The sequence below is a fragment of the Arachis hypogaea genome, chromosome 15 (genome assembly GCF_003086295.3).
Source record: "Arachis hypogaea cultivar Tifrunner chromosome 15, arahy.Tifrunner.gnm2.J5K5, whole genome shotgun sequence".
Classification (NCBI taxonomy): Eukaryota; Viridiplantae; Streptophyta; class Magnoliopsida; order Fabales; family Fabaceae; genus Arachis; species Arachis hypogaea.
Window position 1 is genome coordinate 24645164 of NC_092050.1, and position 64548 is coordinate 24709711.

Consider the following 64548-nt stretch of genomic DNA (forward strand, 5'->3'; position numbering starts at 1 on the left):
TTTTAATGCTTCCATCTCGGCCATGACGTTATCGTACGCGCGGTGCAGAATTGCAGTCAGCTCCTCCGATTCGGAGGCAAATTCGCATATATTTTGCGAACGAAAAACCAATTGGTCGAACCTCTTGCTTCTTGGCTCCATTAGTGGCTCGTCGTGGCTGCTCTTGATGTGTGTGTGTCGCCTCTTTACCTTCTTGCTCCATCGTTCCAGTATGTATCTCGGTGACACTTGGCTTACTTGTTCGAAGCTTAACACGCTTAGTGCGTGACGGCACAGTATCCCTCTCGACTCGAATAATAAGCAATGGCATTTTACCTCGGCTGCAACCGAGTTGTAAGTAACCACGAACTTGTTGAATATTGAGCTGGAAACTTGTTCTCCGACTTCGTATACTGAATAGCCTAGAGCGGAATTCTTTAGTCTGGTGATGCAATTCGCCTTTCCTTTGAATTGCGCTTGGACTTCCCTAAACTTTGCGTGAGTGTACGCATCTTGAAACTGAGCTTCAATGCAGGATTTGGTTGCACACGGTATGACCGTATGAAAATCTGCAGCATCTGATTCTCTCTCTGCTTGCTCCCTGCTTCCGAGGCAATTATCGTATTGTTTGACGAACTGAATAAGCGAGCTGTTCCGGGTGATATACTTGTTAAAAAATGAATGCATGCTCTCGCTCCTTTGTGTGCTTCTCATCCCTGCCCAGAAATGGTGATCCAGATAGATAGGAACCCATATGTGACGGTCTTCGTACAGATCTGCATAATACACCCAAAGACAGTCTATAAATACACCCGAAAAAACATGCAATTTACACCTCTGATGCAGATTTTAAAAAGACATTACCTGAAAGCCACTTGTTGTCCCCAAGACCAAAATTCAGCAGAAAATCGTTCCAATTCCTATCGAATGAGTCTTTGCTGTGAGAGTTCCAAACAACTTGGCTCATTTCTTGTTCGATATCGGCATGTCCCTTGTACCCGTTTAATTTGCTTGGAATCTTCTTCATGATGTGCCAAATGTACCGGCGGTGAACTGTTGTTGGCATACAGGCCTCTAAAGCCCTTTTCATGGATGCGCACTGATCGGTGAGAAACCCTTTCGGAGCGTTTCCTCCCATGCAACGAAGCCAGCTTTGAAATAACCATTTGAATGATTCAATTTCTTCGTTCTTCATCAAAGAGCATCCGAGAAGTGTTGATTGACCGTGGTGATTCACCCCGACAAAAGAACCACAGACCAAATTATACCTGAAACAAATTACCATGGTCCAGAATGCAAAATCATTAGCTACACCCTAACAAATGCTTCGCATACACCCAATGAAACAGCCAATATACACCTCTACTGCGGATTCGTAAAAATAAATTAATTTGGCATCATAAACAGGGACAATTTGTTACCTGTTTGTGTTGTAGGTGGTGTCGAATGAAATGACGTCTCCGAAATACTCAAAGGCGGCTCTGCTTCTTGCATCGGCCCAAAAAGCCAGCTTAATCGATTGATCCTCTTCAAGTTGGAGCTCAAAAAAGAAATTCGGATTCTTCTCTTTCATTCTTAAGAAATATTTCCCGAATTCCTTTGCATCTTCTTGTTCGGAAACATTCCGCACTTCCCTGGTAATGTAATTCCTCACGTCCTTTTCGATAAAATTTAACTCGCGGTGACCCCCGGCAGCCGCAACAAATGATTGGTAGGTTTTGCTTGGTCTGATACCGGCCTCCTCGTTATTCTCTATCGTACGACGAATGGACATGCTTAGTTCCCTGTGCTGTTTGAGCATCTCTGCTTTGCTTGGACAGCAGGGGTGTGAATGATCCAGCACAACCTTTGAAATGATCCAAGCACCGACATCCTTCAATGTGTGTATATAAATTCTTGCAGGACAGTTTAGACCGGCTGTCGGATTGGTCTTCTCGGTCGGAGATATTTTAGATTTCCATTTTCCCTCTCTGCTACATGTAATCAGTTGGTTCTTAATCTCGTTTCCCTTCCTATTTGTGCACCGAACTCTTGTAGAGAAACCTGCAGCCTTGGCGTAGTTCCTGTAAAATTTTCCAGCATCTTCAAGGGTGGTAAAGGTCATTCCGACCTTTGGAACAAGCTCGTCATCAACAACTGAGAGAGGCTGCAAAATACACCGTGTCAGAACTGTAAATACACCCATAGATATGATTCAAATACACCCAATCATGTCTAATACGATACACCCTAACCGCAACAACTCAACTACAGAATGACTTTTAAAGCCATAAACTGTAAATACACAGCATGCAGATATAATACAGTTCTAAAAACACACCTAATCATGTCTGTTATAATACAGCTGAACAACAACAAGTAAATTAAAATAACAAAAAACCAGTAAAGTGTAGATACACCCACACTTCTAGCTAAAATACACCCAAACAAGAATTGATCTACACCCGAGCGTCTGCTACAAATTCCAGGTAATTAATCACAACTAATACATTGAATCGACAGATTCAGGTAAACGTGTTACTTTCACAGCCAATGTTCAGCAATTTTTCAACTACACAATGCTATACAAATTACTGAAAGAAATTTCATACTAATCCTATGTAAATCAAACCTCAGGGACTTCGTTAGATTCTGACTCATAATCCACTTCGCCTGCATTCAGATGACAATCTGAGGTTGAATGATCCATTATCTTCAAAACGAGATCAAACTTTGATTTCGAAAAACAACAAATCAAAAATAGAAAACGAAGCTCGAGTTGCAGAGAGAGACAAAGGTAACCTAAACGAAGAAGATGCTAGTGAGAAAAGGAGAATAAAAGAACAATGGGGAAGAAGGAGGGTAAACGCGGGAGAAGAAGAAGAACGAAATCTCAAAATAACGAAAACGAAAAGGGAAAGAAATATTTTAAATCTGGTAGTTAGATATACGCGCGATGTTATATAGCGCGTGTAATCAACGTACCTGAAGCAGCGCGTATTTTGATCTTATTGTTTAATGAACTTGTAAGGCATACAAGCCATTAGGGCTTGTATGCAGAGCTTTTCTGTTACTTAAACTAGACCTAAATGTTAACTGAAATAAAAAACTCTAGTAAACAATACTTTTTTTTTCCGGTGTCCTACTAAAATAATACTTTGCCACAATAAGAATTAATTGTTTTATTTATTTTAATAATTTGTAGCTCTTGCTATGAAGAAAGAACACGAATTAAGCAAAGAATATTCGAATTTTAGAATCATATCGAAATAATAATATTAAAAAAAGATTTTAAGTTTATATAAATTTTGGTCTATTGTATAAACTTAAGTACGAGAGAGAGAGAAGGGGGATTTATGGCTAGAGACAGTATAGTACATGTAATTATAGTATTGGTAATTGAAGTAGCTATTTGTTCTGTCAATCCTGAATCCCAAAAAGCCATTATTGAAAAACATTGGACAACATTTTATCATATTGCATCTGGACAACTAGAAGGGTGTCTCAGGGAATGTAAAATTCGCTATGAAACTAATCAAAAAATGAGAAAAAAAATGCATTATAGAATGTATTGTCGCTGAATGCAATAGCCGTTATTCGGAGAAAAAAGATAGGAAATTATGCATTAGAACACTTTATGCTAAATATATAGGGTAAGAATCTCTCTCTCTCTCTCTCTCTATGCTAAATATATAGGGTAAGAATCTCCCTCTCTCTCTTTCTCTCTGAAGATGCTCCTAACAAAGTAACAATTGACGAAATAAATATTTTAAATATTATTTTGATTACAATCTTTATTTTTCTGTTGTGTATATACTTCAATTATTCTTGAATTTAAATGATCTAGTTGTTTTTTAAAAGTTGCGCAATGAAAAAAAAAATTGCGAGAAGCAATCTACAATGTTGATTTTGGATGCACAATGCATAGACTGTTTGTCTTTACTATGTTATAACTTATTTCAATTAATGTTTCAACACTTTTATTATAATATCTATCAGATCATAATAGCTAACTACAATCAAATGTAAAGAAAAGTATGCATTAATATTTTGAAAACATAATCTTGATATGATCTTTATTATGTAATTTTGGGTTTAAATTAATTTTTGAATTTTTGATGCGAGAGATTCTTTACTCTTATCTAAATTCTGAAAGAGCAATCAACTATTAAAAAAATCTAAATTTTTATCATGTAACAGAAAAAACAAGTTTTTTAAAGAGATATATAAGTAAATTATGGTAACTAAATATAACCTTGATAAAATGAAATAATATAAGTATTTAAAAATTTTTGTTTGGTTCTCATTTTTCTAATTGTACTTGGATATTTTATTTTGGTTTATTTCTATGTTTTATGAGCCTTTTATGATTTTACCGATGCATTGTCCTTTTTAAATTTTAATACTATGTAATTTGAGTAATTGTGACTACAAATTGGTATTTATGCTTACTGTAATTAGTTAGGAAGTTGTTAGATGTTAGACAAAAGTGTTAGATAATTAGTGAATTAGTTATCATTATTATTTCTATTCTACGAATACAACAATTGTACAGTGTATTACCGTTAGTAATTTTCTATAGAGAATCGTTCACTCTCTCTCTTCTTCTTCCTCCCTTCTCTCTGTCTAGTTCATCTTTCCTCTTCTTTGCTTTCTTCTTCTTTGAACTCAGACTTGCACAATAGAGCTTGATGAGAGTGCAGCCTCTCCCTCGCTATTTCATATGGTGCGTTGAGTGTGGAGGAAAGGTGAAACGAGACTAAGTTCAGAAGCTTCCGGATCTGGTTTTGCAAGAGATTCGTTGATTCTTTTCTTCTTTGTGTGAGTACTTCAAGGAACAGTGCTGCTTTAATGACCTCAATCAATCATTGTTCTTCTCTCAACCTCTAATGGCTGATGATCAAGGAGAGGTTACTCCAATGATGGATGCACAATCTATTGAAATCTTTTTGAATCAAATTGCTGTGTTTCAGGATCAGATGGTGAAAACTCACATCAATCCGATGCAAGATCCAACGAGTTAGTATTATATTCACCCAAGTGAAAACATTGGTATGCCTCTCATTCCAATTGTTCTTACTCCTAATAATTACGGTCTGTAGAGTAGAGCAATGTTGTGAGTTTTAGAAGGAAAGAACAAATTAAAGTTTGTTGATGGTTCGTTGCCTCGACCACATGAGAATGATCCTTTGTTTGACGCTTGAAAACGGTGAATTACCTACTTAGTTTCTTGGATTAATTTATCTTTGAGCCCCAATATTTCCAATAGCGTAAGCTGGAACAATATAGCTTTGGATCTGTGGAGAGATTTGAAACATCGATATTATCAAAGTGACAAATATAAGATAGTTGAATTGCAAGAGGATTTATTTTCCATGAAGCCAGGAGATCTAGACGTCACCTCTTACTATACGAAAATGAAGTCAATTTGGGAGCATCTTGGAAATTTCAGGCCAATTCCTCATTGTCGAGATTGCAATTTGGTGTGTTCTTGTGGATTGGAGGCAATATGCCAGTACAGACATGAGAACTATACCACACGATTCTTGCGAGGCCTTAATGACCAATACTCTTCAGTGCGGTCACAATTGATGCTGATGAATCCTATGTCTGATTTGGATACTGTTTTCTCCATGTTAAGTCAACAAGAGCGGCAATTTGGCGAAGCACCAGAATCTAAGGTGTTCTTCAACAAAACTACCACAAAGTCTCAATCCTTTGATGACAAAAGCAAAGGAAAAAGGTAGAGGTCGTGGTAAGGGTAATCGGTCTTAATGCACCTTTTGTGCTCACACCGGTCATACTGTGGAGACATGCTACAAGAAGCATGGGTATCCACCTCATTTACGCCAAAGGCAGATGGCAATGTTAATTACATGGCAACTAATTCACAGGCTGAGAAGGTCATAGATGAGCTCGGCTAAAGCAATCTAAGCACTACTTGCCAAAAGGAAGCTAGTGAAGCATCAAGACTTGATCTCACTCAAATTCAAAAGGAAGCTATACTCAAGCTCCTCCAAGGTCAGGATGCTCAGTCACAACCTCATACTGCACCTCAGACATAACTTCTCCCACACACTTCTCCAATGAGTCAAGGTAGAATTATAATTTTAAAATATAGCACCATAATTTTCTCTTTTGTTGCTGTGAAATCCACCCTTTGGGTCATTGACACAGGTGCTACTAATCATGTGACTTTTGATCTTAATGATTTTGAGCCACACCATTCCATTCCCCCTATAATTGTTAGCATTCCCCCTATTACAAATGTACTTTTTATTCCTCTTTTGACTTTAAACTAATTTCTGTGTCCAAATTGACCAAAAATTTAGAAGGTCAAATGCTCATTAATGATACATTCTGTGAGATCCAGGACCAAGCTATTTTGAAGAGGATTGGAGTAGCTAAATGCACAAATGACTTGTATACAATGAATAGTAAACCAATTGTTGGCACTTCTACCCACATAGGTAGCAAATTACCTCATGATTTTGTGGTTGCAGCTACTGCCACTTTGGAAAATTCTGCTGCTATAGTTAATAAGGTAGATACACTTTGGCATTCACCATTAGGTCATGTTCCACAGCACAGGTTAGAAATAATGCACAAAATATATCCTACGATTGTTTGTGCTGCACACATACATCCATGTAATTCTTGTCATTTAGCTAAACAGAAGAGATTACCTTTTTCTTATCGTGTAACTGAATCTGCTGATTGCTTCGATTTAGTTCATGTGGATATTTGAGAACATGTTTCAACCTCTTCCTTTAATGGTCAAAAGTATTTTCTCACAATAGTTGATGATAAAAGTAGATATACATGGATTCATTGCATGCATCATAAGTCTGAAACTTTTGATCATATTATACATTTTGTTAGACATGTACAAACTCAATTTGGAAAAACTGTTAAATGCTTCCACTCTGATAATGGCCCTGAGTTTGCTTTGAAATCCTTTTATGCTTCCAATGGCATTTTGAACCACACTTCTTGTGTAGAAACCCCACAGCAAAATGGCATTGTGGAACGCAAACACCAGTACATACTAAAAACTGCACGGGCCTTGATTTTTCACTTTTCTTTGCCAAAATATTTTTGGACATATGCTGTTAAATATGCTGTCCACTTGATTATTATTCAATCTAGTCATTTTCTAAAACAAGTGCCCTTTGAAATCATTTTTGGAACTTTGCCTACTTTGTCCAATTTAAAGATTTTTGGGTGCTTGGTTTATGCCTCTACTTTTGTTCATGGCAAAACCAAGCTTGATCTTTGGGCCTGCAAATGCATATTCTTGGGTTTCAGGGAAGGTACCAAAGGTTATACCATGTTTGACTTGAACTCCAAGAATATATTTACTTCTAGGAATATTATATTCTATGAATATTTTTTTTCATACAATAAAATTAAAAATTCTACATTGGGACAAGTAGATTTAACACCCAAGTCACATCAACATGCACATCATTTTGATTCCTTTGTAGATAATACAGATTATTTTTAGTATCCGTCTATCGTAAATGAAGAGCATGCTAACAACACTACTCACAATCATGTCACATTATCTGCATTATTCTCACCTCCTCAACTAAGAGAGGACACTGCCACGCATTTATCATCTCATGTATTAGAAAAAAATTCCACATTCCATGCATCTACACCTTCCATTGGAACAAGAAAGTCAACCCAAATTAGACAACACATTTAAAGGACTATCATTGTGACATTCCTAGTGTGAATTCTACTGTCAATACTCTTTGCAGGTATCCTATCTCATAGTTTATATCATATGAAGCACTAGGTTCAAAACACAAAGCCCTTTCTTTAGCCATTGACAATACCGTTGTGCCTTGCACCTATGAGGAAACTGTTGTTCATTCTTGCTGGAGAGAAGTTATTAATAGTGAACTTGAGGCATTGAGGCAGAATCAAACTTGGTGTGTAACAAAAATCCCAGCTGGCAAGAGGGCGATTGGTTGCAAGTGAGTCTTTCGAGTAAAATTCAATCCGGATGGAACCATTGAACGTTACAAGGCAAGGCTTATGGTGAAAGGATTTACTCAAGTTGAAGGAGTGGATTTTATAGACACTTTCAGTCCGGTTGTTAGGATGACCATATTGCACATAGTTTTGGCTTTAGCTACAGGCAAACTATGGCATATTAAGTAATTGGACGTTAATACAACGTTCCTTCACAAAGATTTGCACAAAAAAGTGTATATGAAGTTGCCTCTAGGATTAGATGGGACTGATCTTGATTCATCCTCTGTTTGTAAGCTACAAAAGTCGTTGTATGGATTAAAGCAAGCTAGCCGTCAGTGAAATTTAAAGCTTACAAAGACACTCACTGCTGCTGGTTTTGTCAAATCCAAACCAGATCACTCCCTGTAATCAAAGATCACTCCTCGTGGCATTACAATCATCATGTTTATGTTGATGATTTGGTTTTAACTAGAGATAACCTGGCAGAAATTGACCATGTCAAGCAATTGTTGGACAACAAATTCAAAATCAAAGATCTTGGTGATTTAAAATATTTTTTGGGGATGAAAGTGGCAAGAAATTCTAAAGGTATTCATCTCTGCCAACGAAAATATGCACTAGACATTATCAAGGACTTTGGTTACTTAAGTTGTAAGCCAGTTAGTACTCCAATGGATTACACTTATGCTTCAAAGTTATCAAAGCAAATTGGCACTTCACTGCAAGATCACACTCCTTATCGTCAGTTAATTGGTCGGCTTTTCTATCTCACAAACTCACGCCCTGATATCTCCTACGCTATTGGGAGATTGAGCTAGTTCCTTGACTGTCCCACTTATTCTCACATGCACGCAGCTCATAGGGGTGTCCTTCCTTGGGAGTTTTCTTTTCAGCAGCCAATGATTTGAAGCTAACAGGATTCTGAGATGCTGATTGGGCTACATGTGTGGACACTCGACGATCCATCACAGGACATTGTTTCTATCTTGAAAATTCTTTAATCAGTTGAAAGAGTAGGAACCAAAGTACTGTAGCTAGGTCATCCTTGGAAGCAGAATACAAAGCCTTAGCTGCTGCCACATGCCAAGCTCAATGGCTATCCTTTGTGATGAAAGGTCTTAGTATGCTATTAACTGAACCCATCACCCTTTATTGTGATAATCGTTCTTCCATCCACCTTACTATTAATCCCATATTTCATGAATGCACAAGGCATATAGAAGTTAATTTTCACATTTCTCAAAACCAACATTTATTAGGTCTTACTCATTTGATGCCAATTCCTTCTAGTAATCAACTTGCTAATTTCTTAACCAAAGTTTTGGCTCCAAGTCCCTTTACTGTGAATGTTTTTAAACTAGGTCTTTTAGACATCCATAATCCTAGTTTAAGGGAGGATGCAACTTGAGTAATTGTGACTGCAAGTTGGTATTTATGCTTGCTGCAATTAACTAGGAAGTTGTTAGACGGTTAGACAAAAGTGTTAGACAATTAGTGAATTAGTTATCATTATTACTTCTATTCTACAAATACAAAAATTGTACAGTGTATTATAGTTAATAATTTTCTATAGATAATCAATGAATACATGATTCAACTTTACCCTTCCACTCTCTCTTCTTCTTCTTCCTCCCTTCTCTCTGGTTGGTTCATCTTTCCTCTTCCTTGTTTTCTTCTTCTCTAAACTCAGACTTGCACAATAGAGCTTGATAAGAGTACAACCTCTCTCTTACTATTTTCACATACTGAAATGTCACTTTTAAAATTAATTACTTAGATGTTACTCTTTTTATATTACAATAAATTAATTATAATTAAGAATACAATACCAAATCAATTATCACCTTAATAAAAAAATAATATTTAAGTAATTAATTTTAAAATAGTGATATTTTGATAATAAATTTAAAAAAAAAAAATTTGACGTTAGTCAAAAGGCATGTTTTATGTAATTAAACTTTGAATCACTGTACCATTATTACCATTACCATTAGTCCGTTATGATTAGAGAATCTGAAAAATAATTATTTTTCAATAATTTTGTTTACCTCTATCTTTTTATTTATTTTTTGTTATAGGTACCCTCTCGAAGAGAAGAGTTGAAATTTGAACAAATCATGCATTGAATAGAAGAAGGTGTCAAATAAATTTGATCAGATTGAAAAGTGATTTGCCTTGTCGATTTTTAGTGCTTTAATAATGCTTTAATTATGGTCTTTGTTTGTGGTTGTTCTTTAATTATCTTTAAGTTTGAAAAAATACTCCTTCAATAATAATAGTAACTAGCTATGATATAATCAAATGTATTAAGATCACGTGAAATAAAATATATTTAGTGTTTATTTGTTATAATATTTAAACAATACCTTTAAATTAGGTTGTTTAATCAATTAACTATCTATTATATTAAAATTTAATTTTTAATTTTAAGTATTAGAATATATTAGGATCAATTAGTTTGAAGGTCAGAGATACTATCAACATCATCTTCAATAATGATCATGTCATCAATATACAAAAGTAGAAGAATAACCCCAACGTCCACTTTTACGAATAAAGAGAGTATTCTTATGAGGGCTGCAAGTGAAATCGAGATTGCATATAGTGGTGCTGAACTTTTCAAACCATTCACGAGGAATTTTTTTAAGACCATAAAGTGCCTTACGAAGGAGATAGACTTTGCTGGAAGGACAAAGATATCCCAGTGGTGGTTTCTTATAGACCTTCTTTTTCAAATTCTCATTAAGAAATGCGTTCTTCACATCCATTTGACTGAGAGATCATTTTTTGACCGCAACAATGGCAAAGAGAGCGCGAACAGATATGATACGAGCAACATGAGCAAAAGTCTCTTTATAATCAATACCATACTCTTGTGTACATCCTTGAGCAACCAACCGTACCTTATAACGGTCAATATAACTATCAGAGTGAGTCTTGATCTTGTATACCCATCTGCTACCCACAATTTCATTATTAGAAGGAGGATCAACTAAGTCCCATGTGTGTGCTTTTTCAAATGCCTGGATTTCTTCGTGCATTGTTTACTGTCAATTTGGATTTGTGGAGGCTTCTTGGAATGACTTAGGTTCATGGTGATGAAGAATAGTATAAAAACAATGATAATCAAGAAGATGAGGAGGTCTTACCCTAGAAGAATGATTGGAGGGAGGAGGCATGATAGCAGGAGCAGGATCATCGTTCGGTTTGGAATCATCGGGAGATGGAAAAGACAGAAGAGTAGGAGACCTGAGAGGTTGACTTGAGATAGAACCTGTAGAATCATCACTAGAAAAAGGGTCAACATTGGAGTTAGTGAAAAATGGTGATTGAGTAGAAGGAATGGACTCAAATCAAGAGAACCTAGAAAACATGTGATGCTCCCAGAATACAACATGACGAGATATACGAATACATCTAGAGAGAGGATCCTAACAACAATAACCCTTATGTTTAGTGCCGTAACCAAGGAAACAACACATGCGAGCCCGAAGTTCAAGTTTACTATGTTCATGAGGCTGAAGAAGAACAAAACAGACACAACCAAAAACTCGAAGAGAACTGTAATCTGGAGAGGTATGATAAAGACTCTCAAAGAACGTAATGTTACCAAGAACAAAAGAAGGAAGTCTATTAATAACATGGACAGCAGTGAAAATAGCTTCACCCCAAGAACGCTGAGGACACGAAGAAGAAATAAGCATTGCACGAACAGAGTCAAGAATGTGATCATGTTTGCATTCAGTCCGTCCATTTTGTTAAGATGTACTAGGGCAAGAAAACTCAGACAAAGTACCTTGTTTAGAAAGAAAATTTAAAAGTTTGGAGTCACGGTATTCCATAGCATTATCGCGTTGGAAAAATTTAATGACCTTGAAAAACTGAGTTTTAATCATAGTGGCAAAGTTAATATAAATCTGAGACAGCTCATGGCGATTAGTCATCAAATAAACCCAAGTAAAGCGTGAATAATAATTAATGAAAACTACAAAGTATCGAGCCCCTCCCATAGAAGCCATGGGAGTGGGGGCCCAAACATCAGAGTGGATAAGATCAAAAGGAGAGCAAGCAAGAGATGAATTATTGTGAAAATATAAAGCTGGTGATTTTGTAGTTTGACAAGAAATGCAATTAAAAGACTCATTATTAACTTGACCTAAAACACCCTTAGACACAAGAGAACACAATTTTCCTAAGGAGTTGTGGGCAAGACGGTGATGCCACAAGTAATGGGTAGATGGAGAAGAAATAGCACAGAGATTTGACGTAGGAGGAATATGAAGATTCTCGAGTTCAAACAAGCTTCCGACCTTACGTCCAGTCTCGATAATTTGTCCCATCCAACAATCCTGCACACGACAACCAGAAATGGAAAAATTGACATCAAAATCGAGATCAACAAGTTGACCAATAGAAATAAGGTTAAATTTTAATTCTGAAATAAAATAAGTATCAGGGAGACTAAGATTTGACTGTAAAATAAAACCCTTATGTGTTGCATACAATAGGAAACCATCAGCAGTGTTGACAGAATGTGCATTTGTAGTGGTAGACAAAGATGATAAAAGATGACACAAAGGATACATGTGATGAAAGCAACCATAATCAAAATACTATTTATAATTTACCTGGAGGAGTGGAAAAAGCAGCCGGAGTATTGCCAGAAAAGGAGAGAAGTTGCTTAAAAAGAGACTTAATATTAGATAGAGAGACAAGAGATTGGTTGAGAGAAGCAGAGGGGGTAGATTCAGTAGCAGCAACAGCAGCAAAAGCAGGCACATTCTTAGAAAAGTTGAAACGAGAATGATACTTGGTCTGATTAGGACGTGATAGGAGAGTAGGACAGGTAGTAATCAAATGTCTCAAGAGCTTGCAATAATGGCAAAATATTATTGGGCAATTGAAGCCAATTTGTCATTTCAACTTGTAATTTCGAAATTTAATAAAGGGGCAGTCTGGGGGTAGATGACCAAAATGATGATAGTTTTGGCAAAATTTATCCTTTTTGTCTGTAGGCTGAAAAACATCCGATTTTTTCATAATAACGGAGACAAAGACAAAAGAGAGAAGAAACTGTAAAATCGGGATAGAAATCGAGAAAACGGAGGGCAGAATCAGAAAGAGCTCACCAAAAAACCTTAGGGAGGGTCCCATTGTCAGCTACATCAGCAAAGGAGGACATGTTGCGACGCCAGATTGGAGGAAGAAAACACGTCAAGGCTGACACGGTGGTGAGCTGGGGCGTGGATCTGGCAACGGGTCAGGTCAGAGCAACGTATGGACCAGAACACGGGTCAAATGAAGCTACGGGTCTTCGAGACATGGATGGTTCTGGAGCATTGATCTCGAACGCATATCAACGGTTCTGGATGTGCGTCTGGAAGGAAGAAAAGGTGATGGCGGGCAGGGAGCTTGCGGCGGCACGTCAAGGCATTTTCGGCGATGTGGTTGAGCTCGTTGGACTCAAGACAATGAAGCAAAAAGAATGATGTGGTCACTGACAAAGAAAAACGTCGGAAAGGAGATCGAAAATAGGTATAAAGAGGCTTCCGGAAGAAGAAACATGAAAGACTATGAACGATTTTTTATGAAAAAAAAATCTATGCTCTTGATACCATGTTAGAAACAAGAGAGTAATCTGAAGAAAGGGTTGTCTATTATTGAGTGAGTTGAAGAATAATACAATATACAAGGCTATATATAGATGATAGAAGAATCAAAGCAACAAAAACTATTTGATCCTAATATATTCTAACATTAATGATGAACTTTCCTAAAAGTATTTTTTAGTTAATTTTTTAATTCATTAAATCAAATAATTTATATATAATTAATTATATCAAATAATGAATTTGATTAGATATATCTAAATATCACATGATTGAATATAGCTTAATTTATTTAGTATTAGTATAATGATTGATAATATGAAGTTATGATCTCCAGAGAAGAATAAAGATAATGGTATATGATGCATATATATTATTGAACAATAATTTTGGGAGATTTTTCTGTGTATATAGTAAATTAAAGGAATTAAAGAAATGAATGAATAAAAGAAAGGCGAAGGGCTTCATAGATCACCTGCACAACAAAGGAACGCATCAAACTCAATACAAGAATAGAGAAGAGTAGAAAGAAGAAGAAGAAAGAAGAACAGAAAATCAAAAGGAAGCTAGACTCACAATACACAATGTCTTCTTTAAGAGCTCTCCTCTAGCTATTAATACTTTTTCCAATCCCTATCTCACGCTTAGTTAGTTAGATCCTTGGAATTCAGATCTCTCTTTCCTTGGAATAGAATCCTTTTTAACATTATTGTCCTTTCTCAATGTATCATTTCTTTATCATTTAAAAATGACATTGTCATCAAGGTCAAAAAGCTCCCAAGTGGCTTCATCTTTAGTCATACTCTGTCACTTGATCAATACCTCTTCTTGCCATCGTTTATTTTGCTTGATAATATGGTGTTCCAAAATCAGTTGTGCTTGAATCTTATAACCTTGCTCGTCATTCAACAAGGACATGGGAATGGTCATGGAGTTAGGTTTGCCTTCACATTTCTTGAGTAAATAGATATGAAAAACTGGATGGATCTTCGTAGTAGAAGGAAGTTCAAGCCTGTAAGCTACCTTGCCAATCCTAGCACTAATCTGAAACAGACCGAAACACCTTATGGAAAGCTTATGATTCTTTCTCAATACAATCGAATTTTAGGTGATATAGGTGAAGCTTGACGTAAACAAAATCATACTTGAAATTCAATGTCATGCCTTTTTCTATCTACTGATATAGGTGATATAGGTGATATAGGTGAAGCTTGACGTAAACAAAATCACACTTGATATAGGTGATATAGTTGAACGCCAGAAAGGGGGTAGGTCTTGGGCGTTCAACGCCTAGTATGGGCAGGCTACTTCGAAGAAAAGTATAGATCATTATATGTTGCTGGAAAGCTCTAGAAGTTAGCTTTCCAACGCCATTGAGAAAGCATCATTTAAACCTCTGTAGCTCCAGAAATGCTCATTTGAATGCACGGAGGTCAAAATCTGACAGCATCTGCTACGCTTTCCTTGCCTCTGAATCAGCCTTTGCCAAAGCTCCTCAATTCCAGCCAAAAATTACCTGAAATCATCAGAAAACACAACAACTCAAAGTAGAATCCAAAAATATTAATTTTTCACTAAAACCTATGAAAATGCAATGAAACTTAAACAAAACATAACTAAAACAATATGAAAATGATACCAAAAAGCGTATAAAATATCCGCTCATCAGAACACCAAACTTAAACTGTTGCTTGTCCCCAAGCAACCAAAAAATAAAGTAGGATCAGAAATAAGAGAAGGACACAATAAATCTCAGAGTTTCCAATGAAGCTTAGTTCCAATTGATGAGCGGGGCTAGCAACCATTTACTTATGAATAGTTTTGGCATCTCATTATTCTTTGAAGCTCATAAGTGTTGGTGTCTTTAGGAATTCAGAATCCGGATGATATTATTGACTCTCATAGTTTAGTTCTTTTTTATTCTTGAACACAGCTTCTTTTAGAGTCTTGGCCGTGATTCTAAGCGTTTTGTTTTTCCGTATTACCACCAGATACATAAACCCCACAGACACTTAACTGGGTGAAGCCAATTGGATTGTGATTCAACTTTGCTAGAATCCCCAGACAGTGGTGTCCAGAGTTCTTAGGCACACTCTTTTGCTTTGGATCACAACTTTAACTACTCAGTCTCAAGCTCTTCACTTGACACCTTCACACCACAAGCATTTAGTTAGGGGGAGGAGCTCATTTGAAATTTTTTGGCCAAGATTTTGTTTCTTTCAGGCCCTCCTAACCATTGATGGTCAAAGTCTTGGATCCTTGCTCTTGCCTTTTGTTTTAAAGAGTTATTGGCTTTTTCTCTCTTTTTTTTTTTTGCTGCTTTTTCTTGCTTCAAGAATTAATTTTTGGGATTTTTCAGATCACCAATAATACTTCTCATTTTTCATCAGTCTTTCAAGAGCCAACACACTTAGCTCCAACATCAAATATGCACTATTGATTCATGCATTCAGAAAGTAAAAGTAATGACACCACATCAAATAGTTGGACTATTCTTATTATATAACTCGAGTTCATGCATCTTACTTCTCTTTTTCAAATAAAATTTTTCTTTTAAGCATGATGAGAGATACATGGAATATTTCATAGCTTTAAGACATAAACAAAGATGATCATGTACTTAGAAATAGGAAACAGACAATGAAACACAATGGAAAAACGGAAAAATAACATAAAAATAACATAAGCAAGGGGGTAATGGAACGTGACCACCTTAGTGACGGTGGCTACTGCTTCCTCTAGTGGATCCAATGGAGCATTTAAGCTCCTCTATGTCTCGTCCTTGCCTTTGTTGCTCTTCCCTCATAGCTCTTTGATCTTCTCTTATTTAATGAAGGATGGCGGACTGCTTTTGGTGTTCCATCCTCAACTGATCCATGTGGGAGCTCAATTCTCCTAGAGAAGTGTTCAATTGATCCCAATAATTTTGGGGAGAAAAATGCATCCCTTGAGACATCTCAGGGATTTCTGGAGGTGGCTACACAGGCTCTTGTGCAGGCTCTCTTATGTGCTCCATCCTTCTTTTAGTGATGGGCTTGTCCTCCTCAATGGAGATGTCTCCTTCTATGACAATTCCTGCTAAATTGCATAAGTGACATATGAGGTGAGGAAATTCCAACCTTGCTTGGGTGGAGGTTTTGTCCACCACCTTGTGTAGCTCTTGAGGTATCACCTCATGTACCTCCACCTCATTCCTGAGAATTATGCAATGAATCATGATGGCTTGGTCAATGGTCACTTCGGACCGGTTGCTAGTAGGGATAATAGAGTGTTGGATAAATTCCAACCATCCTCTAGCTACGGGCTTGAGGTCATGCCTTCTTAGTTAGACAGTCTTGCCTTGAGCATTCCTCTTCCACTGAGCTCCTTCCATACAGATGTTTGAAAGGACTTAGTCCAGCCTCTGATCGGATTGACTCTTCTAGTGTAAGGGTGTGGGTCTCCTTGCATTAATGGTAGTTGGAGCGCCAACCTTACACTTTCTGAGCTGAAATCCAAGAGTCGATCTCGGACCATGGTGCGCCAATTTTTGGGATATGGGTTCACACTAGTGTCATGATTTTTAGTGACCCATGCATTGGCATAAAACTATTGCACCATTAAGATCCCAACTTCCGGGATAGGGTTGGTCAGAACTTCCCAACCTCTTTTCCAGATTTCTTGTTGGATCTCCGGATAATCATTCTTTTTGAGCCTGAAAGGGACCTCAGGGATCACCTTTTTCTTTGCCACTACTTCATAGAAGTGGTCTTGATGAGCCTTGGTGAGGAATCTTCACATTTTCCAAGGTTTGAAGGCGGAAGCAATGGCTTTTCCTTTCCTCTTTCTTGAGGACTCTCCGATTTTGGGTGACATACTTAGGAATGGTAGAAGCCAAAAAGCGAAGCTTTTGCAGCACCAAACTTAAGAACTTTGCTCGTCCTCGAGCAAATATGAACAAAAGAGAAGAAGAGAGTAGAAGAAGAAGAGAATAGTAGAGATGGAGGGAGAAAGGGATTCGGCTAAGTGGGAGTTATTATGTATGAGGTGTGTGTTTGAAGGGTTGTATGATAGGTTATTTATAGGGTTGTGTTTCGTCCATGAGGGGGAGAAAGATGGGTGGAAAAGATTTGAATTTGAAATGGGTTGGTGGGAGTTGATGAAGGGTTTTGGAAAGAGAAAAAGGTGATGTGAATGTGATTGGTTGAGGGTGTATGGGGAAGAGTGCATGTGGGAAAGGAAGAAAGTAAGAAAGAGAAAAAGATGGGGTAGGTGGAGATTCTGTGGGACCCACTGGTCCAGAGAGGCTAGAAAATTCGGATTCCCTGCCCCCTTATGGGCGTTGAACACTCAGCCTCTGCTCCATTGTGGGCGTTGAACGCCCTTTAGGGTCACCCTTCCTAGCATTCAACACCAGTAATGCTGCTCCCTCTTGGGCGTTGAACGCCCACACTTCTCCTTGTATGGCGTTAAATGCCAGCTTCCTCACCCATTTGGGTCGTTGAACGCCCCTCTTGCCTCCTTGTCTGGCATTCAACGCCAGCAAGGGGTGTACTCCAGGGTATTCTGCTTCCATCTCTGAACGTCTCTATCTCTGTTCTGGTTACTGCACATGATCACAAACTTAAAGGGAACAAGTATAAAGATAAACTAATATTACCGAAACAAAATTAAACTTTAAGAAAAATAGAAATACTCTAGTTATAGTTGGGTTGCCTCCCAACAAGCGCTTCTTTAACATCACTAGCTTGACGGTCAGCTCCTTTACGGAGATGGATAGGGGCTCAGAATTTTACCCTTTACAGTAAACTTCCTTCCTGTACTCTCATGGATGAGCTCCATATGTTCTAGAGACAGGATCTTGTTCATAGTGTGTGGAAAGACTGGACTGTCAGTGCAGACAACTCTCATGCCATGTGAGAGACCTTCAGTGGGGATCTTCTTATTCTCTAGCCTTTAGGCACCTTCTTCTTAGTGCCTTTATTCTCAGTGCTTGATGATGGTTTCTCAACACCAAACTTAGATTTAGTGTTTCGGGACTCTGCACTGAGAGAGAAGGTTAGAACACTAAGTGTTGCATAGTTGTCTCTCCTTTAGGGAGGGAGTTAGGTTTGGTCATCTTGAACAAGATGTGATCTTCCCATAACTGCAGAACGAGCTCTCTCCTTGCCACATCAATTATGGCATTGCAGTGGTTAGGAAAGGTCTTCCAAGGATGATGGATTCATCCTCGTCCTCTCCAGTATCTAAGATTATAAAATCTGCAGGAATGTAAAGGTTTTCAACCTGTACTAAGACATCCTCTACCAGGCCATATGTCTTTTTCAGTGATTTGTCTGCCATCTCCAATGAGATCTTGGTAGCTTGCACCTCAAAGATTCTCAGCCTCTCCATTACAAAGAGAGGCATGAGGTTTATGCTTGACCCTAGGTCGCATAAAGCCTTTTCAAAGGTATTTGTTCCTATGGTGCAGGAAATTAGGAAGCGTCAGGGATCTGGCAGCTTCTGAGGTAGTTTCTTCTGAACCAAGGCATTGAGTTCCTTGGTGAGCACTGGAGGTTTGTCCTCCAATGTCTCTATTCCAATTAATTTGGCATTCATCTTCATCGAAATTCCTAGGTACCGAGCAACTTGCTCTTCCCTAGTCCCCTTTTCTTCATCAAAAGAAGAGTATTCTTCAAATTCTATAATCTGTAACAAGGCATTTCAGGGAACCTCTATGGTCTCCTCATGAGTGCTGGTTTCTTTTAGTTCTTCAACAAGGGGGTCCTTAGGGGGCGCAAAATGCTCATCCTCCCCCATTGTGGCATTTAACGCCAAGACTTGCTCCTACTTGGGCATTGAACGCCTAGCCTCTACTCCCTGGTTGGCATTCAACGCCAGAATCTTCCCTTCAAATTCAGCCTCAGCTGCTACAGTGAGGACCTTGCACTCTTCTTGTGAATTTACTTCAGTGTTACTTGGAAGAGTGTTAGAAGGGATCTCAGGGATCCTCTTACTCAGCTGACCAATCTGTACCTCCAAATTCCTGATGGAGGACCTAGTCTCTGTCATAAAATTATGAGTGGTCTTAGAGAGATCAGAGACTATAGTGGCTAAGTCAGAGAGGTTCTGCTTAGAAGTCTCCATCTGTTGCTGAGAAGGTGGGAATGATTTGTTATTGAACCTATTCTGGTTCCTTCCTCCTTGGTTGTTGTTGAAGCCTTGTTGAGGCTTCTGTTGATCTTTCCATGAAAAGTTAGGGTGATTCCTCCATGATTGGTTGTAGGTATTTCCATAAGGCTTATTGTTGGGATTCCCCATATAATTAACCTCTTCCATCATGGGTTGATCTGGATCATAAGCATCTCCTTCATAGGAGGTGTCTTGAGTGCTGCCAGCTACAGCTTGTAATCCAGTCAGATGCTGAGAGATCATGTTGACCTGTTAAGTCAGGATCTTATTTTGAGCCAATATGGCATTCAAAGTGTCAACCTCCAGGACTCCTTTCTTCTAAGCTACCCCATTGTTCATATGGTTTCTCTCAGAAGTGTACGTGAATTGGTTGTTTGCAACTATTTCAATGAGTTCCTGTGCCTCTTCAGGCGTTTTCTTCAAGCGGAGTGATCCACCCGCAGAATAGTCCAATGACATCTTGGACATCTAAGATAGGCCATCATAGAAGATACCTAGGATAGTCCATTCTGATAGCATGTCAGGAGGACATCTCCTGATCAGTTACTTGTATTTTTCCCAAGTTTTGTAGAGGGATTCACCCTCTTTTTGTCTGAAGGTTTGAACTTCTACCCTGAGCTTGCTCAGCTTCTGAGGTGGAAAGAATTTGGCCAAGAATGCATTGATCAACTTTTTCCAAGAGTCTAGGCTTTCCTTGGGTTGAGAATCCAACCATATCCTAGCTCTGTGTCTAACAGCAAAAGGGAAAAGTATAAGCCTATAGACTTTAGGATCTACTCCATTGGTCTTAACAGTATCATAGATTTGCAAGAATTCAGATAAAAATTTATGAGGATCTTCCTGTGGAAGTTCATGGAATTTGCAATTCTATTGCATTAGAGTGACTAGTTGAAGCTTCAGCTCAAAGTTATTTGCACTAATGACATGTATAGAGATGCTGTGCCCATAGAAATCAGAAGTGGGTGTAGCAAAGTCACTAAGAACCTTCCTTGTGTCTCCTCCATCATTCGGATTGGCTGCCATGCCTGTATTTTCAACTTCTTGTTCGAAAAGTTCTGTGAGGTTTCCTCTGGAGTGTTGTTGTCTAACTTGTTGTAAATACCTCCTTAGAGTTCTCTCAGGTTCAGAGTATAGAGGTCCTTTGTTAGAGAAAAGAAAAGAATATGTCCTTTAATAAGGATAGTTTTCGAAAATTAATAGAGAAGAGGAGATACTTTCGAAAATAGAGAAGGAAAGAGAGATAAAATTTTTGAAAAAGAAGAAAGAGAAAGGAGAGTAAAAGATAAAACAAGTAACTAATTAACTAACAAAATTTGAAAACAAAATAAAAGAATTGATTTTGAAATTAAAAGGAGAAACTTTTAAAAGAAGATTTTGGAATTTAAAATTTGAAAGAAAGAGTCAATCAAGGAATGATAAAAAGATTTGAAGTTAAGTTTTGAAATTTGAAATTTTTTTTTATTTTTTTGAAAATTGAAATTGAATTAAGATAAGATAGGAAAGATTTGACTAAAAAGATATGACAAAGATTTGAAAAAAATTTAAATTTTGGAAAGATTTGATTTTGAAATTTGAAATTAAGATAAGATAAGATAATATATTTGAAATTTAAAGAAAGATAAAAAAGATAAGATAAGGATTTGAAATTAAAATTTAACTTTACTAACAAGAAAACACTAAACTTAAAATTTTTAAATTAAGAGAAGAAAAGATAGCAAGATTTTCAAAGATTTGAATAAAGATAAAAAAAATATTTTTTTATCTTCTAGAATTTTAAGAAAAGAGAAAAACAACTAAGAGACACCAAACTTAAAAATTTTAAGATCAAATGACACTAATTTTCGAAAATTAAAATAAAAACAACTAAAAGACACCAAACTTAGAACTTTTGAAATCAAACAAGAAAAATTACCAAGAACAATTCGAACACAATGAAGAACACTCAAGAATAAATTTTGAAAAATTAAAGAAAATAAGGGGGACATCAAACTTAAAAGCTGACATGAGACTCAAACAAAAGATAAAGATTACTAAAGAAAAGCAAAGGTTTTGAAAATTTTTTGGAAAAGAAAACAAAAGACACAAGCAAAAGAGTAACTAAACCGTAAAAAATACCTAATCTAAGCAACAAGATAGCCCGATAGTTTGTCAAACTCGAACAATCTCCGGCAACGGCACCAAAAACTTGGTGTGCAAAATTGAAGTCCGCGCAACTGAACCGGCAAGTGCACCGGGTCGTCTAAGTAATACCTCAGGTGAGTGAGGGTCGAATCCCACAGAAATTGTCGGATTGAGCAAGCAATGGCTATCTTGTAGATCTTGATCAGGCGATTAGAAAAGATGGTTGTTGTTTGAAAGCATAAACGAAAAATAAAGGAAACGAAATACCAAATTAGTGTAAGCAATGATAGAGATTCGGTTAAGGCTTCGGAGATGCATATTCTTTCTGGATTAACTTTTCTTACTGTCTACTTTAATAACGAATGATTCATTCAATGGCAGCCGCAATTGACTAACTCATGTAGCATCCTCATCAAGTTAGTCTCTTCTAAACCATAGCAGTCCACCATATCCGAGCAACTCATGTAGCATCTTCATCAAGTTAACTCATGGTTTCCCACTACAGCCGAAGGTGAAGCACTAAGCAATCCACTCCCATTCGCGATCCTACTCAAAACGCCACAGACAAGGTCGGATCTTCCGAATCAGGGAACGTTGCTTCTCAGAATCTAGCCTTAACACCACAGAGACCTCAGTAATCCACAGTCAACAGGATTTTATGTCACTTATCCAAATTCGCCCAGGCACGCTCATGGAATCCGCAATGCACTCTCTAGCTGTGGTTCAATGCTATCCAGGTCAGGACTCACATGGAACCCATGTAGAATAAGGATGATTGTCACAAGTCATCCTCAGTTCATGAGATGAAGAACGACAGTACACAAGAGAATGGAATCAAAAGTGTATTGAAATAGAAACAGTAATATTATTAATCCATGAGAATCAACAGAGCTCCTAACCCTAACTTAGGAGGTTTAGTCGTTCATAGCTTACAGAAAGTAATTGTAAAATGTACGAATCGGCAAAGGTCCCTAACAGTGGTGATCTTTGTTCTATATATAATAACCTAATAGCTAAGAAGTACAAAAAGTATTATAGACTGGACTAGTAGAGGTGCGAAAATCCACCTTTGGGCCCACTTTAGTTGAGTATTTGGGATGAACTTGGCATCCAACTTGAGGAATAGGCGTTGAACGCCAATTAGGGAGTTGATTCACGCTGCCTTGCTTCTTGGTGGGCGTTGAACGCCCCAAAAGGGGTGGTTCTTGGGTGTTCAACGCTGGCTTGTCTCCTTGGGGCGTTGAACGCCAGAAAGGGGGTAGGTCTTGGGCGTTCAATGCCCAGTATGGGCAGGCTCCTTCGAAGAAAAGTATATAATTATATATTGCTGGAAAGCTCTGAAAATCAGCTTTCCAACGCCATTGAGAATGCGTCATTTGGACCTCTGTAGCTCTAGAAATGCTTGTTTGAATGCACAGAGGTCAGAATCTAACAGCATCTGCTATGCTTTCCTTGCCTCTGAATCAGCCTTTGCCAAAACTCCTTAATTTCAGTCAGAAATTACCTGAAATCATTAGAAAACACAACTCAAAGTAGAATCAAAAAATGTGAATTTTGCACTAAAACCTATAAAAATGCAATGAAACTTAAACAAAATATAACTAAAACAATATAAAAATAATGCCAAAAAACGTATAAAATATCCGCTCATCAAAATACTTTTTACTTTATGTATTTTAGTAAATAATAAGTTTATTTAATTTAAATAAAAAAATCTACTAATATAATATATTTAATTTAAATTAAATATATAAAAATTAAAGGATATAAAATATACTTTTTTAAATAAAAAAATAGGAATTAAAATACATTTAAAGTGATAAATAGTTTTGTGTGTATTTGTTCTTTATTATTTTATAATATACATATAATAAAATTATATATATATATATAACTAACTCCTTTTGAATTTGATTATTGTGTTATTTCAATGAAATTATAAGATTTTGATTGGTATTGCATTTTTATTTTATATATTTTTAAGATTTATACTAAAAATATTTCTATTTTTGTATATTTATTTTTAATGTTATATATTATTTTATTATAATTTGATTATTTTAGTTAAATCGTAATTAAACTGAATCGGTGAAAGGAGATAACCTCACAAAATTGTCAATGGATTGTCTAACTTTCGATTGTATCTTCTCCCAAAAATCGAAGGACGAGTGTAGTAGAAAATTTATTTAAACCGATATTACAACCCGAAAATTATTCACCCTCCCTGTGTGCAGCCGTGCAGGGATTTATGGATGCACATATAAATTTATGGGAAAAGTATACATTTATATATATGTATTTCTATTTAAAATTGTATTTGTTCTCATATTAAAATAAAAACTATTTTATTAAATTTTGTGACTAAAAAATTATTTTATTAAATGGATTTAACTATTTTTATCCTAAAAATATATTTTAAGAGTATAATAATATTTTTTTTAATTTTTGATGTATTCATGTTTTAGAAATATAAAAAAGCTTATCTTTTTAATTATTTTTAATAAAATATTTTTTATGATATTCTTAAAATGTGTTCTTAAAACAGGTGTTAGGTAAAAAAAATATTGTGATATTATTCAATTATTAAATTTATTTAGTTAAAGTTTATATTTTTAAATTTTTTTATTCAACTTTAATCTTTTCTAATAAATTACACATATATTTTGATGATTAGTTTTCAAACATAATCAATCTATTGGATAGAAGATAATCAATAAAGTCTATTATTATTATTATTATTATTATTATTATTATTATTATTATTGTTATTTAACATATACTGATGTGGATAATAAAAGATTATTAAATATTTAATATTTAATACTTTTATGTTATTTAATTTTATATACTTTTATATAGTTGTATAAATCTTTTGTTATTCTTTATGTTATATATTATCTACACAATTTAAAATTTGTGAATCCGTTAGTGAGAGCATCGTGTATGTCATAGGTTGCTACCTATTCACTTGTCAAGTGAACTTGTTAGACAATCGATACTATTCATATTCTGAGTACGTTTGTTTTGTATATTGTTTATTAAGATGATGTGTGGATATCTGAATTTTTCTGCATATATAAAGATCTGAAATATATGTATAATGTATTTAGATAAGATGAAAACCAACCTTTGAATCTCCACTTCAAAAACCCTACGCCAAACCGAAACCGAAAAGACTGTCCAAAATAAATAGCTGATCGGTTCAATTTGATTTTTGGTTATGGATTCGAACAGAAAACAGTGATACCTCAATGTGTCACACTAGATACTTAATGATATGATATTTGACTAACCCTTCAAAAGTACTAGTCTTTTTCCAATAATTATGAGATATCCTTATTTGGGTTCTGATGTACTCATAAGCTCAATTTCACTCTCTTCATTTATAGTAATTTATGCCTATAGAAACTGGTGTGCTGTGCATAACTTTCAGCTTTATATATTGATTTCCCAAAATAATGTGGAAAGGCAAAAGTTTCCGTGAGTCAAAACACTCTTCCCTTTCTTTGTGTTCAAAACAAGACCATTCTTTTAACCTTTCAGAGTAAGAACAAAAATCTTCACTCTCCAATTACATGTCATAGGCAAAGAAACAAAGTCTCATGCTGTCATAGAAGTTGCTAGCCAGTTACTTCCAGCATGGATTATATTATATTGTTTGGAAAATGTTTTCTTAATCATTCAAATACTATTATTTTCGAGAATATTTAATTTATTGGATCACCTTATATTTTGGTTGAGTTTTCACTTCAATATTTAAATTTTGTAAATTTTTGAAATACAAATATTAAAATATTCAAATAATACTATTCTTATGGTTCTTTTAGTTGTAGCTAATTCACACGTTATTACAATTTGAACTCAATTCCTAACAGTACAAGAAAAATGTTGAATACCATTGGATTTAGCGGTAGAATAAATCCGACGGTATAAACCTCGCTAGTAACTATTATCGTCGAATTTTTTCGTTCGCCGCTAATTACCTGTAGATATAAACCTTTAATTACGAAATTTTGGAACTTGCATTGTTACCATTAGATTTTTTTCCAATAAATCTGATGATAATATATTATTTATTATTAATAATTAAATTAATAGTTACTAGCAAATTTAACTGACGAAAAACTTAAATTTTAATTTTTTTAAAAAAAATATTTAAAAATTCAATATATATTTTTAAATATTTAAATCTAATAATTTTTAAACTAAAAATTTAATACAAGGAACGACAACTAAATTTTGTTTATCACTTACATAGTGTTCATTCATAAACATATTTTTACAAGAAACCAAATGGTTTCTAACACAACTGGTAAAAATTACTATCAGAGCATAATGTAGAACTATAGGGTACCCTCTTATTATATAGTTCACACCTTTGTTCCCTTTGCTTCTTTGTATAGTTCATCAATATGATTCTACATATGTTTGTATAGTAACATTAATTTATCAAATTCAGGCACTCAAGCTGATGTCAAACATCTCATTGTAATTCATAGATAGCCGTCGAATCCAGATACAGGGAAGCTAAAACCAATTTACATCTAGAGGCTTGTTCAAATTCTAAAATAAATAAACGAAAAACAAGCAAACCACTAAAAACTTGTAAGGTTTGAAGTGAAACAGAGTGATGAAATATTGATCACGGCTTGAAGACAAACTTTATAATACTTGAGCAACTGTGATCTCTTCAAATAGGTGTGTGTTTGGATTGATGTTGGCTAAACTAGAATTTAAATGAAAGTGATTTTGTAGAATTAATTTTGAATAGAAATGAGTTTGTGCTAACATGATTTATGTTTGGCAATTTTTACTAAAATTAATTTTGATAAAATAAATATTATTTGGATAATATTAGGTAAAATTACTTTTAGATAAATAATTAATTAATTACTAAAAAAATATAATATTAAATTATAATATTATTTTTTAAATATATTTAATCTTTTTTATATTTTTTTAGTATTTTTTTATATAATATTTTTGTATAGTATTCTATTTTAGTATATTATAATTTTTTATTATTATAATAAAAATTAATATTTATTTATAAAATTAAAAATAACATATAAAAATGAACAATTTTATAAGTATTTTTTATAATAAAAATTAATATTTATTTATTAAATTAAAAATAATATATAAAATAACATATTTTAGTATTCTTTTTAAATATTTTTAATAATCTTATTTTTATTATTATTTATAATTAAATTTTTATTTAATTTATCATTTTTAATAAAAATAATAATATATATTATAAAAAATTAGAATAATAAATAATGCACAAAAATTAGAATAAAATTAGATCCGATAAAAACATTTCAAAGCAATAAAACTTCTCAAATACTTGGCCTTTCAAACAATGAAAGTAGAAAGAATTTAATTTAAAATTCTTTTTAAACTAGAGCAGTTACGTTGTTGCTCAACATAGCCATGAAGGCATGTTTGGGATGCTGGCAAACTAAAATGCACCGAAAAATATGTATAAGCAACCAGAAAAAACAAATAACAAAACGCAAACACAACATAGTTATCATGAATTAATACATGTGTATTTTGTGTGAAATAACTTTTGAATCAGTCTAAAAAAATAATGGATAATAAATAAATATAATTAGTTAATAAGGACAATGAAAAAGATTTTTGAAAAAAAATTTAAGAAAGCAAGAGAGAAAATTTTAAATTTTTGGTGTCTCTTGAATTTTCTTTTATTTATTCTTTTTGTCTTTTGAGATTTTTTATTTTGTGATTGAAATCGATTAATAAATGTATAATTTGAGAAAAAATATAAAATTATAAAATTAAATTTTTTAATAATTTTTATAATTTACAAAAAAAAAAGTTACATCGTGATTAATTGATTAGATTAACAAAATTTAGGTTAGATTAAAAGTTAAAATTAACCATGTTACCATGACAAGTCAATTTATTTTATTTTATTTAATAATAGTAAGATATGTCAAAAGAAATAATTTATTCTTTAATTTAGAGAGAGTTGAATAAAATTTATTTATTTTTTTTATTATTTTCTATATCTCAAAAAATAAAATGCAAAAGACATGTCCCTATCATTCAACTATCTCCATGTCTAAGTGAATTTGTCTCACTACATATCTGTCTGATATCATTTCTTTAACCTAAGAAACTTTAGTTTAGTCATAAGTCACTAAAAATAGTGGGAAAAAGCCTTGTACATCAGCAACATTTTTAGAAATCAGAATTCCACACTTTTTCATAAGATGTATTAATTAAATCACTTTTAAATTTTGCATGGTGAAGGAGCTTTTCCAATAAACTCATTCTTATAATAAATGAGTAATATTGAAGTAGGTATGGATATAAATTAATATGATAAATGAACAGTGAAGGGAAAAGTGTTACGACAATAATCTTCATAGCATAGGAGAAAAGGCCAAAATATATAAACAATCAATCGTGCTTTACATAGTAAGAATATAAATGCGTGACGTGTTTATCTCTAATATATTACAAAAATTGACTTGGGAAATAATAATGCAGCAATGAGATAAGTGTATATGCGGCTCTTGATTCCTACCAACCCCACATACAACTTCATTCATTTTGTTTGTAGGGCATGGCCATTGAACATGACATCTAAATTTTTTTTTCACAAAATTGGATCTTTGTGGAAAGAACTAGTCCCAGTCACCCTAAATAGAGATACTAATAGTTACTACTAGCTAGTCCTATATGAATACCATTACTGTCATCCTTAGTTGTCTGTAATAAAGCAGCATCCCCAATTTTTTTGGTAGAGTTTAATATCTTATGAAACAACAATCTTATCTACTTTAAGTGTTTATATTTGTTCAAGCACTTCTTACTCCATTTTCTGATAATTAACAATTTTTTTGTTTCTGGTAAACTCTGTTTTATTTTACTGTGAAGTATAAAGCCCCTAATCTTTTGGAGACCAATTTAGTAAATAGTTTAGAGACGAATTTGAATATTCAAATATAAAATATCGAAAAAAAGAAAAGATTTTTACTTGAAAGTGGCAATAATTGTTTCATGATAGTTAGTAGTAGTATAATATTTGCACTAGTTTTTTCATGGTATTGAGTGATTATTGATCCATGATCATGGGAAAACTCTAAAATCCAACTTCATCTGCTATGTCACATGGAAACAAGTTAATGAAACAGCAGAAAAGAATTGAATGATATTAATGGATAGTTTAGATATACATACAAATATTATATTAATAATATTTCTATAATTTATGTATAAATAAAGTACTCCAAGAGTACTTTTATATATATCTTTACTAGGATAGAAAATTATGTATTGTAATTTGTTAAGATCGTAAATTATGCTTTTTAAGATAGGAAATATTTGATATAGTTTCGTATCAAAAGTTGTATATACATGTGTTCATTAATAAATGAAAAATTGATAAGTGGTTAAATCCTAGCTCAATGAGAAAGTGTGATAGATACATATATATGTGCCAAGAGTAGAGAGCACAGAAAGAAAGTAAAGAGGAGAAGATCCTTTTTTTCGTTGGTCAATTAGTTTTGCTGTGTTTTGATGAAAGACAAATCCTAAGATGCCACTTTACCATTTTTTTTTCTGCATGGAAAGTTCCCCTTCCATTCAATTGTGGAAAAATTTTATGCACTTTCACTTTCATGTTAGAGAGAGTGTATTAAATAAAAGAGAAAACAACAAATGAAACAAAAAAGCACTTAAACCATTCTGTAAAAGTGGCATAGAACTTTGGGCCACTGTGCATTCTACAGAGGAGTTTATATACCAGTGACAACAACAAAGAAAGAAAGAGAAAAGCTAAGCAGTAATTATGATGAAGAAGACATGATCCCTATTATTTGGATGAGAAAGTAGTCTTCAACAGAAAAATCTGGCATTGTTATTAGCATGGATATAATGTTGGAGTGGTTTCCGGCAATGAAAATGAGCATAGAAATAATAATCATTAATGTTAAGTGGTGATGATGATTGATTTTGAGTGTCCACCACTCTTATTAGCTTCAACTATAAATGCTTTATTTCTCTTCTTCTTCCTTTTATTCACGCTCTCTCTTTCACTCTCTCTCTATATATCTATCAAGATTCTCTCACAGATTCATTGATGTCAACTTTGAATCAACTGTTTGATCTTCCAGAACAGATATGTTATGTCCAATGTGGATTCTGCACTACCATCTTGATGGTAATTAATTAATCATTAACTATGAATCAAACATGTATTGAGTTGAATTGAATAGATGACGATGATGCAGGTGAGTGTGCCATGCAGCAGCATGTCAATGGTGGTGACAGTGAGATGCGGACACTGCACAAGCCTTCTCTCTGTGAATATGATGAAAGCTTCTTTTGTCCCTTTACACCTCTTAGCTTCTCTTTCTACTCATCATCATCATCATTCAAAAGAAGAGGATGCAAACAACATCGCAACTAACAGTTCTTCATCCATAATGATGATGAACTACTCTTCTAATGATTGTGCAGAAGAGGATGTAACCACAATCAACAATGTTGTCAACAAACGTATGTGTAACACGTACAACAACTTTTTTTAATTATAATAATTTCATCATGTTTCTATATTATCTTTAATTTAATTTGTGTAGCACCGGAGAAAAGACAGCGAACTCCATCAGCTTATAACCGATTCATCAAGTAATCAAAGTTGTTGTTGTATTTTATATATTTATGTATATAGTTGAACTTCAAAAACTATGAATTATAATTAATAGCAGAATCTGTAATGATTTAATGCAGAGAAGAGATTAAAAGGCTAAAGGCAGAAAACCCTGAAATGGCACACAAGGAGGCTTTCAGTACTGCTGCCAAAAATGTAAAGCTTTTATTATTATTATTATTATTATTATTATTATTATTATTATTATTATTATTATTATTATTATTTAACTCATTTAGAAGGCTTTGTAGAATTAATAGGGAACCAGAAGTATTGTTATCATTATTTTTGACAGAAGTATTATTTAGATTTAAAAAAAATTAAAGATATATTTGGTTTGTATTTGTATTTTTATTTTTTATTTTTTTATTTTTATAAAAAAATAAAAATACAAACGAAAGGCACCCAAAATTTGTTGTGTTTATAATGCTGAAATATATTAGTCATTTTCAGTGGGCCAATTTTCCACCAACTCAGTTAAACGGAGATGAAGAAATTTGCAATCAGAAAGAGCAATTTGCGGATCTGGACTCCCAAGTGGACCGTCATTCTCATTCTCATGAGGTAATAAACCCATAATAACAATTATTAAAATAAAAATGACGAAGACAATATATAATGCTTTCTTCATTTTGTAGACTTAACAGCTGAAACAAGTTACTTTGGCTAATTAGAACTTTGTTATTAGAAGCAGCTCCTCTTGTTTGTCACTTTTCTTCATATCCAAGAGGGAATAATAGAGTTAGCTTATTCAATTCCCATTCATTCAATAACAAACACTTATCCTCATGCTGGATATGCCCATCAATGTGACATTTAGCCATTTATTAGAAACTACTTATGTACATGATTTTATGCATTATAATCAATCAATTACACTTGTTTCATATTTGTATAACCTGCCATATTGTTAAAGGATGGCTCATTTTTTAAGTTATAGCTAATGTTTGAATAAGCTTATATTATTCCAAGTTTAAATTAATTTACAATAAAATATCATTTAACCTATTTTTTCTTACAAGTATATATATACCTTTAAGTAATTTAATGAACTATAATTCTATAAATGACAACTAGCACTCTTAAATATTAAATTAGTACTATATATGTGCTAAAAAAAAGCTTAATAACTATAAGGGTTAAGTACTAAATTGGTACTCTATGTTTGGACAAAATCTTATTTTAATCTTTAAGGTTTAAAGTGTTCTATTTGAATATAAAAAAGTTTCATTTAATTTTAATGTAGTCCTACTGTAAAGTCAAAGTTAAATAATTAATGAAATGTCTTACATGATAGCAGTACAAGAATACGGGTTAATAATATAAAAAAACAAGTACAAGTTTCAGAGGCACAAAATCAATTATAGATACATCAATACATTTATTTATCATTTTTCTTAGTTCTATAAAAAATATTTCATTTAAATTGTAAAAAAAATAGTAAATAAATGTATTAATGCATCTAGGATTGATTTTGTGTCTTTGGAGTTTGTATTTGTTCTCTAGATTATTGACCTTGTTCTTGTACCGTTGTCATAGAGGACTTTCCGTTAATTATTTAACTTTAACCTTACTGTTGAAGCTAAATGAAACTTTTTTAAATTAAAATATGACACTTTAAACCTTAAGGACCAAAATAGGATTACGCTTAAACATAGAGGACCAATTTAATACTTTACCCTAACTATAAAATAAGACAATATGATTTAACAATAAAGAGATTTTTTTGTACGGAAGAGTAAAAATGGCTGAAAAATATAGACTTTTACTAAAGCATAAAAAGTATTATTAAGATACTAAAAAATTCGTGTATGACTAGATAAATGTCTACCTTTCTTACAGTACTTTTTGTCTTTATAATGACAAGATCAAAATTCGTGTATGACACTTTCAGAGCATCAACGAAGAAGGTGAAGGTTTCCATGGAAGAAAGATGCAAAGAAATTCCATCATGGCAAGGACACAACTTGAATGAAGAAAGATCAATTAAATAAGCACAGTAGTGCAATAACATATAGTAAATGAGAATTCAAAGTTCCCTTTAATCTGTATCTTATTTTATTAATGTTTAAGCTGCCTAGCTCTTATACTGTTTTTTCTTCTTAAAAAAATATAGATATCGATGCTCTCTTGGGAATGAAAACGAGTTAATAAGAAGTGCCAGTTGTTGCTACTACTAACATATATATTATTAGAGACTTAATTAGTTGAGAAAGTTATTAATAATTCATAGTTTAAGTTGTTGCCTTGTTGGGCCAGTTTATGAGCCTTTTATTATAAAGCTTTAATTTTTTTGGTGACTATTACAAAGATTTAATTAACTTGTGTTCTAAGAGTCTATTTTAAAAATATAGCAATAAAAAAATTATAATATTTTTTTATGTATTTAATGCATTAAAAATATAAAAAATTAATTTTTATAATAATTATAAAATATTTTCTTTTATAATATGCTTAATCTATGTTTTTAGTACATAAACTAGTAAAACTATGCCAATGAGTAATAGCTCAAATGGCATAGTCTCTCCATACTCAATTAAGAGGTTACGGATTCGAGTCTTCTATCTTTGGTATAAAATACAAAAAAAAAACAAACAAACTAGTAAAACTCTTATTATAATGCTACTATGCTATGAAAATAACTAAATTTTTATCTTAAATAAAAAATAAATATGTATCATAATTGTTTCTTTATATGTAAGTATGGTATTTAACTTTACTTACTTATCCATTAAAAATTACTAATGGCTAGTGATAACAGATACTAATAATAATTTATTTTTAACAGAATGAAATTATTTTTTATTATTTAAAAAGCTAAATCAAAATGTATAAATATGTATTTATTAAAATTTAAATAGTTTGTTATTATTATTAGTTAATATAAAAAATAAACACAATAAATAGTGATGGTTCCTTAAGGTGATGTTGCCATGGGGTAGCTAAAAGGGACAAAGACATAAATAATAATTTATATGTGTACCAACAAAATAATAAATGGCCTTATATTTCAACAAATTTAAACTCAATCGCACAAGTTTTACAAAATAGAAACAATATATTTCAAAAGTTGAATTCTACAACTTTTACATAATCATAATCCATAAAATGTAAATTAAAAAAATCCCAACTTAATCCAAACATATAAAGCTAACAATTGTACTTATAACTTAATCCTCAACTTTTCTCTGCAACTTCTCTCTGCAACTTCGTTTCACCTTCAACCTCAATAGTAGCCAACTTCAAAAATTGCTTCACAAGCAACTCTTGTCCTCTGCAAATGAGATAATGCAATGATTAGAATGCATTTGGAGAAAATTGCTAATAACAATTTTATGAGAATTCATGAAATGCAGTAAATAAACATGCTAATAAAGATGAAATTAAACCATGCTAGAAATCCATTAGTTAAGAAGAATGATCAACATCAAACCCCCTAGATCATTACTGACAGTGACGATAACAATAAATATTTAAAATCCTACTATGATCAGCATCTATAAAGAAAAAAACCTTTTCAGTAGACATGGCTAATTCTCCCAACTGCTTCCATTTAGACTCACTCTGCACTTCCGTGCCAATGCTCTGATCGAAGAGCAGAAAAAAGGATGAGTAGTTCTCATAATTTAAAGTGAAACAAGAAAGTAATCAGTAAGTTACATTATAAAACTTTTATAAGTCAAAGGCTATCTCCTTTCAGGCACATGAAATTTTTTTAACTTACCTTTGCAACCTCTAATCTCCCAAGCTACATGGCTAGATCGAACCTATAGTCAGGGTCAGTAGCTACTTCAAGAGCATCCTTTATCATGCCTCGTGATTCCAGGAATCAAGCCACACTACCATAAAAACATGTATATAATTTTAACTAGGACACATATATGACATCTTAGAACCAAGCTTTAGAACTGAATTCCTAATTTAGAAAGTAGAACAATACGCCCTCTACATTAAGAAGAGGGGTAAAACTGCAAAATATGAGACTATACACTTGTATCATGAAAGAACATCAAGCAATAACAATAACAATAATTCAGTGTTAAGAATACCATAACAAAGTGGGCAAGAAGTGATGTGCTATTAATGAGCTAGTACCTGTTGTGATGCTCTTTAGGAATGGATGGTAGAACTTCATTGGCCCTATCCAAGTCACCACGCATCACAAGAGTCCTGTACTCAATCAAGCTCAAAAGTAGCGTGTATCCCATTAAATTGAAACCATCAAGAACAGAAATATAATCAAGCACTGCACTACACTATTAGCGTAATATGTGATATCAAATGATACAAAGACTGCACTTACTTGAACTCTTTGTCTATCAAGTAAACCTTACTTTGGCTGGCAAGATATCCCAACAAGTACATAGGACGGTCCAAATGAGACATTGTAGTCACCTAAGTTCATAATGGTATTTATCAAGAAGCCTTAACTGAGGCAAGTAGTAAAATAAATCCTTTTCTCCGCAACGAATAAACTTATCAAGACGTAGAGGTGATAACAAGGAGTTCAATAAACATGAGAATTAGAAGTTCTTTCAAATTGAACCAAATAGGAGAAATTGGCAATACCTCTCCACTAACACAATAGTTAAGCCTCCAAGAAGAATAGTTATAGATAAAACAATCCCCAACCCAGATCCCTGTTCTCACACGCTCATTCATTTCATGGAGGAGCTCAAAGGCATCTTCAACACCTTGCTCATCAACGGCCGTTTTACTGTCAAGATATGATGCAACAACATCACGCTGCAAAAGTGGAAGTTAAAATTTTTATTGTGCCTCACTAAGCAAATTGCAACCCAATAAAATTTCCCCCCCTTTTTTGTGTGTTCGGATAAAATCAACTGTAGATAAAAGGATCAAGTTAATTAGAATCCTCACGTTGTACTTCAAGATGTAGAATGATGTGTCACTTGCAATCACCACTATCAGCCCAATAGAGGTTCTGGCACAATAAATATTTTAAAAGATTAACGACGACTTACATAGCAAAAAACAGAAAACTACACATCACCTCATGAAAGCACTTACTTTCACATTAACATCAATCCGACGAATCAACCTGCATTCAGCCCAATTGTAAAAGCAAATGAAATCATTTGAGCACATTGCCAGTACAGTGCCACCAAATATTCGTTCAGCTGAAAATGTTGGCCGGATACTCTTCTTTTCTTGAAAGAAAACATAATTCTCACTACAATCAAATTTCCCTGGAGAATAATTATTTCACTTCAAAGATAGCAAAATTAATACAAATTTTATTTTGGGAACCCAAATCAGGCAATCTTTAAAAATATAGTGCCCATGTCAAAGCATTACAAGCACTTAGCTCCTTGTCAAACAAGGATTTTATTGAGGTAAATTTTCATAGGTAGATAATTTTTAGATTTATTAAATTTATATTTCGGATGGAAACAATGTTGTTTTATAATGCTTAAATTAGAAGAATCAGATGAAATCCATTCCACTCTGGTGAATCTCAAATCCAGGCATCATTGTCATGAAAAAGAATTCTCTATAGAGTATAATCTTTTAACAAAAACAGCATAAGAGGAAAGGTTAAGAAGAAACGTGAGACAAAATATCATTCTTTCTAGGGGAGAAAAAAGTGTTATAAGCCCTCATTACCTAAGATCAAAAGTCAAGGTTAGTTAAATTATTCAAGTTCCACAAGCCATTGATGACAATTGGCCGAAAGGCCATAAGGAACCAAGCAAATTGAAGATAAGCTTAGAACTTAGTATTCTATGAATCTCCAATTACCTATACGTTGTGGAGTGCCATATTCGTAGTGTATCATTCTCAGAACCAGTAATAATTATAGGGAGCTCAGGATGAAAGCATACAGCAGATACATTGTGTGTGTGACCCTCCAAAGTCTAGACACAACTTTTAGTCTCCCATACCTGTTTCATAGGTTTTATCCATGTAATCATTCCAATCCATATATACATAAAAGGCAAACAAATCTTAGCAAAGTGTAAAGAAAATGGAAAACAGAAAGCAAACCTTTGCAGTGTGATCATCAGATCCAGTTATTAGGTAAGGTTTGTCACCACCTGTAAGGTTTGAGCATCCAAGGTAGAATTAGGGTCTGGAGAACCAAGATTCCAAATCTGCAAGGAAGATTATGGCATTAATGCCCTATATTGGAAATAAACAAAAATATACAGGAAACAACTCGTAAAGAACAAGAAATTAAACCATGCTAGAACTCATGAAATGCTGTACTTTCTCAATTGCTTGAAAATTGAGGGCAAAAGCTAATGAAGATGTAATTAAACCATGCTAGAAATCCATTAGTTAAGAAGAACAAGAAAAGAAAAGCATGCTCCAAGAACCTTACAATAATAATTCACTGTTGCAATCATGATATATAACTTACAGAAGCATTCAAAGAAATCTAGTTAAAGCATTTCATCGAACATGTTGAGTGCTAGTAAAATTAAAAAGAAACAAGAGATTTCAAAGTAAAAACTGAAAATATCAATATGAGCATATAATCATTATGATAAATTGCAGCAAAATAGAGCACCAAACAAACAATTGCAACAACCTTCAGTACAACAAACGCTAAGCAAAAATAGAAAAATTGCAGGAGAAAAAAGTAGAACATTCAAATACTCACTATCGGTGTTGAGTTTGAAGAGAAGAAAAAGTCGCTGGAAGGGGGATTAGGGTTCGCACTCCTAAAAGAGAGGAAGGGAAGGAACGGCGCGGGGACAGCGAACGGCGACCGGTGAACGGCGACCGGTGAACGGCGACCGGTGAACGGCGACCGGCAACCGGCGAGCGACGGTAACAGCGACTGGCGAACGGTGGGCGACCAGTGAATGCGAACTAGTGAAGGCTGTGGCGTTACTTTCTCTTCTCTTCTCTTCGCTTCGCTTCTCTTCTCATCTTCAAATGGCTGTGGAAGGAATAGAAGTTTACAGTAGATGTATAAACGGAGGAGGATAAGAGATGTAGGCTAAAGTAGAATAATGACGGTTATAAGATTAACCCCATAAGTGTCACAATATTATTAAATAGAGACGCTTAAAATAAAAGTCACAAAATAAGTGTAGCTATATAGTTAATTTGGCATAGTGACTCCTATGGTGGAAATTCAAGTGCAGTCGATTTTATGTAAAGTTGATAGCTGAGAACCGTTAAATAGTTTGATTAATTTGACTAAATTTTTATCTAACGGCTCTCAGCTATCAACTTCACATGAAGTCGACTGCACCTGAGTTTCCACCGACTCCTATATTCATTATATAGGTGGAATCTTTTGATAAATAATATTATCATTCCATTAAGAGTTTTAACTCACCTTATTGTAAATAGCACTAAATCATATACCTTAATGCTCTAATTGTTAAATAACTTGTTATTATCCATTAAACATTAAAACTAGTGGTCTACTAGAATAAGGTTAGATTCCCATCATTTAACAACAATAAGTTTTAATCCCATTTTAGTAGTAGTCTTTTTGAATTTATCCGTTGACAAATCTTTAGTCAAAGGGTCTGCTAAATTTCTTGAGATCTTACATAAGTGATGGCAATTACACCATCATCTATTAGTTGTCTCACAAACTCATGTCTCAAACTCATATGTCTAGACTTTATGTTATAAATATTATTATATGTTCGAGACTTGATTGATTCACTATTACAGAAGACTGAAATAGTTGCTGTCTGCTGTGGCCACAACTTTATATCATATAACAATTTTTTTTAACTATTCCGCTTCTTTACCTGCAGCTGATAAACTTTGTTTACCTCTTTTGAAAAAATAAAAAATATTATTTTTCATCCTTATAAAGTGCGTAGAAGACTAAAACCAAGAGTCTACAATTAGTAAAGTCATTGACACAAAAAAACTAAGTTATCTACTAACAACTCACAAATATTTTAATTCAAAATTTAACAAAAGTAAATTCATGTAACATAAGTATTTGTTTGTCAAAATAAAAAATACAAAATATCACTCAAAATCTACTTTAAAAATCACATGAACTTTGTGAAACTATTAGGCATAAAACTAGCCCAACTTATTACGCAACCATCCTAAGCACAACTCTTCTGGACATCCAAAGAAGACATCAACAAAAGTAGGATACTCAACAAGCTACTCAACATCTTCAAAAAGTTTATCATCTTGTACACCGAAGTTACGAATTGCTTCAAATAATTTAGAAATCTTCCAAACATGAAGTCTTGTAGTGATAATAGTTTGTGCAATTTCTTTCATTGTTGCAGAAATTTCTTTAAGTTTTGATGAATTTTTATTACTTGCTTTTCATTTTTACCTTTGGAAGGTGAAGTATCAGTAACAGAGGGAGTGGCACATAGAGCTTGTGTAGTTAGAGTTGCTAGAACACTCTCATTTTCATATTCAAACGTATTGAAACTCTCCAAATGAATCTCATTACTCACTTGTATCTGATAAGCGGATATTTTATACGCCTTTTAGTACTATTTTATTAGTGTTTTTGGTTATGTTTTGTTAAGTTTTTTATGAAGTTTTAGTAGGTTTTAGTGCAAAAATTACTTCTTGGATGCTACTTTCAGTTTTTTGGTTTTTTCTATGTTTTTAGGTGATTTTTGGGTGATTCTGGCAAGTTTTAAAAAAGCCTGATTCAGAGATAGAGAAAGGATTGCAAATGCTGTCAGATTCTAACCTCCATGCATTCAAACGAGCATATATGGAGCTACAGAAGTCCAAATGATGCGCTCTCAATGGCGTTAGAGAGCTAATATCTAGGGCTTTCCAGTAATATATAATGGTTCATACTAATCTGTGTAAAGGATGGCCCAAAATAGGCGTTGAACGCCCATCTGACCCCCTGCCTGGCACTTAGACGCCCCAAAAGGACCAAGATGGCGTTTGGACGCCCAAAAGGGAGTAAGCCTGGCGTCCAACGCCCCAAGAGGAGTCTAAGCACGTGGATTCACCCAAAGCTCAGCCCAAACACTCACCAAGTGGGTCCAAGAAGTGGATTTTCGCACCAAGAGTCTAGTTTATCTTATTTTTGTAATCTCTAGTTATTAGATTAGTATTTAAAGGAGAAGATCATGCATGTTAGGATAGATCTTCCACACTATTTTCGAATTACATTACTATTTTTTGTAAGCTATGAGAAACTAAACCTCCTAAGTTAGGGTTAGGAGCACTGCTAATTCTCATGGATTAATAATATTACTGTTTCTATTTCATCATGTCTGATTTTATTCTCTTATGCATTTTCATTCTTCAATCTCAATGAATTGGGGGTGAACCATGACATTCATCCTTGTTCTACATGGGTTCCGTGCAAGTCCTGACCCGGATAGCATTGAACTAAAACTAGAGAATGCATTACGGATTCCAAAAGAGTACCTGGGCAACTTTGGATATGTGACATAAAATTCCGTTGACCGTGGGTAACTGAGGTCTCTGTGGCGCTAAGGCTAGAGTCAGAAAAGCAGCACTCTTTGATCCGGAAGATCCGACCTTGTCTGTGGCGTTTTGAGTAGGATCGCGAAGGGGAGTGGATTGCTTAGAGCTTCATCTTCGGCTACAGTGAGAAGCCATGAGTCAAGTTGATGAGAGGACATGAGTTACTCGGATATGGTGGACTATTGTGGTTTAGAAGAGATTAACTTGATGAGAGGACATGAGTTAGTCACTTACGGCTACCATTGAATGAATCATTCGTTATTGAAGTAGACCGTAAGAAAAGTTAATCCGGAAAGAAAAAACATCTCCGAAGCCTTAACTGAATCTTTATCACTGTTTTCATATCAATCTGGTATTTCGTTCTTTACTATTTCATTTATGCTTTCAAACAAACAACCATCTTTTCTAATCGCCTGACTAAGATTTACAAGATAGCCATTGCTTGCACAATCTGACAATCTCCGTGGGATTCGACCCTCATTCACCTGAGGTATTACTTGGACGACGCGGTGCACTTACTGGGTCAGTTGTGCGGAGTTCAATTCTGCGCACCAAGGATTGTTCGAGATTGATAAACTACCAGACTATCTTGTTGCTTAGATTAGGTATTCTTTATGGTTTATTTGCTCTTTTGTTTGTGTCTTTTGTTTTCTTTTTCAAAAATCTTTCAAAACCTTTTCTTTTCTTTAGTAATCTTTGTCTTTTGTTTGAGTATTGTATTAGTTTTTAAGTTTGGTATCCCGTCTGTTTTGATCTTTTTCTTTAAATTTTCGAAAGTGTTCTTATTTTCCTTTCTTGATATTCAAATTGTTCTTAGTAATTTTTCTTGTTTGATTTTAAAAATTTTAAGTTTGGTGTCTTTTAGTTGTTTTGCCTTTAATTTTCAAAAATTAGTGTCATTTGATCTTAAATTTTTAAGTTTGGTGTCTCATAGTTGTTTTTTCTTTTTCTTTAAAATTCGAAAATCCAAAAAAAAATATTTCTTTTATCTTTGTTTAATATTTCAAAAATCTTGCTATCTTTTCTTATCTTGATTTAAAAATTTTAAGTTTGATATTTTCTTGTTAGTAAAGTTTAAATTTTTAATTTTAAATCTTATTTTTTCAAATCTTTTTCAAACCTTTATCATATCTTTTTACTTTAAACCTTCCTATCTTATCTTCTTTTAAAATTTTAAATTTTAAATTCCTATCTTTTTAAATCTTTACTACCTTTTTTAAGTTTGATTTTGAATATTTTTTTTTAATTTTTAAATCTTATCTTATCTCACTTTAAATTCAAATTTTAAATTTCAAATTCAATTTTCAAAATTTTAAAATTCAAAATTCAAAATTCAAAATTCAAAATTCAAATTTCAAAATTTTAAAATTCAAAATTTTCAAAATCCGAATTTCAAAACTTAACTTCAACTCTTATCTTTTCTTGTTTGACTCTCTCTTTCAACTTTTAAATTTCAAAATCTTCTTTTAAACTTTCTCCTTTCAATTTCAAAATCAAATCTTTTATTTTGTTTTCAAATCTTATTAGTTAATTAGTTACTTGTTTTATCTTTTTTTCTCCTTTCTCTTTCCTCTTTTTCAAAACTTTCTAACTACTTTCTCTTTCTACTTTTAAAAAAATCCTAACCTCTTTCTCTCTCTTCTTTTTCGAAAAGTTCATCTATCCTTCCCTCTCTATTTTTGAATTCTATCTCATCTTCTACATTTATTCTTATTCTTCTTCAGATATCTCACAGGGAGTTCTCTATACTCTAACATAGAAACTCCCATTCTTTCTCTTTCTTGGTTTTCTTTTTCTTGTTTATGAGCAGGAACAGAGATAAAGAACCCCTCTTTGATCCTGACCCTGAACCTAAAAGGACTCTAAGGAGGCGGCTACAACAAGCTAGAGCACAACACTCCGGAGGAAACCTCACAGAGCTTTTCGAACAAGAAGCTGAGAATACAGACATGGCAGCCAATCCCAATGACAGAGGAGATGCAAGGAAGGTCCTAGGTGACTTTACTGCACCCACTTCTGACTTCTATGGACGGAGCATCTCTATACCTGCCATTGGTGCAAATAACTGAGCTGAAGCCTCAATTGGTCACTCTATTTCAACAGAACTGCCAGTTTCATGGACTTCCACAGAAAGATTCTAACAGATTCATCTCTGATTTCTTGCAGATCTGTGATACTGTCAAGACTAATAGAGTAGATCCAAAGATTTACAAGCTGATGCTTTTTCCCTTTGCTGTAAGGGATAGAGCTAGGTTATGGCTGGATTCTCAGCCCAAGGAAAGCCTAGACTCTTGGGAGAAGGTGGTCAATGCATTTTTGACCAAGTTCTTTCCACCTCAAAAGTTGAGCAAGCTTAGGATGGAAGTTCAAACATTCAGACAGAAAGAGGGTGAATCCCTTTATGAAGCTTGGGGGAGGTATAAGCAACTGATCAGAAGGTGCCCTCCTAACATGATTTCAGACTGGACCATGCTAGATATCTTCTATGATGGTCTTTCTGAAATGTCGAAGATGGCATTGGACCACTCTGCTGGTGGATCACTCCACTTAAAGAAAATGCCTGAAGAGGTACAAGAACTCATTGACATGGTTGCAAATAACCAATTTATGTACACTTCTGAGAAGAACCCTGTGAACAATGGGGTATAGCTCAGAAAAGAGGAATCCTGGAGGTTGACACTTTGAATGCCATATTGGCTCATAACAAGATCTTGACCCAACAGGTCAACATGATCTCTTAACATCTAATTGAATTGCAAGCTGCAGCTGGCAACACTCAAGAGGTATCCTATGAAGGAGAAGCCTATGATCCAGATCAACCCATGATGGAAGAGGTTAACTATATGGGAAATCCCTCAGGGAATCCCAATAATGAGCTTTATGGGAACACCTATAATGCATCATGGAGGAATCATCCCAACTTTTCATGGAGGGATCAACAGAAGCCTCAACAAGGCTTCACTAACAATCAAGGTAGAAGAAACCAGAATAGGTTTAATAATAGACCATTCCCACCTTCTCAGCAACAGATGGAGACTTCTAAGTAGAGCCTCTCTGACTTAGCAACTATAGTCTTCGATCTATCTAAGACCACTCATAGTTTCATGATAGGGACTAGGTCCTCCATCAGAAATTTGGAGGTATAGATTGGTCAGCTGAGTAAGAGGATCCCTGAGATCCCCTCTAACACTCTTTCAAGTAACACTGAAGTAAACCCAAAAGAAGAGTACAAAGCCCTCACTGTAGGAGCTGAGGCCGAATCTGAAGAGGAGCTTTTGGCGTTGAATGCCAACAAGGGAATAGCTGGGCGTTCAACACCCAAGGAGGAGAAAGTTGTGGCGTTGAATGCCACAATGGGAGAGGATAAGCGTTCAACGGCCACTAAGGACTCTCCTATTGAAGAACTGAAGGAAATCAGAGCTCATGAGGAGACCATAGAGGTTCCCCTGAATGCCCTGTTGCAGATTATAGAGTCTGAAGAATACTCCTCCTCTGATAAGGAAGAGAAAACTAGAGAAGAGCAAGTTGCTCGGTACTTGGAAATTCTCATGAAGCTGAATGCAAAATTCTGTGGAACAGAGGCATTGAAAGAAGAACCCCCAGTACTTACCCAAGAGTGCAGTGCCCTGGTTCAGAGGAAGCTGCCTCAGAAAAGGCCAGACCCTAGAAGCTTCTTGATTCCCTGTATCATAGGTACAATCACTTTTCAGAAGGCCTTGTGTGATCTTGGGTCAAGCATCAATCTCATGCCTCTCTCTATAATGAAGAGGTTGGAAATTCTAGAGGTGCAAGCTGCCAAAATTTCATTGGAGATGGCAGACAGGCCACTGAAAAAGGCATATGGCATGGTGAAGGATGTCCTAGTGAATGTTGAAGACCTTTCTCTCTCTGCTATTTTTGTAATTCTTGACACTGGGAGGACAAGGATGAGTCCATCATCCTTGGAAGGCCATTCCTTGCCACTAGAAGAGCCATGATTGATGTAGAAAGAGGAGAACTAGTCCTACAACTGAATGAGGACTGTCTTGTGTTCAAGGTTCATAAATCTCACTCTCCATCAGTTGGAGAAGGCACAATTGACAAGCACTTAGTGCTTCCACCACTTCTCTCAGTATAGAGCATAACAGAGCCCCCAGACACCAACTATAAGTTTGGTGTGGGGCAACCATCATCAAGCTCTGAGAAGGACGGCAGTAAGAAGAAAGTGCCTAAAGGCTGGAAAGGAAAGAAACCCCACCGAGGACCTCTCGCCTGGAATGAGAGTGGTCTTCACTGACAGTCCAGTCATCCCACACACTGTGAACAGGATCCTGTTTCTAGAACATGTCGAGCTCATCCATGAGAGCACAGGAAGGAAGTTCACTGTAACGGGCAAAATTCTGAGCCCCTATCCATCCCCATAAAGGAGTTGTCCATCAAGCTAGTGACGGTAAAGAAGCGCTTGTTGGGAGGCAACCCAACCATGAATAGAGTATTTCTGTTTTTCCTTAAGTTTATTTCTATTTGAGTATATTAAGTTATTTTCATAGTTGTTTTCTTTGCTTTTTAATGTTTGTGATCATGTACAGTACTTAGAATAGAGACAAGTACATCGGAAGAGGACGAGCAGAACACCTTGGAAAGACCCCTAGCTGGCGTTGAACACCACCCAGGGGGCATCATGGCCGTCCAACACCCTACAAGGGGTAGAGACTTGGCGTTGAACGCCACCCTGGAGGTAGCAAGGGTGTTCAATGCCAGGAAGGTAGTCCATGTGCATTCAAACGCCCCATGGGGAGTAGAAGCGAGCAAGGCTGGGCATTCAACGCCCACAAGGGGCAGAAAATTCGAATTTCCTAGCCTCTTAGGACCAGTGTTCCCCACAAGATCTCCACCTACCCCACTCTCTCTCTCTCTCTCACCTCTCTATACCTTGAACCCACACCCCAATTTCTCTCTTCCCAATACACACACTTCCCTAAACCCATCATAACTCCCACCAACCCCCACCCACATCCCTCTCATCTCTCTCACACTCTACATTCTACACTACATTCTTCTTCCCTTTCCCACACACACGGACGAAGCCTCTTCCCCCTCTCTTCTCCATCTATTTCTTCCTTCTTCTACTATTCCCTACTTCTCTTCTTATTTTGCTCGAGGACGAGCAAAGTTCTTAAGTTTGGTGTTGGAAAAGCTTTGCTTTTTTACTTTCTATTCATACTCATGGCACCCAAAGTCGGAGAGTCCTCTAGAAAGAAGAAAGAAAAAGTCATAGCTTCCACGTCCGCACCTTGGAAAATGAAGAGATTCCTCACCAAGGCTCATCAAGACCACTTCTATGAAGTAGTGGCAAAGAAAAGGGTGATCTCCGAAGTCCCCTTTAGGCTAAAAAATGATGAGTACCCAAAAATCCAACAAGAAATCTGGAGAAGAGATTGGAAAGTCCTAACCAATCCTATCCCGGAAGTTGGATTACTAATAGTGCAAGAGTTCTACGCCAATGCATAGGTCACAAAAAGGCATGATACAAGTGTGAACCCAAGCCCCAAGAATTGGCGCACCATGGTCCGAGAGAAACTCTTAGATTTCAGTCCGGAGAGTGTAAGAGTGGCGCTCAAATTACCACAAATGTTAGGAGACCCTCACTCTTACACTAGAAGGGTCAATACCGACCAAAGGTCAGACCAAGTGCTTGCGGACATTTGTGTGGAAGGAGCACAATGGAGGAGGGATGCGCAAGGCAGGCCATACCAACTAGGTAGGCTTGACCTCAAGCCCGTGGCAAGAGGATGGTTGGAATTTATCCAACGCTCTATCATCCCAACAAGTAACCATTCTGAGGTTACCATAGATCGAGTAATAATGATTCACTGCATTATGCTTGAGAATGAGGTGGAGGTACACGAGGTGAAACCTCTAGAGTTGTACAACGTTGCAGAAAAGCCCTCCACCCAAGCGAGGCTGACATTTTCACATCTCATCTGTCACCTATGCAATTCATCTGGAATTGTCATAGAAGAAGACATCCCCATAGAGGAGGACAAGCCCATCATGAAAAGAAGGATGGAGCATGTTAGAGAGCCTACGCACGCACCACAACAAGAGCATGTGCAGCTGCCTCAACAAGAAATCTCTGAGATACCTCAAGAGATGTATTCTCCTCCCTAAAAATATTGGGACCAACTGAACACCCCTCTAGGAGAATTGAGCTCCAACGTGGATCAGCTGAGGTTGGAACACCAAGAACAGTCCACCATCCTTCATGAAATAAGAAAATATCAAAGAGCCTTGAGGGAAGAACAACTAAGACAAGGGCAAGACATAAAGGAGCTTAAACGCTCCATTGGATCCACTAGAGGAAGCAGTAGCCGCCGTCACTAAGGTGGTCACGTTCCATTACCCCCTTGCTTATGTTATTTTTATGTATTTTTCTGTTTTCTATTATTTTCCATTGTATTCCAAGGCTTTGAGCATCAATGGTTAGGAGGATCTAAAGAAACAAAATCTTGGCCTAAAAAGCTCAAATGAGCTGCTTCCCCTAACTAAATGCTTGTGGTATGAAGGTGTCAAGTGAAAAATTTGAGTCTGAGCAGTTAAAGTCGTGACCCTTAAAGAAAAAGAGTGTCCCTAAGAACTCTAGATACCACTGTCTGGGACTTTAAGCAAAGCTAAAGTCGAATCCAAGGGGTCCCCTAGTTAAGTGTCTGTGGCGTTTATGTATCCGGTGGTAATACTGGAAAACAAAGCGCTTAGGGTCACGGCCCGGCTCAAAAAGAAGTTGTGTTCAAGAATCAAGAAAAGCTAAACTAAGAAAATCAATAATATCATCCGGATTCTGAGTTCCAAAAGATATCAATACTTTTGAGCTTCAAAAAAAAGTGAGATGCCAAAACTATTCAGAACTAACATAGCTACTAGCCCCGCTCATCAATTGGAACTGACCTTCATTGAAAACTCTGAGATTTATTGTCTCCTTCTCTTTTTTTAATCCTACTCTGTTTTTGGTTGCTTGGGGACAAGCAACAGTTTAAGTTTAGTGTTCTAATGAGCAGATATTTTATACGCCTTTTCGTACTATTTTCTTAGTGTTTTTGGTTATGTTTTGTTAAGTTTTATCAAGTTTTAGTAGGTTTTAGTGCAAAAATCACTTTTTGGATGCTACTTTGGATTTTTGTATGTTTTCTATATTTTTAGGTGATTTTTGGGTGATTCTGGCAAGTTTTGAAAAAGCATGATTCAGAGACAGAGAAAGGATTGCAGATGTTGTCAAATTCTGACCTCTGTGCATTCAAATGAGCATATCTAGAGTTACAGAGGTCCAAATGATGCACTCTCAATGGCGTTGGAGAGCTAACATCCAGGGCTTTCCAGAAATATATAATGGTTCATACTGATTTTTAGAAAGGATGGCCCAAAACGGGCGTTGAACGCCCATCTGACCTCCTGCCTGGCGTTTAGACGCCCCTCAAAGGACCAAGATGGCGTTTGGACACCCAAAAGGGAGCAAGCCTGGTGTCCAACGCTCCAAGAGGAGTCTAAGCACGTGAATTCACCCAAAACTCAGCCCAAACACTCACCAAGTGGGCCCAATAAGTGAATTTTTGCACCAAGAGTCTAGTCTATCTTATTTCTGTAATCTCTAGTTATTAGATTAGTATTTAAAGGAGAAGATCACGCATGTTAGGATAGATCTTCCACACTATTTTCAAATTACATTACTATTTTTTATAAGTTATGAGCAACTGAACCTCCTAAAGTTAGGGTTAGGAGCTCTGCTGATTCTCATGGATTAATAATATTACTGTTTCTATTTCAACGTGTCTGATTCTATTCTCTTATGCGTTCCCGTTCTTCAATCTCAACGAATTGAGGGTGAACCGTGGCATTCATCCTTGTTCTACATGGGTTCCGTACGAGTCCTGACCCAGATAGCATTGAACTAAAGCTAGAGAATGCATTGCAGATTCCAAGAGAGTATTGGGCAACTTTGGATACGTGACATGAAATTCCGTTGACCGTGGGTTACTGAGGTCTCTATGGCACTAAGGCTAGAGTCAGAAAAGCGGCACTCTCTGATTCGGAAGATCCGACCTTATCTGTGGCATTTTGAGTAGGATCGTGAAGGGGAGTGGATTGCTTAGAGCTTCATCTTCGGCTACAGTGAGAAGCCATGAGTCAAGTTGATGAGAGGACATGAGTTACTCGAATATGGTGGACTGTTGTAGTTTAGAAGAGATTAACTTGATGATAGAACATGAGTTAGTCACTTACGGCTGCCACTGAATGAATCATTCGTTATTGAAGTAGAAAGTAAGAAAAGTTAATCCGGAAAGAAATAGCATCTCCGAAGCCTTAACTGAATCTTTATGACTATTTGCACATCGATCTGGTATTTTGTTCATTACTATTTTGTTTATGCTTTCAAACAAACAACCATCTTTTCTAATCGTCTGACTAAGATTTACAAGATAGTCATTGCTTGCTCAATCTGACAATCTCTGTGGGATTCGACCCTCACTCACCTGAGGTATTACTTGGACGACTCGGTGCACTTGCCGGTTCAATTGTGCGGAGTTTAATTCCATGCACCAGTATCTCATTGATGCGTGGTAGAAGTTAGGCCAATTAAGAGATTGTAATATAAGAACAACGTTGCGAGTATAGCTCTTAACCAGCTAAAATCCGTCTCATCAATTTAGAAAGGTGTCACAAAATTTAGAATAAAAATAGTGGAAGTATGAGTCCCAGGTCGTCTCCCAACGAGTTGCTAGAAAGGGTGCTAAGTTATTAATTAGGAGTTTTCCAAGAATTTTGAGAGTTGAATGACAGAAAATAAATAATTATAATTAAGTGCAATGAAAATAAAAAAGAAATTTATATTATTCAAAATAAAAAGCCTTGACTGGGGGAATGATTAATCAGAAGTTCTATCCTTGTTGGAATTCTCTCAAGTGTAGTATAAAGAGGTTGTTATTTTCACTTAGTTAACCCTTACTAAATAAAGAAAAGTCAAGTGATTGAGCTAACTCTTATTTGCAAATCCTAGTCCTCTCCCTTGGGAAGGTCTAGCGTTAGTAAATACAGAATTAGCCAACAACTTCCAATTTTAACTAACCACTTGAGCATTCCAACTCAAGTGTCTCCTCTTAATCAACCCCCATATCAAGTAAGGAATCTACTCTATTGACATGGATACCATCTTTGTTATTGGGAGTTTGGAATAGAAAAGAAACATAATAATTTAAATAAAATAGAGATTCAAATTAATTAAGAGTAAAAGTAATCCTTTGCATTAACAATCCATGAAAATAATCCAATTACCACTCTAAACAAGAATTAAGAATATGGAATAAATAAAAGAGTAAGTAAGGAAATAAACTAGAATAGTATCTTCAACGGAGGTGATGACTCTTCAATATCCAAAAGCAAAAGCAATAAACTATGAAACTATGAATGTAAAGAAACCTAGAGGAAGAGTAGTTTCTCTCTAGATTCAGATTTAAAATCCTAAAAACTATCCTAATGAGAATGTGTGAACGTGTCTTGAGTCTCTGCACGTTCCCTAGCTTTATTATGTGTTTTTGGGCCGAAAACTGGGTCAAAACGAGGCCCGAAATTGCCCCCAGCATTTTCTGTTATTTCTGCAGATCGCGCAGGTCACGTGTACGCGTCAGTCACACGTGCGCGTCATTGGCAAATTTCCTTGTCACGCGTACGCGTCGTCCACGCGTGCGCGTCTTTTGTGCAGACTCCAATCCACGCGTACGCGTCAGGCACGCGCACGCGTCGCTGCAAATTTCTCCATTCCGCGCGCTCGCGTGAGCCAGGCGTGCACGTCGGTGTTCGCTGGTTATCTCTTTAGTTTCTTGTGTTCCTTCCATTTTTGCAAGCTTCCTCTCCATTCTCTAAGCCATTCCTGCCCTATAAAGCCTGAAACACTTAACACATGGATCACGGCATCGAATGGTATAAAGGAGAATTAAAATACACAAATTAAAGATCTCTAGGAAGCGAGTTTTCAATCATAGGACAAAACTAGGAAGGGATTATGAAATCATATAAATCATATGAATAAGTGGGTAAAGACTTGATGAAACCACTCAATTAGACACAAGATAAACCATAAAATAGTGGTTTATCACTCATCAACATCATTAATATTGATATTCTTTTCATTTGACCATCTTTATAATTTTTCTTTAGCAGTCTCACTTCGACGTTCAGTTGTCATATCTTTCTCATATATCTCTCTAAAAATATTCAAGTGATAAAGAGGTTTTCCTTTAATCTGTCTCAGTTTGGGATTTGATTGAAAACAAAAAAAAATAATTATAACATAGTATACATTTAGAACATATACAAACAAATGCTAACAAAAACTAATATTAAATAAAAGCGTCATACATACTTTTATTAAAGCTTTTCATGCTTCTAAGGTAGTCTCAAATGTCTTAGTAGTTTCATTCCATGCTATTTCATTTTTTGATTCTAATTTTTTTGCTATTACCATTTGCTCTTTGAGAGTCCTTAAACGATTTTGTACTTTGGTCTTATTAAGACTTAGAAAATTTTTCATTAATATTTTCTACTGCTTTTCTATAAGTTTCTGTTGAAAATGCTCTACCTTCATTTTGTCCCTTATTCTTTTTTTTTTCTCTGAGAACTTCAAATAACAAACCATCCATGTCTATATGGTCCATCTAAAATATGCATCTAGTTTATTTTCTCCTTTAACATCAACAACTTTCTGAGTATCTATTCTGCTACCTATTTTTATATCCATAACAAATTTGTATCATAAAATGCACCAATAATTAAAAATGTGACATGTTAAAAATAAATATCAAACGATACATTGCATAAACAAGTAATAATGCAAGGAAGCTTCTATGGTGGGAAAAAGTATATTATGGTCCTTGAAGGACTAGGATTGGTCATTAAATTTAAAAAAAAAAAAATTGGGGTCAATTTGAGATATAGTAATTATGCATTGACCTTTCCTTTTTAATGATGTGGCGATAAAATTGCAACACTAAGACAAGTTAGTGTTAACGTCCACAAAATTTTTTTTAAAACTAACAGAGTTTGGCAGAGAGAGAGTGAGAGACAAAGTCGAAGAAGTTGCTGCTGCTTGGGGCATCTCTTGAGGCGGAGGGATCGTCGAATGCGCACGTCTTAGCACCAATATTGCAACCCAGCGAGGAACACAATGGCGGAACTCATGAATGAGGTACGTTTTGCACAACGCTATTTTCGGTTGGTGTTTAGGGCATTCAGATGAGATCCATTGTTGAAGTTGTTATGCGGCTCGTTTGTGTTCAGTTGTTTTTATTGCATCATTTACTTGATGAAATTAGTTTTGACGTCCACGATTAGTTTTGAATTGAATCATGTTGGATTAGTTGTGGCCCTTTTGATTTGGGAGATCTGAAAAGGTTATCGATGAGTATAAATTTTGGAGAAACATTAGCTGCTAACAAATGCAGAAAAAAATTGGAAAGTATGTGTGTATAATCTGTAGAGAAATGTTGGCTCTTTAACATATCAATTTTTCATTTGAATGGGTCTACTATAGGGATAATGTTATTAATTAAGTACTTCACATAAAGTTATATCACAATTCTAATAATATGGATGCATAAAGCCTAAAATAAATGCATTCTGAATGTTGTTTAACTTAATAGGAATTATACACATTCATCGATGAACTAATATATATGCTAAACGGAAGCTTCTAACGTGAGGAAAAAATTTTCTGGTTCTTAAAGGAGGTCATCCAGGAAATCTGAATAGTTGAGTTTGCATAATTTCTGGAACCCGAGCAAGATTCCATGGCAGACGTCACAAACGATGAGGTATGTTGTTCAAAATTTGGGTTATAATAGTGTTTACGGAATTACGATGATATCGATTATGGTTAGTGATGTAGGTTATGAATGTTGACCCCAGTTGTGGTGTTGTGCACTATTTAATTTGACCATTGCTGATGTACATCTGATTGGGCTATTTTGTGTCTATATCGATGTTGTTTTTGTTGTTAGTGGACAGGGTGAAGGGGAAGGGGGTTGCAGGGTGGTAGTGTGGTGGCTGGAATTTGTTGTTAGTTGAGTCACTGCACCATATTATTCTTTGATTATTTTGTGTCTAGTGTGATGTAGTGTTTGTTGCGACCGTTTTGTTTTTTTTTAATAAATTGAAGTATGGTGTTTGTTGTAAGGTGAGGGTGGGGTGGAAGGAAGCTATGCAGTATCTTCTAATTTTTGAAGAGAGTCTAGAGTACAAGTGAAGTCTTTGTCTATGTTGTTAACTTAGATTTGGGTTATAGTCGTTGTTTAGTATAATTAGCAGTTGTGATTTATGCTTTTTCATGTAATATGGTGGAACAGGTGATCACAAGCGAGACCATGTTTGTTGAGGATGAAGAAATGAGGTTTGGCAAGGAAGAAGAAATCAACATTGGTGAGGACACACATGGACAAGAAGAGTCGGTAATCATTCTAGACAATATTAGCTCATTCGACTGGATCAATTTTATATCGTTGACATCGGATCAGATGCGGGGATTTGAGTTTGTAGACTTGCAGCCAGCTTATGACTTCAATGAGTATGTGCACATCAATGGGTTCTCGGTTCGGTGGTCCAAGGTTGGGGGAAGCACGAAGGTTAGGTCGGAGGGAGAAATTTTGTGGCAAATATTTGTATGGTCGAGACAAGGCGAGTGAAAGGGCAAATACACCTATCGAGTTGATAAGAAAATGGATCATTGACCAATCACACGATGCATGTGTTATGTACGTATAAAGATTCACCTTGACAAAAGAACCGGGCGATGGTTCGTAGAATTCTTTTCTGATCAACACAACCATGACATGTTGGATGCAAGGTTCTGGGGGTTGTTGCATTCTCATCGAGCAATTAAAGAAGGGGAACTACACCAAATTAACTGCATGAGAAAAGTCGGGATGCAGGTTTCAACCATATTTCGTGCATTTGCTAACCAGTCCGATGGATTTGATACAGTTGGATTTGAAATGAAAGACATATATAATGCCATAGAAAATCAAAGAAGAGCTGGAGCAACCAATATGGAGTGTGATCTTAAGTATTTGTGCAGTTTAAAGAGCAATGATGCTAGTATCTTTTGGAAGTACTCATTAGATGATGAGAGGAGGTTGCAGAACATATTCTGGTGCGGTAGAACTAGCCATTATGATTTGATGTGACATACGGAAAGAATCGGTACAAGTGCCCGTTAGTGATATTCTCAGGAGCTGATCATCATATGCGGACATTGGTTTTCGGGTGCATTATTCTTAGTAATGAGGCTGGGGATAGTTATGTGTGGTTGTTGAACGCATTTCTTGAGGCAATGAAAGGAAAGGAAACGCAGTCTGTGATGATAGATGGTGATCTCGCAATGAAAAATGCAATAAGTGTTGTCTTTCTAAGTGCGCATCATAGGCTTTGCAGTTGGCACCTGCTACGAAATACGACGCCTAAAGTCGGGCAACCTAGGTTTTTCAGCATGTTTCGTTTATGCCTTATGGTTGATCTTGAGGTTGATCAATTTGAGTGTTTATGGAGTGAGATGGTGGAAGAGCTTGTCTTAGAGCATCATGCATGGGTTACTAACCTATATAAACGAAAATATATGTGGTCTAACACTTATATTCAGGAAAAATTCTTTATTGTCCTGAAGACAACCTCTCGATATGAGGCACTTAATATGCAGATAGGGAAATTTATTGGAAATGGTTACAACCTTCAGGAATTCATTGAGCATTTTCAACATTACCTCGAGTTCATGAGAAGGCGAGAGCTGGTTGCAGATTACAAGTCTGCGTATATGGACCTGTGTTGAAAACAAAAATTGGAGGCGTTGGAAAGGTATGCAGCGGCAATCTACACAAAAGAGGTTTTTCAAATTTTCCAAGAGGTTCTTCTTTTGGTCAGTAATGTTAGGGTACTTTCAAGCAAGAAGACAACCTCATGCACCCTGTTTGAAGTCACGATGTACTGCCAACAAAGGTCCTGGAATGTTGCATGGACGGAATTGGATGAGGAGTTTACTTGCTCATGCTTGCAGATGGAGTCTTTTGGCATTCCATGTGTTCACATACTAGGTGTGTTGGTGTATCTAAACATCACCGTCATCCCTGCTTTGCTAATATTGGAAAGGTGGACAAAGAAAGCCAAACAACCGATGCTAAACAATGTTAGACGTGTTGGAGAGATTCCAAATGCTGCTTACATTAGTATGCATGTAGTAATGCTTGACAATTGTAGAGACTTGATTAGATTGTCATGTTGTTACTTTGAAGATTATTTTGGGTTGAAGAATAAAATTGCCAACGAAAGGGTAGCTTTAAGAGAGAAGCATCGCTTAAGGGTCGGGGCTGTTGATGCGGGTAACAGGCTTGGTGTTAAAGATCCTTTACGGGCAAGGCACAAAGGATGCGGGCAATGTGAAGTAACGTCCAAGGGAAAGATCCGAAGGGTGCAATGAGGCCGCAAGTATGGCAAGGCAGGGCACAACTCTCGCAAGTGCGGTGGTACGTTTGTTAATGGCAGTCGGGATGCTTCAACGGCTCAAAAAGATTGGTAGACCATGGATGTTGTCCAAGAGGAGGATGACATGGATGAACCAAATGTAAGTCCGTGTTGTTCAGATCTGTGGCTTACGATGCTTTAGGAATTGCTTCATGTGTGTATTTTTTTTATATACTAGAATGGTGATGAATTCGACCTCTAAGGGAAAAATCTACGTATTATGTTCAAAGGATGATACGGATGGTACCGTTAAGCCGGAAAAAATATCGTTGATCATGCGTGAGTCATCCTCAAATCTATTATGCAATATGAGATGATACGGATGTGCTTCAGTACTGTCTGATATGCCTCTTGTCTGACTATGCAATTAAATTAAGACCTATAGACTTAGTGAGCATGGATGTCTTATTAGTTACTATCTTATTATGGTCAAAACTAGATACAGGTTTGTTGTGTTAGTGTTAAAACTATATAGGGGTTTAAAGTGTTGTTCCATAAGGAACTGATGTTTGAGACACTGAAGTGGTGTTTGGTACCCTGCTATTATTTAGGTTTTATGTGGAAGTACGTTTACTTGCATTTTCTATTTAGGACTTCATGTGGAAGTATGCTCCATTTGATTCTCATTTTGATAAATTAAAATCGAAAACAACTGTTAGCTTAAGGATTACATAATTAAAGGTTGAAGGAGTAGATATGGATTACTGAGTTGAAGGTTGAAAGAGTAGATACAGATTACTGAGTTGAAGGTTGAAGGAGTAGATGTTGCATGAAAAGTTTCAATCACGAGTATTATACTTAATAAAAAACATAGAAAATAGAAACCTTATGTGCAAATGGTTGAGATGAAGAGTAGTAGTTAATAAATATGAAGCATGAGTGTAAAGTACAATTTTGTCATGTGCATGCCTCGTTTAACATCCCTTTGATTGCTTCCTCCGACCAACATATGGATGCATGCACATTGTAAATTGATCATGATTGTAGGTCCAAAATAAAGTGTATGGAGAAATTTCATGACATGAGAGTGATGGTCAGCTAATAACATAGCAACCACCATTTCAAGGTTATGGGGTTTCCTACTATTATTGCCAAAATGCCAGACACACAAAACACAACCTCTAATTTACTTCCACTTGCTTGCACATATAATAGTACCTAGTTCAAAACTTGATCCTAACACTAAATATACTTCTACTACACAGATGTCTACTAATAACATAGTGGATAATACGATTGACATTTCTTCAAGGAAGAATTTCAGCCGGGTCCAGTTGTTGTTCCAATCCACCATAGCACTCTGTAGGAATTTGTCCCTCATCTGGTTGACGTGCTATGTCGCTAAGCCTAACGCAATGTCGATGCAGATCTTATCCCAAGGAATTCTATGTTGTTGTTCTATCAAATCATTAAGTGAGGAAACAATATGCATTAGTTGTGCAAAAGTATGAGATGCCAAACAAAATGTTTAGATCGACAGATGACACAAACCTTCTTATGGTTAGGAGGGTTTAGAGTGAATGCTTGCTCCATCTGTAGCCAAAGCAAGATCCATAGCTTATCCTTGTAGCTATCAAACAAGTCCAACTCAGTTTTTTAACAATACAATATGTAATAGCCTCAACTCATACTAAGTGCAAAATGAGTTTGACAGCGTCATTACCAATTTCCCATATTAGAAAATGCGAGAACAAAATCAGTATTCCATTCTGCAAATGGAGGTTTACATCCTAGGAGGTTAAGGTCAGAGAACTTAACCTTTAGAATGTGGTCCAAAGTCCTGGCCTAGACAATCACCATAATTTGCACACATAAGGATAATGAATTGTAAAAAAAAAAAGTATCCTCTGATCTGTCCAATTAAGAATGTAAGTCTAAATTAATAGGCATAAAAATAAAGAGAATAACAAAAAAGTGATGATTAACATAAATTAGAACCAAAAACAAATTAATTTAAAAAAACACGAGCTGCAGTAAATACCGAAGATAAAAAAAATTAACAATCGATGACAACAACAATACTAACAGTGAAACAACAACAAAAGGAGTAACAAAAATGAATAACAATTATCATCTTTCTTTAAGAAGTTAAAACTTAAGCGAAACCACAAAAAGACGCGTGCTGGTGATCGAGACAAAACACCACGAGGAGCGACCGCGTTGACATCGATGGAGCTGCCACGAACGACGAAGCTGCTGAATAGGATGAGGTAAAGATAGTGGAGATGGGAGATGAGTATTGTAAGAATTTCAGATTGACATTTTCTTTTTTGTGAGTGTTGCTTGTTAATGAAAGACCGAGGCCCAAAATGGGTGCTGTTCACCTTTTTTAGTTTATGCCATACTATATTGTTCCCTTTTTTTTGATAGAGTATGAACTAAGAAAAGGTATTGGATTCCTCTTCTGTCTTTTCATGTCTGCATAACACACCGGCCCAAAACAAGTATTGGCCTAATATTTTGTGTATGGTATCGTTGGTGGCACCCATAAAAAAGGCCAAAAAATTGCAACAAATTTAGGCAAAAATTTTCAAAAAAAATTAAGCACAGAGTCAACCAAACACAATTGAACCAATGATACTCACCACAACTTTGGGTGCATATTTCCTTCTGATCATTGTATCGTCAATGGGGTAGCTATCTAGGAGCCAGATCTTCCCACGTTGTATATTGACAACCATCAAATAGAAGTGATCTTCCCCATCCAGCTTTAGACTGTCTTTTATTTGAACGTACACCTATAAAAGGGGCCAATGTCAGACATGATGGAGTTAACAAAGTTTCTATTCGCCAAGATATTAAATGAAATAAACCCTAACGTATTTTAGCATGTTGGGTGCTGGAAGCCAGTCTCTGCTAACGAGTGCTTCGATTTGTACATCACTAATGTTGGGATTCAGAGCGAACTCCTGCATACATGCATGGTTTCATGCTTAATACAACATGAAGGCATAATAAAGAGGTATTGGAAGTCTTGCAAAATGTTACCAAAAAGGATAAAGGAAGTGACCACACTGTGCGTTGCTGCAACTGTGATTGGGTCTATGCCGTCTTGAAGGCGATGAGTTACATAATGTACGCTGATGGTTCTTGGCCTGGCAGCAGGCAATTAAAGTCTTCCCTCTGAAGCTTCATATCCCCTCGTTTATATTCATCGAGTCTCCAAATATGTAAGCTATTGATTGGGCCTCATCCAAACAATACCTCATGGCCTTCGTTATCTTCAATTGAGAATGAATGAACTGAAAAAACTAATAACGCTGCTTAGAGAAAAGTATGACATTTGAATTCTCGCATGTAAACAACAATGTCATGTTGAACTAATTGGCAGGAAGATGACCCCAACTGGTGTAGAGGAGATTTAGGAGGGTGACTCCCTTCGGGGCCTTCTAATCTTGCCAAATTTTTTCATGTCTTTGGGTGATTCTAGTGTTAGTTTAGGAAGTTTTGTTGGATTCAGATTTACATCGACACGACTAACTGAAGTCCCAATACCATCTCTAAGTCTAGCCTGAAGAACGAAGCATTAAGATGTTTATGTGCCAAGACAACAAGGTATATCAATCACACTGTTTTAACAATAAAAAAGATGAAACTTCACTAGTCCCTTGGTGTGGGTGGGGATGTAAGGTTGTGAAACCGCATGATGCAGAATCACCTCGAAGGCACGAATGCTTATGGCTGGGGTCTTTAGTGCATTTGCAGCTTCCACTTATATCATGGCCCCGAACATGATGTATCGTCATTCCACATGCCACCGAGACTTGGTAGAATGGGGGTATCATCGTCACTTCTAGTAGGTGGGATCTTAGTGCATGGGACATCGGAGCAACTCTCCACCACATTATCTGGCAACCGCAAGGAGTTTTTGTACACTCCATGACGATGCTATCAACGCCGGTGACAGTAACATTGGTTGGACCCCTTCTTTCACGTGATGGAGCCCCTTGTGGAAGACCTACGAATATTTCCATGCACGCCTCCACCAATGTGAGGCCCCTCTTCATTTCATCAGCCATACGACCAAACTGTTCTGCATTCTTCTGATGTGCCTATATTGCAAAACAAACACCTGAGAAAACTAAAAACGCAATGAAAACATCGGTATGTTGGTAGATGTGGTGGGGGTATACATCTAACACCTTCGAAAGGTACTTTGAATGGATAATTTAAATATACACACAAAAAAAAAGCTCAAACAAGAAATATTGTACCCACACAGTTCTAACTTCATACATCTCTGTCCAAAATAATAATAATAATAAATTCACACCTCCACTTTTCCATAGCTGAACACTACAAATTATTTATTACCTCTGAAATTGTGGGGTATGTCAAAGGGCTATGCTATAATTGCTTAAATTGTCTTGCACATCAATATCACTCTTTTGATGTGTATGTTTCTATAGCCACATCCATCAATGTGACGTGACTAAAAGGTGAGGGGGGAGGGAGACGAGGTGTGACATATGCTTTCTAGAAATACGCAACCAATGGTTTTATGGGCCGAAAAGATCTTTCCTTAGCAAGTTCTGAAGGTTAATGTTATTTACTTTTTTCCCTAAAAAAAAGACATGATCAATTAAGAAAATTTAACAATGCTGTCATGATTTATCAGGTAATTAAAAAAATCTTATTCCTGAAAAATGACCCACTTTTTGTATTTTTAGACTCATATTTGTTGTTATATCCAAGATTTGAATCCTTAACCCTCCTGAGGCATCAAACAAATTAGTCGATGAAAATTTAAAACCTTTTCAGTGTACCCTTCCCCTTCCCCCCCTCGAAAAAATAGGCGTGATTTACAGCACCTTTAATGATGTTCCATAGTCCTCAGTGATCGACAATTTTCAAGGGAATATTAGCAGATACATGATCAACGGATCATACACGAATAGATAACCGAAACATCAATGTTTACCATGACTAACTGGTTACCATAATTATATTCATCTCAAAGTATTTACAGCCTCTAAGACACTCAGTACCGGACAAGTAAGACGAATTCATACAACACAAATCTACTTAAACTGACACAACACAAGGATACATCGTGCACAAAAAAATCCATAAAGGAACCCAAGCTTACCTAAACTCTAACATCAAAACCCTTGATGCTTACACGGATATTCGTCCAAGGCACCATAACCCGGCGGGTCACTTTTGGAGCATGTGCTTACTTTTGGCATTTCTTTACAGTGAATAGTGTGGAGAGTTGTTCCATTACCCCCGCTAGTTGCATTAGAAGCTCAAACTTTTCAACCTCAAGCTGCGAAACACAGCCTTCCAAGGACGCAATGGCCTCCTGTAACAAGGGTATAACGTCAGCATCTGCATCCACCACCACAATAATTTCGTAAACAGCACACGGATAGTCAGGATAGTCATTGCTTTGATTTGCCCAAATTAACATGAACATCAAATCCCTTAGGGGACCGATACTTACCTTCTGACGTCGTGCCTTCAACTGCAACCTGTCGCTAATGAATTTTGGGTTTCTACTGCCGGCTGCTGGATGAGAGTCTCATGGTGAAGAAAGCGGCCCCGAGTAGGCTCCACCTCCTAGGTATAGTAGCTGCCACCTCCAGCATGGAGGCCACTTCCTTTTCGTGGAGCAGCATACCCACCGACTGGAACACCTTTGACCACAGATACAAGCTAAAGTACACCACTACTTGAAGATCCACTTCAGCCCCTCTTCAAAGGTGGGATATCTCTGGTGAAGATTCCTAGGAAACTCGGATATCTCGGGTTCTACTACCTCCCCTGTGTGTTCAGAGTGGCTTAGGAACTAATGAATGAAGAGAAAATTGGGGGAGGGATAGTAATTATGTAGGCAGAGGGTAATTCTTGGGTTGAAAAAGCCTTTTTGCCAGCGACGAGTGTCTCCAAATCACATCACTTAGCAAGTAATAATTACATTTCTTGTTAAAATTATAAATTATTGTTGTAGTACATTTTCTTAAAATGATATTATTTTATATTATAATTTGTTTATTCAACTGCTCTCCATTAACAATTTTTTTTAAATGTTATATATAGAAAACTGAATTAAATTGCAAGAACAGGGACAAAAATATATATATATATATATTGAAATTAATTTTGTTGAATATCATTAATTAAACTAAAAATATAACTCAGATAAAAAAAATAAAAAAACTTAGTAGACAGTTTCATTCTTAAAATATTATTCACTATATTTAATTATCAAAAATAAAATTTTTATTTTTAATATTTGAACTTAAAATATTTTGATTAAATTATGAATAAATTATTATACTAACTAATTTTACATTGATTTATTTTTATACACATTTAATAGTAAAAGAGGGAATCGTCTGGCACGTTAACACCTAAGGATGCACTAATCTTTAGATTTTATGATTTGAAACTAGAATTATATATAAATATTAGAAAAAATAAACCTGAATATGAAAAGTATGTTTATATAAAATATTGGGCAACTCACGTAAACAAATCATTAGGGTTTCTAAATAATATGAATGTCCTAAATACAAAGAGAGTTCGTGAAACTAACGACTCCAATGATACACTAGGATTTATAATTTGAAACTAGAATTCTATATAAATATAAAAAAAATTAAACCTTTATATCAAAAGTATGTTTGTATAAAATAATAGAAACTTAATTTAGAAATTTTGTTCTTTTTTTCTCATTAAAATAATTAAATTTTTTTTATATTTTTTAAATTAGTTTTAACACAGGTTCAGAAACAAGATTTTATGCATATGTTTAACTATGTATTGTATAGAAAATATTTCTCTATTACTAGTTTTAAAAGTAAAAAATATATTCTAAATCAATAAATTCATTAATTCAGTTTAAAAATTTATATGCAACATAATTATATATAATAGAATGAAAGCTTAAAAACTTAAACAATGAAGATCACTAAATTGATGACAAAATAAAACATATAAAGTCATTAAGAGAATAAAAAGTTAGATTAACATGTAAACTATAATTGATTGAAGTAAAATTTGCAATCGACAATCATCAAAAAGATATATGATCAAATTTAAAGATATTAACATTGTGGAGAACTGTATAAAAATAAATAAAGAGCTTATAATTTACCTTTTGATATTCAGAAGATAATAATTATTGTGCCATGCACATATAGTTCGTCATTTGTTCACTCTAATAAACCCGAACAAATTAAATTTTAAATTAGATGTTATTCTTTAAATCCTTGTGTTAGTGCTTTAATTTCTTAACAGGATATTTTCAAAGACTAATTATATTTTACAATATTACAACTTTTGCTTAAATCAATAATAGTACTATATGTACATAAAACTAAATAATTTTATTTGATTTTATTGAAATTAAAGCCACTTCAAATTTTGAACCCTATTAAAAACATATTTGATGATAAAATCCAATAAAAAAAAAAATCAAAAACATCATACACAACATATCTTTGTATTTGTGCAAATTTCTGAAAATAATAACACCACTCCACATAAAAAAACGATCACTCTCGTTATAGTGCAATGTAACCCTAAACCCTAACGTTCACACTAACCTTTATACTAATAGTAACTCTAACCCTAATGAGATTTCTGAATATAATAACACCTCTCTACATCAAAAAACCATCAACTCTGCTATAGTGGAATGCAACCTTTAACCTTAATCCTAGCAGTAAGCCTAACCCTTAAAGTAACCCTAACCATAATGCAATATGCATGATTCAGCTTTATCCATGACTTCGATAAATAATGAAAAAGAGGAACACAAATTGATTTGATTTTGATTTTTTTTCCTAAAATTATTATATTTCATTTGACTCTAATTTTGATTAAAGGATGTTTCTGTCAAAGAAATAAAGAGTTATTTAACAAAAATAATTATAAAGATATATTTATCTTTTTATTATTATTTATGACGATTTTTTGTATATAAAGTAATATAATATTTTTTTAAAAAATATTAAAAAATAAATACTAATAGACATAAATATAATTCACGTGGCGAGTTTTTATTGTCCATTTTTTATATCTTACCAGTATATATAAATTTATAATCGTATCGAAATAATCACCTAATTTAAATAGCATCTTTTAACATTGCTTTACCTAGCTACTTATTCCCAGTGAATAATTAGAATGTATTTTGATTTTCACAAGTATTATATATTACACCTTATTCATACCATTAATAAATTATTAACATTATTGTTTAACCAATTACGTGTACATTAAAATCAGCTATCAAAATCAACTATTGGTATAAAATATATATTAGAATATAATATTAAAAAAGTTAAATAATACATATATTTATACATAAATATATGGTAGCTGATGAATTTTTACAAATAGCATTTTTTATTATTGTTATATTCATGATTATTTTTGACTATGTTACGTGCACACCAAAATCAGTCATTGGTATAAAATATATGCTGGAATATAAATATATATTAAAATTAAATTATTCTATATGTATTGATACACAAATATATTAGTGACTGATTTTGGTGTACAAAACTAATGAAGAATATTTTTGTATTATTTTATGTCAAAGCATTAATTATTTTAAAGAATTGTATTTTTTTTTTTTTTGGACTTGAAAAAACTGTGTTGATAGAGTTTTCTGGCTTAGATCAAGTGTAGGTGTTGATGGAGTTTGGCCCAGCTTCCTCTTCTCAACTAACTAACAATGGGTTGAGAAAATACAACAAAAAAAAAATGGGCTTCCATACTGGCTCAAATATCTAAGACAACTTCAGCCCATCTAAAAGTTTTTCGTAAAAAAAAAAACTGCTTCACAGTTTGCCAACGTCATCTCCTCAACACCTGCAACATTATATAACTCCTTTACTTAATTACATGGCTCAATATAACAGATTATAAAAATTCAAGGAGTCAAAGTTTCAAAAACTACCCACATGTATGGCAGCAACCACAACCACATACTTGGAATCTTGAAAACAGGTCCTTTAAGAGCATCTTTAATGGGTGATTCCATTCAACTTTTTCCTGACACTTTGAGAAATTTACCGTTAAAGAAGCAGAGAAACAAGTTCCCTCACAGAGTTTAAGGTAGATGAGTCCCTGCTCAGAGGGATTTAAGGAGAACCAATGGTAACTTGTCATTACCTTTTAAATAAATAATTAAATGAAATTATAATTAAATAAATAATTATATTAAATAATTAAATTATAATAAATAATTATATTAAATAATTAAATAATATTCAATTTAATAATAATTATAATAATTAATTAAATTAAATAATTATAATTTTATTTAATTAATAATTTATAATAATTATTTAAATAATAATTAATTAGATTAAATAATTAAATATTTTTAATTAATAATTTATATTAATTATTTATATCATAATTAATATTAAATATTATTTATATTTATATTATTATATTAAATTAGCCGTTGTAAAACTAGCCGTTGTAAAATTAGCCGTTAGAAACTAGCCGTTATTATGTTACCGTTATTATTAATAAATTAATATTTTGTTACTCTATATATACCACTTAGATACACTTCTATTCTCACATTATCTACTACTCTTCTTTATCTTCTTCCAAGTTTACAAAATCAAAGTTTTGCTACTATTATTTTTTGTTCGAAAAAATGGATCCAAACCAACTCAACTCTTTCTTCAATTACTTACAAAACTTTTATCAAATTCCAAATACCAACAATCTCAAACCTCAAACTCTCAAGTTCCAAATCAAAACTTCACACTACCAAATTCATTTCAAAATCCAAATCCACAAAAATCTTTCTGATTTCAATTTTCAAGCTCCTTATAATAATCAGTTTCCTATATTCCAACCGCAAAATCAAAATTCACAAACACCCCATTTTCCATTTTCGTCCATATTTAACCCCTCTATCGGAAATGTTACTCCAACTTCCTTGCCGTTTCCAACTCAATTCAGTGCATCAAGACATAACTCATCTGGTGTTGGTGGCTCTTCTAATCCATCCTCTCAGACTCCTATACAATCTAGTCCAAATTCGCAATATTCAGATTTTGCCAACCTTTGTAGATTAGATGCTATCGACCTTAA

General features: G+C 34.9%; 3 protein-coding genes, 2 long non-coding RNA genes and 1 pseudogene across 6 annotated transcripts; 3 read left to right on the forward strand and 3 right to left on the reverse strand.

Moving 5' to 3' along the window:
* Positions 1 to 29285: 29285 nt before the first annotated feature.
* LOC112746955 (axial regulator YABBY 4) lies at positions 29286 to 32673 on the forward strand. Its single transcript, XM_025795056.3, has 6 exons — positions 29286 to 30024; positions 30095 to 30362; positions 30446 to 30494; positions 30597 to 30672; positions 30970 to 31080; positions 32411 to 32673. The coding sequence occupies exons 1-6, from the start codon at positions 29944 to 29946 to the stop codon at positions 32489 to 32491; spliced, it is 666 nt and encodes a 221-aa protein (XP_025650841.1). The 5' UTR covers positions 29286 to 29943; the 3' UTR covers positions 32492 to 32673.
* An 881-nt stretch (positions 32674 to 33554) lies between these two features.
* Positions 33555 to 37556, reverse strand: LOC112749999 (coatomer subunit beta'-1-like; annotated as a pseudogene).
* A 13195-nt stretch (positions 37557 to 50751) lies between these two features.
* LOC140179633 (uncharacterized) lies at positions 50752 to 55060 on the forward strand. Of its 2 annotated transcripts, none has more exons than XM_072218890.1 (3): positions 50752 to 51154; positions 51693 to 51779; positions 52311 to 55060. In XM_072218890.1, exons 2-3 carry the CDS (start codon positions 51756 to 51758, stop codon positions 52644 to 52646), a joined length of 360 nt encoding a protein of 119 aa, XP_072074991.1. In that variant the 5' UTR covers positions 50752 to 51154; positions 51693 to 51755; the 3' UTR covers positions 52647 to 55060. The 2 variants fall into 2 exon arrangements, with proteins under 2 accessions (XP_072074991.1, XP_072074992.1); XM_072218891.1 differs by having other exon boundaries at positions 50975 to 51154; positions 51609 to 51779.
* Positions 52887 to 53785, forward strand: LOC140179164 (protein FAR1-RELATED SEQUENCE 5-like). Its single transcript, XM_072217819.1, has 2 exons — positions 52887 to 53118; positions 53193 to 53785. Exons 1-2 carry the CDS (start codon positions 52887 to 52889, stop codon positions 53783 to 53785), a joined length of 825 nt encoding a protein of 274 aa, XP_072073920.1.
* Positions 55061 to 55314: 254 nt separating the features above from the next.
* On the reverse strand, positions 55315 to 56899 carry LOC140179634 (uncharacterized). The gene is made up of 3 exons (XR_011873308.1): positions 56138 to 56899; positions 55966 to 56044; positions 55315 to 55872 (listed from the first exon to the last, which is right to left on the reverse strand). It is a non-coding gene; the product is annotated as an uncharacterized lncRNA (long non-coding RNA).
* Positions 56900 to 57059: 160 nt separating this feature from the next.
* Positions 57060 to 60312, reverse strand: LOC112750000 (uncharacterized). Its single transcript, XR_011873309.1, has 6 exons — positions 59921 to 60312; positions 59564 to 59805; positions 58133 to 58526; positions 57463 to 57716; positions 57294 to 57383; positions 57060 to 57212 (listed from the first exon to the last, which is right to left on the reverse strand). It is a non-coding gene; the product is annotated as an uncharacterized lncRNA (long non-coding RNA).
* Positions 60313 to 64548: the final 4236 nt, after the last annotated feature.

What these genes read in the sequence shown, in the direction of transcription:
- LOC112746955 (XM_025795056.3), top strand. Translation starts at nt 29,944, where the DNA reads ATGTCAACTTTGAATCAACTGTTTGATCTTCCAGAACAGATATGTTAT. An exon ending in TCAGTACTGCTGCCAAAAAT is followed by an intron (nt 30,673 to 30,969) that starts GTAAAGCTTTTA and finishes AGTCATTTTCAG; the next exon opens with TGGGCCAATTTTCCACCAAC. An exon ending in GTCATTCTCATTCTCATGAG is followed by an intron (nt 31,081 to 32,410) that starts GTAATAAACCCA and finishes TGACACTTTCAG; the next exon opens with AGCATCAACGAAGAAGGTGA.
- LOC140179633 (XM_072218890.1), top strand. Translation starts at nt 51,756, where the DNA reads ATGGCAGACGTCACAAACGATGAG. An exon ending in CAGACGTCACAAACGATGAG is followed by an intron (nt 51,780 to 52,310) that starts GTATGTTGTTCA and finishes ATGGTGGAACAG; the next exon opens with GTGATCACAAGCGAGACCAT.
- LOC140179164 (XM_072217819.1), top strand. Translation starts at nt 52,887, where the DNA reads ATGCAGGTTTCAACCATATTTCGTGCATTTGCTAACCAGTCCGATGGA. An exon ending in GCAGAACATATTCTGGTGCG is followed by an intron (nt 53,119 to 53,192) that starts GTAGAACTAGCC and finishes TGATATTCTCAG; the next exon opens with GAGCTGATCATCATATGCGG.